This window comes from Lethenteron reissneri, chromosome 69, assembly GCF_015708825.2.
Source record: "Lethenteron reissneri isolate LAM-NWPU_2019-01 chromosome 69, ASM1570882v1, whole genome shotgun sequence".
Classification (NCBI taxonomy): Eukaryota; Metazoa; Chordata; class Hyperoartia; order Petromyzontiformes; family Petromyzontidae; genus Lethenteron; species Lethenteron reissneri.
Window position 1 is genome coordinate 3,833,214 of NC_083847.1, and position 70,000 is coordinate 3,903,213.

General features: G+C 50.6%; 2 protein-coding genes across 2 annotated transcripts in view; one reads left to right on the forward strand and one right to left on the reverse strand.

The window, feature by feature from the left end:
* Positions 1-4,674: 4,674 nt before the first annotated feature.
* On the forward strand, positions 4,675-42,697 carry LOC133360772 (uncharacterized). The gene is made up of 7 exons (XM_061579636.1): positions 4,675-4,789; positions 28,321-28,428; positions 33,930-34,030; positions 36,494-36,548; positions 37,864-38,006; positions 41,355-41,529; positions 42,178-42,697. Exons 1-7 carry the CDS (start codon positions 4,756-4,758, stop codon positions 42,561-42,563), a joined length of 1,002 nt encoding a protein of 333 aa, XP_061435620.1. The 5' UTR covers positions 4,675-4,755; the 3' UTR covers positions 42,564-42,697.
* A 26,273-nt stretch (positions 42,698-68,970) lies between these two features.
* The window catches only part of LOC133360633 (tigger transposable element-derived protein 1-like), a 7,632-nt gene continuing 6,602 nt past the window's right edge, over positions 68,971-70,000 (reverse strand). The window contains exon 3 of the mRNA XM_061579430.1: positions 68,971-70,000. This exon is cut by the window's right edge and continues 893 nt beyond it. The gene's annotated coding sequence lies outside the window, so the exon portion shown is untranslated.

Here is a 70,000-nt window from a genome sequence, read left to right on the forward strand (position 1 = left end):
CCCTACCCGAAATGAGTGACAAACGGTGACTCACCGAATGACTCACGGCCTACCCGTACCCGGCCGCACCAGGGTCGCAAACGGCTACCCGTACCCGTACCCGGCCGGGTACGGGTAGCCGTTCCCTACCCGCACCCTACCCGAAATGAGTGACAAACGGTTACTCACCGGTGACTCACGGCCTACCCGTACCCATACCCGGCCGTACCAGGGTCGCAAACGGCTACCCGTACCCGGCTGGGTACGAGTAGCCGGGTATCGGGTACGGTACGAGTATCGGGTACCCGGTTGCGGCCTCTGGTCGCTGCACAAGCCTCTGATCGGCCACGTGGCGGAACCCGGCGAGGCTTTCCTCCCGGCACGCCGCTAGTCAGCGGTGGGATCGGGGAGTGGGTGAGAGAGGTGAACAGAGAGAACGGCTCGTCCCCGGACGTAGAGAGAGAAGGGGAGTCACACGGGGAGAGCGGCGGAGTGAGCTGTGCAAGAATTCACTCAATAAAAGACGCCAGTCAAGATCGTCGTTGGAAAGTCGTTTATTGCACTATTATACTACACTATACACTACACTATACACTACACTATATACTACACTATACACTACACTATACACTACACTATATACTACACTATACACTACACTCTACACTACACTATACACTATACTATACACTATACACTACACTATACAATACACTACACTATACACTACACTATACACTACACTATACACTACACTACTATACACTACACTATACACTATATACTACACTATATACTACACTATACACTACACTATACACTATACACTACACTATACACTACACTATACACTACACTATACACTACATTATATACTACACTATACACTACACTATACACTACACTATACACTACACTATACACTACACTATTATACTACACTATACACTACACTATTATACTACACTATACACTACACTATATACTACACTATACACTACACTATATACTACACTATACACCACACTATACACTATACTATACACTACACACTACACTATACTATACACTACACACTACACTACACTAAATACTACACTATACACTACACTATATACTACACTATACACTACACTATACACTACACGATACACTACACACTACACTACACTATACACTACACTATACACTACACTATATACTACACTATACACTACACTATATACTACACTATACACTACACTATATACTACACTATACACTACACTATACACTACACTATACACTACACTATACACTATACTATACACTACACACTACACTACACTATATACTACACTATACACTACACTATATACTACACTATACACTACACTATATACTACACTATACACTATACTATACACTACACTATACACTATACTACACACTACACTACACACTACACTATACACTACACTACACACTACACTATACACTACACTATACACTACTACACTATACACTACTACACTACACTTAACACTACACACTACACTATACACTACACTATACACTACACTATACACTACACTATACACTATACTACACACTATACACTACACTATACACTACACTATACACTACACTACACACTACACTACACACTACACTACACTATACACTACACACTACACTACACTATACACTACACTATACACTAAACTACACTATACACTACACTACACACTACACTACACACTACACTACACTATACACTACACTATATACTACACTATACACTATACACTACACACTACACTATACACTACACTATACACTACACTATACACTACGCTATACACTACACTACACACTACACTACACACTACACTATACACTACACTACTACACTATACACTACACTATACACTACACACTACACTATACACTACACTATACACTACACTATACACTATACACTACACTATACACTACACTATACACTACACTACACACTACACTACACACTACACTACACACTACACTATACACTACACTACACACTACACTATACACTACACTACACTATACACTACATACACTACACACTACACTACACACTACACTATACACTACACTACACACTACACTATACACTACACTATACACTACACTATACACTACACTATACACTACACTACACACTACACTACACACTACACTATACACTACACTATACACTACACTATACACTACACTATACACTACACTATACACTACACTATACACTACACTATACACTACACTACACACTACACTATACACTACACTATACACTACACTATACACTACACTACACACTACACTATACACTACACTATACACTACACTATACACTACACTATACACTACACACTACACTACACACTATACTATACACTACACTACACACTACACTATACACTACACTACACACTACACTATACACTACACTACACACTACACTATACACTACACTATACACTACACTATACACTACACTACACACTACACTATACACTACACTATACACTACACTATACACTACACTATACACTACACTACACACTACACTATACACTACACTACACACTACACTATACACTACACTATACACTACACTATACACTACACTATACACTACACTATACACTACACTATACACTACACTACACACTACACTATACACTACACTACACACTAGACACTATACACTACACTATACACTACACTATACACTACACACTACACTATACACTATACACTACTACACTATACACTACACACTACACTATACACTACACTATACACTACACTATACACTACACTATACACTACACTATACACTACACTATACACTACACTACACACTACACTATACACTACACTACACACTACACTATACACTACACTACACACTACACTATACACTACACTATACACTACACTATACACTACACTATACACTACACTATACACTACACTACACTACACACTACACTATACACTACACTACACACTACACTATACACTACACTATACACTACACTATACACTACACTATACACTACACTATACACTACACTACACACTACACTATACACTACACTACACACTAGACACTATACACTACACTATACACTACACTATACACTACACTACACACTACACTATACACTACACTACACACTACACTATACACTACACTATACACTACACTACACACTACACTATACACTACACTACACACTACACTATACACTACACTATACGCTACACTACACACTACACTACACACTACACTATACACTACACTATACACTACACACTACACTATACACTACACTATACACTACACACTACACTACACACTACACTATACACTACACTATACACTACACTATACACTACACACTACACTACACACTACACTATACACTACACTATACACTACACACTACACTACACACTACACTATACACTACACTATACACTACACACTACACTACACACTACACTACACACTACACTATACACTACACTATACACTACACACTACACTACACACTACACTACACACTACACTACACACTACACTATACACTACACTATACACTAATGCTGTATTCGTGACGAATTGGCACGTTCTGTTTACGTGACAACCCTTACGAGTTGGCTGTGTCGGGTGGTGGCGGGTTTAACAACACATTTATATATTTACGCGATCTACCCCCAACCCCCCCAACACCCCCCCCAACCCCCCAGACCCCCCCCAACCCCCCTTACTGTGACGTAGCGAGAGAGGGTGGAGCCTTGAACCTGCCCACGTGACCACCGCGTCAGGAAGTTGATCCTCCGCTTTCGTTTTAACTCAGTCGACTTTCGTTCGTCGCGCAGTCGATGACAAAATAAAGTAAATAAAAAGCGCCGCGGGCGGTGGAGTTGTGAGAGATAAAAAGTCAATAATAATAAGTAAATATTAACAATAATAAGTAAATATTAACAATAATAAGTAAATATTGACAATAATAATAAGTAAATATTGACAATAATAAGTAAATATTAACAATAATAATAAGTAAATATTGACAATGATAAGTAAATATTGACAATAATAATAAGTAAATATTGACAATAATAAGTAAATATTAACAATAATAAGTAAATATTGACAATGATAAGTAAATATTGACAATAATAATAAGTAAATATTGACAATAATAAGTAAATATTGACAATAATAATAAGTAAATATTGACAATAATAAGTAAATATTGACAATGATAAGTAAATATTGACAATAATAATAAGTAAATATTGACAATAATAAGTAAATATTAACAATAATAAGTAAATATTGACAATGATAAGTAAATATTGACAATAATAATAAGTAAATATTGATAATAATAAGTAAATATTGACAATAATAATAAGTAAATATTGACAATAATAAGTAAATATTAACAATAATAAGTAAATATTGACAATGATAAGTAAATATTGACAATAATAATAAGTAAATATTAACAATGATAAGTAAATATTGACAATGATAAGTAAATATTGACAATAATAATAAGTAAATATTGACAATAATAAGTAAATATTAACAATAATAAGTAAATATTGACAATGATAAGTAAATATTGACAATAATAATAAGTAAATATTGATAATAATAAGTAAATATACATCCGCATCGATCGAGGCGCCATTTTGCATTGGCGTCAGAGCGGAGGTGCCGGGTCCAAAATGGCGAAGAAGGAGTTCTGCAGCCGTCTGGAGGGTGAACCCCCTGTCTGAGTCTGTGGGTCTGTCTGTGTGAGTCTATGGGTCTCTGTGTGAGTCTGTGGGTCTGTCTGTGTGAGTCTATGGGTCTCTGTGTGAGTCTATGGGTCTCTCTGTGAGTCTGTGGGTCTCTGTGTGAGTGAGTCTATGGGTACTCTCTGTCTGAGTCTGTGGGTCTGTCTGTGTGAGTCTATGGGTCTCTGTGTGAGTCTGTGGGTCTCTGTGTGAGTCTATGGGTCTCTGTGTGAGTCTATGGGTCTCTCTGTGAGTCTGTGGGTCTCTGTGTGAGTGAGTCTATGGGTACTCTCTGTGTGAGTCTGTGGGTCTCTGTGTGAGACTATGGGTCTCGGTGTGAGTCTGTGGGTCTCTGTGTGAGTCTGTGGGTCTCTGTGTGAGTCTATGGGTCTCTGTGTGAGTCTGTGGGTCTCTGTGTGAGTGAGTCTATGGGTACTCTCTGTGTGAGTCTGTGGGTCTCTGTGTGAGACTATGGGTCTCTGTCTGAGTCTGTGGGTCTGTCTGTGTGAGTCTATGGGTCTCTGTGTGAGTCTGTGGGTCTCTGTGTGAGTCTATGGGTCTCTGTGTGAGTCTATGGGTCTCTCTGTGAGTCTGTGGGTCTCTGTGTGAGTGAGTCTATGGGTACTCTCTGTGTGAGTCTGTGGGTCTCTGTGTGAGACTATGGGTCTCGGTGTGAGTCTGTGGGTCTCTGTGTGAGTCTGTGGGTCTCTGTGTGAGTCTATGGGTCTCTGTGTGAGTCTGTGGGTCTCTGTGTGAGTGAGTCTATGGGTACTCTCTGTGTGAGTCTGTGGGTCTCTGTGTGAGACTATGGGTCTCTGTCTGAGTCTGTGGGTCTGTCTGTGTGAGTCTATGGGTCTCTGTGTGAGTCTGTGGGTCTCTGTGTGAGTCTATGGGTCTCTGTGTGAGTCTGTGGGTCTCTGTGTGAGTCTGTGGGTCTCTGTGTGAGGCTATGGGTCTCTGTGTGAGTCTGTGGGTCTCTGTGTGAGTCTATGGGTCTCTGTGTGAGTCTGTGGGTCTCTGTGTGAGTCTGTGGGTCTCTGTGTGAGTCTATGGGTCTCTGTGTGAGTCTGTGGGTCTCTGTGTGAGTGAGTCTATGGGTACTCTCTGTGTGAGTCTGTGGGTCTCTGTGTGAGACTATGGGTCTCTGTGTGAGTCTGTGGGTCTCTGTGTGAGTCTGTGGGTCTCTGTGTGAGTCTATGGGTCTCTGTGTGAGTCTGTGGGTCTGTCTGTGTGAGTCTGTGGATCTTTCTGTGAGTTTGTGGGTCTGTTTGTGTGAGTCTGTGGGTCTGTCTGTGTGAGTCTGTGGGTCTGTCTGTGTGAGTCTGTGGATCTTTCTGTGAGTTTGTGGGTCTGTTTGTGTGAGTCTGTGGGTCTGTCTGTGTGATTCTGTGGATCTTTCTGTGAGTTTTTGGGTCTGTTTGTGTGAGTCTGTGGGTCTCTGTCTGAGTCTGTGGGTCTGTCTGTGTGAGTCTGTGGGTCTGTCTGTGAGTTTGTGGGTCTGTCTGTGTGAGTCTGTGGGTCTGTCTGTGTGAGTCTGTGGGTCTGTCTGTGTGAGTCTGTGGGTCTGTCTGTGTGAGTCTGTGGATCTTTCTGTGAGTTTGTGGGTCTGTTTGTGTGAGTCTGTGGGTCTGTCTGTGTGAGTCTGCGGGTCTGTCTGTGTGAGTCTGTGGATCTTTCTGTGAGTTTGTGGGTCTGTTTGTGTGAGTCTGTGGGTCTCTGTCTGAGTCTGTGGGTCTGTCTGTGTGAGTCTGTGGATCTTTCTGTGAGTTTGTGGGTCTGTTTGTGTAAGTCTGTGGGTCTCTGTGTGAGTCTGTGGGGCTCTGTGTGAGTCTATGGGTCTCTGTGTGAGTCTGTGGATCTCTGTCTGTGTCTATGGGTCTCTGTGTGAGTCTATGGGTCTCTGTGTGTGTCTATGGGTCTCTGTGTGAGTCTATGGGGCTCTGTGTGAGTCTGTGGGTCTCTGTGTGAGTCTGTGGGTCTCTGTGTGAGGCTATGGGTCTCTGTGTGAGTCTGTGGGTCTCTGTGCGAGTGAGTCTATGGGTACTCTCTGTGTGAGTCTGTGGGTCTCTGTGTGAGACTATGGGTCTCTGTGTGAGTCTGTGGGTCTCTGTGTGAGTCTGTGGGTCTCTGTGTGAGTCTATGGGTCTCTGTGTGAGTCTGTGGGTCTGTCTGTGTGAGTCTGTGGATCTTTCTGTGAGTTTGTGGGTCTGTTTGTGTGAGTCTGTGGGTCTGTCTGTGTGAGTCTGTGGGTCTGTCTGTGTGAGTCTGTGGATCTTTCTGTGAGTTTGTGGGTCTGTTTGTGTGAGTCTGTGGGTCTGTCTGTGTGAGTCTGTGGATCTTTCTGTGAGTTTTTGGGTCTGTTTGTGTGAGTCTGTGGGTCTCTGTCTGAGTCTGTGGGTCTGTCTGTGTGAGTCTGTGGATCTTTCTGTGAGTTTGTGGGTCTGTTTGTGTGAGTCTGTGGGTCTGTCTGTGTGAGTCTGTGGGTCTGTCTGTGTGAGTCTGTGGATCTTTCTGTGAGTTTGTGGGTCTGTTTGTGTGAGTCTGTGGGTCTCTGTCTGAGTCTGTGGGTCTGTCTGTGTGAGTCTGTGGATCTTTCTGTGAGTTTGTGGGTCTGTTTGTGTAAGTCTGTGGGTCTCTGTGTGAGTCTGTGGGGCTCTGTGTGAGTCTATGGGTCTCTGTGTGAGTCTGTGGATCTCTGTCTGTGTCTATGGGTCTCTGTGTGAGTCTATGGGTCTCTGTGTGTGTCTATGGGTCTCTGTGTGAGTCTATGGGGCTCTGTGTGAGTCTGTGGGTCTCTGTGTGAGTCTGTGGGTCTCTGTGTGAGGCTATGGGTCTCTGTGTGAGTCTGTGGGTCTCTGTGTGAGTGAGTCTATGGGTACTCTCTGTGTGAGTCTGTGGGTCTCTGTGTGAGACTATGGGTCTCTGTGTGAGTCTGTGGGTCTCTGTGTGAGTCTGTGGGTCTCTGTGTGAGTCTATGGGTCTCTGTGTGAGTCTGTGGGTCTGTCTGTGTGAGTCTGTGGATCTTTCTGTGAGTTTGTGGGTCTGTTTGTGTGAGTCTGTGGGTCTGTCTGTGTGAGTCTGTGGGTCTGTCTGTGTGAGTCTGTGGATCTTTCTGTGAGTTTGTGGGTCTGTTTGTGTGAGTCTGTGGGTCTGTCTGTGTGAGTCTGTGGATCTTTCTGTGAGTTTTTGGGTCTGTTTGTGTGAGTCTGTGGGTCTCTGTCTGAGTCTGTGGGTCTGTCTGTGTGAGTCTGTGGGTCTGTCTGTGAGTTTGTGGGTCTGTCTGTGTGAGTCTGTGGGTCTGTCTGTGTGAGTCTGTGGGTCTGTCTGTGTGAGTCTGTGGGTCTGTCTGTGTGAGTCTGTGGATCTTTCTGTGAGTTTGTGGGTCTGTTTGTGTGAGTCTGTGGGTCTGTCTGTGTGAGTCTGCGGGTCTGTCTGTGTGAGTCTGTGGATCTTTCTGTGAGTTTGTGGGTCTGTTTGTGTGAGTCTGTGGGTCTCTGTCTGAGTCTGTGGGTCTGTATGTGTGAGTCTGTGGATCTTTCTGTGAGTTTGTGGGTCTGTTTGTGTGAGTCTGTGGGTCTCTGTGTGAGTCTGTGGGGCTCTGTGTGAGTCTATGGGTCTCTGTGTGAGTCTGTGGATCTCTGTCTGTGTCTATGGGTCTCTGTGTGAGTCTATGGGTCTCTGTGTGTGTCTATGGGTCTCTGTGTGAGTCTATGGGGCTCTGTGTGAGTCTGTGGGTCTCTGTGTGAGTCTATGGGTCTATGTGAGTCTATGGGTCTCTGTGTGTGTCTATGGGTCTCTGTGTGAGTCTATGGGGCTCTGTGTGAGTCTATGGGTCTCTGTGTGAGTCTGTGGATCTCTGTCTGTGTCTATGGGTCTCTGTGTGAGTCTGTGGATCTGTGTGAGTCTATGGGTCTCTGTGTGAGTCTGTGGGTCTCTGTGTGAGTCTGTGGATCTCTGTGTGAGTCTATGGGTCTCTGTGTGAGTCTGTGGGTCTGTCTGTGTGAGTCTGTGGATCTTTCTGTGAGTTTGTGGGTCTGTTTGTGTGAGTCTGTGGGTCTGTCTGTGTGAGTCTGTGGATCTTTCTGTGAGTTTCTGGGTCTGTTTGTGTGAGTCTGTGGGTCTCTGTCTGAGTCTCTGGGTCTGTCTGTGTGAGTCTGTGGATCTGTGTGAGTCTATGGGTCTCTGTGTGAGTCTGTGGGTCTCTGTGTGAGTCTGTGGATCTCTGTGTGAGTCTATGGGTCTCTGTGTGAGTCTGTGGGTCTGTCTGTGTGAGTCTGTGGATCTTTCTGTGAGTTTGTGGGTCTGTTTGTGTAAGTCTGTGGGTCTCTGTGTGAGTCTATGGGTCTCTGTGTGAGTCTATGGGTCTCTATGTGAGTCTATGGGTCTCTGTGTGAGTCTATGGGTCTCTGTGTGAGGCTATGGGTCTCTGTGTGTGTCTATGGGTCTCTGTGTGAGTCTATGGGGCTCTGTGTGAGTCTGTGGGTCTCTGTGTGAGTCTATGGGTCTATGTGAGTCTATGGGTCTCTGTGTGTGTCTATGGGTTTCTGTGTGAGTCTATGGAGCTCTGTGTGAGTCTATGGGTCTCTGTGTGAGTCTGTGGATCTCTGTCTGTGTCTATGGGTCTCTGTGTGAGTCTGTGGATCTGTGTGAGTCTATGGGTCTCTGTGTGAGTCTGTGGGTCTCTGTGTGAGTCTGTGGATCTCTGTGTGAGTCTATGGGTCTCTGTGTGAGTCTGTGGGTCTCTGTGTGAGTCTATGGGTCTCTGTGTGAGGCTATGGGTCTCTGTGTGTGTCTATGGGTCTCTGTGTGAGTCTATGGGGCTCTGTGTGAGTCTATGGGTCTCTGTGTTAGTCTGTGGATCTCTGTCTGTGTCTATGGGTCTCTGTGTGAGTCTGTGGATCTGTGTGAGTCTATGGGTCTCTGTGTGAGTCTGTGGATCTCTGTCTGTGTCTATGGGTCTCTGTGTGAGTCTGTGGATCTGTGTGAGTCTATGGGTCTCTGTGTGAGTCTGTGGGTCTCTGTGTGAGTCTGTGGATCTCTGTGTGAGTCTATGGGTCTCTGTGTGAGTCTGTGGGTCTCTGTGTGAGTCTATGGGTCTCTGTGTGAGGCTAAGGGTCTCTGTGTGTGTCTATGGGTCTCTGTGTGAGTCTATGGGGCTCTGTGTGAGTCTATGGGTCTCTGTGTGAGTCTGTGGATCTCTGTCTGTGTCTATGGGTCTCTGTGTGAGTCTGTGGATCTGTGTGAGTCTATGGGTCTCTGTGTGAGTCTGTGGATCTCTGTCTGTGTCTATGGGTCTCTGTGTGAGTCTGTGGATCTGTGTGAGTCTATGGGTCTCTCTGTGAGTCTGTGGGTCTCTGTGTGAGTCTGTGGATCTCTGTGTGAGTCTATGGGTCTCTGTGTGAGTCTGTGGGTCTCTGTGTGAGTCTATGGGTCTCTGTGTGAGGCTATGGGTCTCTGTGTGTGTCTATGGGTCTCTGTGTGAGTCTATGGGGCTCTGTGTGAGGCTATGGGTCTCTGTGTGAGTCTGTTGATCTCTGTCTGTGTCTATGGGTCTCTGTGTGAGTCTGTGGATCTGTGTGAGTCTATGGGTCTCTGTGTGAGTCTGTGGGTCTCTGTGTGAGTCTGTGGATCTCTGTGTGAGTCTATGGGTCTCTGTGTGAGTCTGTGGGTCTGTCTGTGTGAGTCTGTGGATCTTTCTGTGAGTTTGTGGGTCTGTTTGTGTAAGTCTGTGGGTCTCTGTGTGAGTCTATGGGTCTCTGTGTGAGTCTATGGGTCTCTGTGTGAGTCTGTGGATCTTTCTGTGAGTTTGTGGGTCTGTTTGTGTGAGTCTGTGGGTCTCTGTGTTAGTCTGTGGGTCTGTCTGTGTGAGTCTGTGGATCTTTCTGTGAGTTTGTGGGTCTGTTTGTGTGAGTCTGTGGGTCTGTCTGTGTGAGTCTGTGGGTCTGTCTGTGTGAGTCTGTGGATCTTTTTGTGAGTTTGTGGGTCTGTTTGTGTGAGTCTGTGGGTCTGTCTGTGTGAGTCTGTGGGTCTGTCTGTGTGAGTCTGTGGGTCTGTCTGTGAGTTTGTGGGTCTGTCTGTGTGAGTCTGTGGGTCTGCCTGTGTGAGTCTGTGGGTCTGTCTGTGTGAGTCTGTGGGTCTGTCTGTGTGAGTCTGTGGATCTTTCTGTGAGTTTGTGGGTCTGTTTGTGTGAGTCTGTGGGTCTGTCTGTGTGAGTCTGCGGGTCTGTCTGTGTGAGTCTGTGGATCTTTCTGTGAGTTTGTGGGTCTGTTTGTGTGAGTCTGTGGGTCTCTGTCTGAGTCTGTGGGTCTGTCTGTGTGAGTCTGTGGATCTTTCTGTGAGTTTGTGGGTCTGTTTGTGTAAGTCTGTGGGTCTCTGTGTGAGTCTGTGGGGCTCTGTGTGAGTCTATGGGTCTCTGTGTGAGTCTGTGGATCTGTCTGTGTGAGTCTATGGGTCTCTGTGTGAGTCTGTGGGTCTCTGTGTGAGTCTATGGGTCTCTGTGTGAGTCTATGGGTCTCTCTGTGAGTCTGTGGGTCTCTGTGTGAGTGAGTCTATGGGTACTCTCTGTCTGAGTCTGTGGGTCTGTCTGTGTGAGTCTATGGGTCTCTGTGTGAGTCTGTGGGTCTCTGTGTGAGTCTATGGGTCTCTGTGTGAGTCTATGGGTCTCTCTGTGAGTCTGTGGGTCTCTGTGTGAGTGAGTCTATGGGTACTCTCTGTGTGAGTCTGTGGGTCTCTGTGTGAGACTATGGGTCTCGGTGTGAGTCTGTGGGTCTCTGTGTGAGTCTGTGGGTCTCTGTGTGAGTCTATGGGTCTCTGTGTGAGTCTGTGGGTCTCTGTGTGAGTGAGTCTATGGGTACTCTCTGTGTGAGTCTGTGGGTCTCTGTGTGAGACTATGGGTCTCTGTCTGAGTCTGTGGGTCTGTCTGTGTGAGTCTATGGGTCTCTGTGTGAGTCTGTGGGTCTCTGTGTGAGTCTATGGGTCTCTGTGTGAGTCTATGGGTCTCTCTGTGAGTCTGTGGGTCTCTGTGTGAGTGAGTCTATGGGTACTCTCTGTGTGAGTCTGTGGGTCTCTGTGTGAGACTATGGGTCTCGGTGTGAGTCTGTGGGTCTCTGTGTGAGTCTGTGGGTCTCTGTGTGAGTCTATGGGTCTCTGTGTGAGTCTGTGGGTCTCTGTGTGAGTGAGTCTATGGGTACTCTCTGTGTGAGTCTGTGGGTCTCTGTGTGAGACTATGGGTCTCTGTCTGAGTCTGTGGGTCTGTCTGTGTGAGTCTATGGGTCTCTGTGTGAGTCTGTGGGTCTCTGTGTGAGTCTATGGGTCTCTGTGTGAGTCTGTGGGTCTCTGTGTGAGTCTGTGGGTCTCTGTGTGAGGCTATGGGTCTCTGTGTGAGTCTGTGGGTCTCTGTGTGAGTCTATGGGTCTCTGTGTGAGTCTGTGGGTCTCTGTGTGAGTCTGTGGGTCTCTGTGTGAGTCTATGGGTCTCTGTGTGAGTCTGTGGGTCTCTGTGTGAGTGAGTCTATGGGTACTCTCTGTGTGAGTCTGTGGGTCTCTGTGTGAGACTATGGGTCTCTGTGTGAGTCTGTGGGTCTCTGTGTGAGTCTGTGGGTCTCTGTGTGAGTCTATGGGTCTCTGTGTGAGTCTGTGGGTCTGTCTGTGTGAGTCTGTGGATCTTTCTGTGAGTTTGTGGGTCTGTTTGTGTGAGTCTGTGGGTCTGTCTGTGTGAGTCTGTGGGTCTGTCTGTGTGAGTCTGTGGATCTTTCTGTGAGTTTGTGGGTCTGTTTGTGTGAGTCTGTGGGTCTGTCTGTGTGAGTCTGTGGATCTTTCTGTGAGTTTTTGGGTCTGTTTGTGTGAGTCTGTGGGTCTCTGTCTGAGTCTGTGGGTCTGTCTGTGTGAGTCTGTGGGTCTGTCTGTGAGTTTGTGGGTCTGTCTGTGTGAGTCTGTGGGTCTGTCTGTGTGAGTCTGTGGGTCTGTCTGTGTGAGTCTGTGGGTCTGTCTGTGTGAGTCTGTGGATCTTTCTGTGAGTTTGTGGGTCTGTTTGTGTGAGTCTGTGGGTCTGTCTGTGTGAGTCTGCGGGTCTGTCTGTGTGAGTCTGTGGATCTTTCTGTGAGTTTGTGGGTCTGTTTGTGTGAGTCTGTGGGTCTCTGTCTGAGTCTGTGGGTCTGTCTGTGTGAGTCTGTGGATCTTTCTGTGAGTTTGTGGGTCTGTTTGTGTAAGTCTGTGGGTCTCTGTGTGAGTCTGTGGGGCTCTGTGTGAGTCTATGGGTCTCTGTGTGAGTCTGTGGATCTCTGTCTGTGTCTATGGGTCTCTGTGTGAGTCTATGGGTCTCTGTGTGTGTCTATGGGTCTCTGTGTGAGTCTATGGGGCTCTGTGTGAGTCTGTGGGTCTCTGTGTGAGTCTGTGGGTCTCTGTGTGAGGCTATGGGTCTCTGTGTGAGTCTGTGGGTCTCTGTGTGAGTGAGTCTATGGGTACTCTCTGTGTGAGTCTGTGGGTCTCTGTGTGAGACTATGGGTCTCTGTGTGAGTCTGTGGGTCTCTGTGTGAGTCTGTGGGTCTCTGTGTGAGTCTATGGGTCTCTGTGTGAGTCTGTGGGTCTGTCTGTGTGAGTCTGTGGATCTTTCTGTGAGTTTGTGGGTCTGTTTGTGTGAGTCTGTGGGTCTGTCTGTGTGAGTCTGTGGGTCTGTCTGTGTGAGTCTGTGGATCTTTCTGTGAGTTTGTGGGTCTGTTTGTGTGAGTCTGTGGGTCTGTCTGTGTGAGTCTGTGGATCTTTCTGTGAGTTTTTGGGTCTGTTTGTGTGAGTCTGTGGGTCTCTGTCTGAGTCTGTGGGTCTGTCTGTGTGAGTCTGTGGATCTTTCTGTGAGTTTGTGGGTCTGTTTGTGTGAGTCTGTGGGTCTGTCTGTGTGAGTCTGTGGGTCTGTCTGTGTGAGTCTGTGGATCTTTCTGTGAGTTTGTGGGTCTGTTTGTGTGAGTCTGTGGGTCTCTGTCTGAGTCTGTGGGTCTGTCTGTGTGAGTCTGTGGATCTTTCTGTGAGTTTGTGGGTCTGTTTGTGTAAGTCTGTGGGTCTCTGTGTGAGTCTGTGGGGCTCTGTGTGAGTCTATGGGTCTCTGTGTGAGTCTGTGGATCTCTGTCTGTGTATGGGTCTCTGTGTGAGTCTATGGGTCTCTGTGTGTGTCTATGGGTCTCTGTGTGAGTCTATGGGGCTCTGTGTGAGTCTGTGGGTCTCTGTGTGAGTCTGTGGGTCTCTGTGTGAGGCTATGGGTCTCTGTGTGAGTCTGTGGGTCTCTGTGTGAGTGAGTCTATGGGTACTCTCTGTGTGAGTCTGTGGGTCTCTGTGTGAGACTATGGGTCTCTGTGTGAGTCTGTGGGTCTCTGTGTGAGTCTGTGGGTCTCTGTGTGAGTCTATGGGTCTCTGTGTGAGTCTGTGGGTCTGTCTGTGTGAGTCTGTGGATCTTTCTGTGAGTTTGTGGGTCTGTTTGTGTGAGTCTGTGGGTCTGTCTGTGTGAGTCTGTGGGTCTGTCTGTGTGAGTCTGTGGATCTTTCTGTGAGTTTGTGGGTCTGTTTGTGTGAGTCTGTGGGTCTGTCTGTGTGAGTCTGTGGATCTTTCTGTGAGTTTTTGGGTCTGTTTGTGTGAGTCTGTGGGTCTCTGTCTGAGTCTGTGGGTCTGTCTGTGTGAGTCTGTGGGTCTGTCTGTGAGTTTGTGGGTCTGTCTGTGTGAGTCTGTGGGTCTGTCTGTGTGAGTCTGTGGGTCTGTCTGTGTGAGTCTGTGGGTCTGTCTGTGTGAGTCTGTGGATCTTTCTGTGAGTTTGTGGGTCTGTTTGTGTGAGTCTGTGGGTCTGTCTGTGTGAGTCTGCGGGTCTGTCTGTGTGAGTCTGTGGATCTTTCTGTGAGTTTGTGGGTCTGTTTGTGTGAGTCTGTGGGTCTCTGTCTGAGTCTGTGGGTCTGTATGTGTGAGTCTGTGGATCTTTCTGTGAGTTTGTGGGTCTGTTTGTGTGAGTCTGTGGGTCTCTGTGTGAGTCTGTGGGGCTCTGTGTGAGTATATGGGTCTCTGTGTGAGTCTGTGGATCTCTGTCTGTGTCTATGGGTCTCTGTGTGAGTCTATGGGTCTCTGTGTGTGTCTATGGGTCTCTGTGTGAGTCTATGGGGCTCTGTGTGAGTCTGTGGGTCTCTGTGTGAGTCTATGGGTCTATGTGAGTCTATGGGTCTCTGTGTGTGTCTATGGGTCTCTGTGTGAGTCTATGGGGCTCTGTGTGAGTCTATGGGTCTCTGTGTGAGTCTGTTGATCTCTGTCTGTGTCTATGGGTCTCTGTGTGAGTCTGTGGATCTGTGTGAGTCTATGGGTCTCTGTGTGAGTCTGTGGGTCTCTGTGTGAGTCTGTGGATCTCTGTGTGAGTCTATGGGTCTCTGTGTGAGTCTGTGGGTCTGTCTGTGTGAGTCTGTGGATCTTTCTGTGAGTTTGTGGGTCTGTTTGTGTGAGTCTGTGGGTCTGTCTGTGTGAGTCTGTGGATCTTTCTGTGAGTTTCTGGGTCTGTTTGTGTGAGTCTGTGGGTCTCTGTCTGAGTCTCTGGGTCTGTCTGTGTGAGTCTGTGGATCTGTGTGAGTCTATGGGTCTCTGTGTGAGTCTGTGGGTCTCTGTGTGAGTCTGTGGATCTCTGTGTGAGTCTATGGGTCTCTGTGTGAGTCTGTGGGTCTGTCTGTGTGAGTCTGTGGATCTTTCTGTGAGTTTGTGGGTCTGTTTGTGTAAGTCTGTGGGTCTCTGTGTGAGTCTATGGGTCTCTGTGTGAGTCTATGGGTCTCTATGTGAGTCTATGGGTCTCTGTGTGAGTCTATGGGTCTCTGTGTGAGGCTATGGGTCTCTGTGTGTGTCTATGGGTCTCTGTGTGAGTCTATGGGGCTCTGTGTGAGTCTGTGGGTCTCTGTGTGAGTCTATGGGTCTATGTGAGTCTATGGGTCTCTGTGTGTGTCTATGGGTTTCTGTGTGAGTCTATGGAGCTCTGTGTGAGTCTATGGGTCTCTGTGTGAGTCTGTGGATCTCTGTCTGTGTCTATGGGTCTCTGTGTGAGTCTGTGGATCTGTGTGAGTCTATGGGTCTCTGTGTGAGTCTGTGGGTCTCTGTGTGAGTCTGTGGATCTCTGTGTGAGTCTATGGGTCTCTGTGTGAGTCTGTGGGTCTCTGTGTGAGTCTATGGGTCTCTGTGTGAGGCTATGGGTCTCTGTGTGTGTCTATGGGTCTCTGTGTGAGTCTATGGGGCTCTGTGTGAGTCTATGGGTCTCTGTGTTAGTCTGTGGATCTCTGTCTGTGTCTATGGGTCTCTGTGTGAGTCTGTGGATCTGTGTGAGTCTATGGGTCTCTGTGTGAGTCTGTGGATCTCTGTCTGTGTCTATGGGTCTCTGTGTGAGTCTGTGGATCTGTGTGAGTCTATGGGTCTCTGTGTGAGTCTGTGGGTCTCTGTGTGAGTCTGTGGATCTCTGTGTGAGTCTATGGGTCTCTGTGTGAGTCTGTGGGGCTCTGTGTGAGTCTATGGGTCTCTGTGTGAGTCTGTGGATCTCTGTCTGTGTCTATGGGTCTCTGTGTGAGTCTATGGGTCTCTGTGTGTGTCTATGGGTCTCTGTGTGAGTCTATGGGGCTCTGTGTGAGTCTGTGGGTCTCTGTGTGAGTCTGTGGGTCTCTGTGTGAGGCTATGGGTCTCTGTGTGAGTCTGTGGGTCTCTGTGTGAGTGAGTCTATGGGTACTCTCTGTGTGAGTCTGTGGGTCTCTGTGTGAGACTATGGGTCTCTGTGTGAGTCTGTGGGTCTCTGTGTGAGTCTGTGGGTCTCTGTGTGAGTCTATGGGTCTCTGTGTGAGTCTGTGGGTCTGTCTGTGTGAGTCTGTGGATCTTTCTGTGAGTTTGTGGGTCTGTTTGTGTGAGTCTGTGGGTCTGTCTGTGTGAGTCTGTGGGTCTGTCTGTGTGAGTCTGTGGATCTTTCTGTGAGTTTGTGGGTCTGTTTGTGTGAGTCTGTGGGTCTGTCTGTGTGAGTCTGTGGATCTTTCTGTGAGTTTTTGGGTCTGTTTGTGTGAGTCTGTGGGTCTCTGTCTGAGTCTGTGGGTCTGTCTGTGTGAGTCTGTGGGTCTGTCTGTGAGTTTGTGGGTCTGTCTGTGTGAGTCTGTGGGTCTGTCTGTGTGAGTCTGTGGGTCTGTCTGTGTGAGTCTGTGGGTCTGTCTGTGTGAGTCTGTGGATCTTTCTGTGAGTTTGTGGGTCTGTTTGTGTGAGTCTGTGGGTCTGTCTGTGTGAGTCTGCGGGTCTGTCTGTGTGAGTCTGTGGATCTTTCTGTGAGTTTGTGGGTCTGTTTGTGTGAGTCTGTGGGTCTCTGTCTGAGTCTGTGGGTCTGTATGTGTGAGTCTGTGGATCTTTCTGTGAGTTTGTGGGTCTGTTTGTGTGAGTCTGTGGGTCTCTGTGTGAGTCTGTGGGGCTCTGTGTGAGTCTATGGGTCTCTGTGTGAGTCTGTGGATCTCTGTCTGTGTCTATGGGTCTCTGTGTGAGTCTATGGGTCTCTGTGTGTGTCTATGGGTCTCTGTGTGAGTCTATGGGGCTCTGTGTGAGTCTGTGGGTCTCTGTGTGAGTCTATGGGTCTATGTGAGTCTATGGGTCTCTGTGTGTGTCTATGGGTCTCTGTGTGAGTCTATGGGGCTCTGTGTGAGTCTATGGGTCTCTGTGTGAGTCTGTGGATCTCTGTCTGTGTCTATGGGTCTCTGTGTGAGTCTGTGGATCTGTGTGAGTCTATGGGTCTCTGTGTGAGTCTGTGGGTCTCTGTGTGAGTCTGTGGATCTCTGTGTGAGTCTATGGGTCTCTGTGTGAGTCTGTGGGTCTGTCTGTGTGAGTCTGTGGATCTTTCTGTGAGTTTGTGGGTCTGTTTGTGTGAGTCTGTGGGTCTGTCTGTGTGAGTCTGTGGATCTTTCTGTGAGTTTCTGGGTCTGTTTGTGTGAGTCTGTGGGTCTCTGTCTGAGTCTCTGGGTCTGTCTGTGTGAGTCTGTGGATCTGTGTGAGTCTATGGGTCTCTGTGTGAGTCTGTGGGTCTCTGTGTGAGTCTGTGGATCTCTGTGTGAGTCTATGGGTCTCTGTGTGAGTCTGTGGGTCTGTCTGTGTGAGTCTGTGGATCTTTCTGTGAGTTTGTGGGTCTGTTTGTGTAAGTCTGTGGGTCTCTGTGTGAGTCTATGGGTCTCTGTGTGAGTCTATGGGTCTCTATGTGAGTCTATGGGTCTCTGTGTGAGTCTATGGGTCTCTGTGTGAGGCTATGGGTCTCTGTGTGTGTCTATGGGTCTCTGTGTGAGTCTATGGGGCTCTGTGTGAGTCTGTGGGTCTCTGTGTGAGTCTATGGGTCTATGTGAGTCTATGGGTCTCTGTGTGTGTCTATGGGTTTCTGTGTGAGTCTATGGAGCTCTGTGTGAGTCTATGGGTCTCTGTGTGAGTCTGTGGATCTCTGTCTGTGTCTATGGGTCTCTGTGTGAGTCTGTGGATCTGTGTGAGTCTATGGGTCTCTGTGTGAGTCTGTGGGTCTCTGTGTGAGTCTGTGGATCTCTGTGTGAGTCTATGGGTCTCTGTGTGAGTCTGTGGGTCTCTGTGTGAGTCTATGGGTCTCTGTGTGAGGCTATGGGTCTCTGTGTGTGTCTATGGGTCTCTGTGTGAGTCTATGGGGCTCTGTGTGAGTCTATGGGTCTCTGTGTTAGTCTGTGGATCTCTGTCTGTGTCTATGGGTCTCTGTGTGAGTCTGTGGATCTGTGTGAGTCTATGGGTCTCTGTGTGAGTCTGTGGATCTCTGTCTGTGTCTATGGGTCTCTGTGTGAGTCTGTGGATCTGTGTGAGTCTATGGGTCTCTGTGTGAGTCTGTGGGTCTCTGTGTGAGTCTGTGGATCTCTGTGTGAGTCTATGGGTCTCTGTGTGAGTCTGTGGGTCTCTGTGTGAGTCTATGGGTCTCTGTGTGAGGCTAAGGGTCTCTGTGTGTGTCTATGGGTCTCTGTGTGAGTCTATGGGGCTCTGTGTGAGTCTATGGGTCTCTGTGTGAGTCTGTGGATCTCTGTCTGTGTCTATGGGTCTCTGTGTGAGTCTGTGGATCTGTGTGAGTCTATGGGTCTCTGTGTGAGTCTGTGGATCTCTGTCTGTGTCTATGGGTCTCTGTGTGAGTCTGTGGATCTGTGTGAGTCTATGGGTCTCTCTGTGAGTCTGTGGGTCTCTGTGTGAGTCTGTGGATCTCTGTGTGAGTCTATGGGTCTCTGTGTGAGTCTGTGGGTCTCTGTGTGAGTCTATGGGTCTCTGTGTGAGGCTATGGGTCTCTGTGTGTGTCTATGGGTCTCTGTGTGAGTCTATGGGGCTCTGTGTGAGGCTATGGGTCTCTGTGTGAGTCTGTTGATCTCTGTCTGTGTCTATGGGTCTCTGTGTGAGTCTGTGGATCTGTGTGAGTCTATGGGTCTCTGTGTGAGTCTGTGGGTCTCTGTGTGAGTCTGTGGATCTCTGTGTGAGTCTATGGGTCTCTGTGTGAGTCTGTGGGTCTGTCTGTGTGAGTCTGTGGATCTTTCTGTGAGTTTGTGGGTCTGTTTGTGTAAGTCTGTGGGTCTCTGTGTGAGTCTATGGGTCTCTGTGTGAGTCTATGGGTCTCTGTGTGAGTCTGTGGATCTTTCTGTGAGTTTGTGGGTTTGTTTGTGTGAGTCTGTGGGTCTCTGTGTGAGTCTGTGGGTCTGTCTGTGTGAGTCTGTGGATCTTTCTGTGAGTTTGTGGGTCTGTTTGTGTGAGTCTGTGGGTCTGTCTGTGTGAGTCTGTGGGTCTGTCTGTGTGAGTCTGTGGATCTTTCTGTGAGTTTGTGGGTCTGTTTGTGTGAGTCTGTGGGTCTGTCTGTGTGAGTCTGTGGGTCTGTCTGTGTGAGTCTGTGGGTCTGTCTGTGAGTTTGTGGGTCTGTCTGTGTGAGTCTGTGGGTCTGTCTGTGTGAGTCTGTGGGTCTGTCTGTGTGAGTCTGTGGGTCTGTCTGTGTGAGTCTGTGGATCTTTCTGTGAGTTTGTGGGTCTGTTTGTGTGAGTCTGTGGGTCTGTCTGTGTGAGTCTGCGGGTCTGTCTGTGTGAGTCTGTGGATCTTTCTGTGAGTTTGTGGGTCTGTTTGTGTGAGTCTGTGGGTCTCTGTCTGAGTCTGTGGGTCTGTCTGTGTGAGTCTGTGGATCTTTCTGTGAGTTTGTGGGTCTGTTTGTGTAAGTCTGTGGGTCTCTGTGTGAGTCTGTGGGGCTCTGTGTGAGTCTATGGGTCTCTGTGTGAGTCTGTGGATCTCTGTCTGTGTCTATGGGTCTCTGTGTGAGTCTATGGGTCTCTGTGTGTGTCTATGGGTCTCTGTGTGAGTCTATGGGGCTCTGTGTGAGTCTGTGGGTCTCTGTGTGAGTCTATGGGTCTATGTGAGTCTATGGGTCTCTGTGTGTGTCTATGGGTCTCTGTGTGAGTCTATGGGGCTCTGTGTGAGTCTGTGGATCTCTGTCTGTGTCTATGGGTCTCTGTGTGAGTCTGTGGATCTGTGTGAGTCTATGGGTCTCTGTGTGAGTCTGTGGATCTCTGTCTGTGTCTATGGGTCTCTGTATGAGTCTGTGGATCTGTGTGAGTCTATGGGTCTCTGTGTGAGTCTGTGGGTCTCTGTGTGAGTCTGTGGATCTCTGTGTGAGTCTATGGGTCTCTGTGTGAGTCTGTGGGTCTCTGTGTGAGTCTATGGGTCTCTGTGTGAGGCTATGGGTCTCTGTGTGTGTCTATGGGTCTCTGTGTGAGTCTATGGGGCTCTGTGTGAGTCTATGGGTCTCTGTGTGAGTCTGTGGATCTCTGTCTGTGTCTATGGGTCTCTGTGTGAGTCTGTGGATCTGTGTGAGTCTATGAGTCTCTGTGTGAGTCTGTGGGTCTCTGTGTGAGTCTGTGGATCTCTGTGTGAGTCTATGGGTCTCTGTGTGAGTCTGTGGGTCTGTCTGTGTGAGTCTGTGGATTTTTCTGTGAGTTTGTGGGTCTGTTTGTGTAAGTCTGTGGGTCTCTGTGTGAGTCTATGGGTCTCTGTGTGAGTCTATGGGTCTCTGTGTGAGTCTGTGGATCTTTCTGTGAGTTTGTGGGTCTGTTTGTGTGAGTCTGTGGGTCTCTGTGTGAGTCTGTGGGTCTGTCTGTGTGAGTCTGTGGATCTTTCTGTGAGTTTGTGGGTCTGTTTGTGTGAGTCTGTGGGTCTGTCTGTGTGAGTCTATGGGTCTGTCTGTGTGAGTCTGTGGATCTTTCTGTGAGTTTGTGGGTCTGTTTGTGTGAGTCTGTGGGTCTGTCTGTGTGAGTCTGTGGGTCTGTCTGTGTGAGTCTGTGGGTCTGTCTGTGAGTTTGTGGGTCTGTCTGTGTGAGTCTGTGGGTCTATCTATGTGAGTCTGTGGGTCTGTCTGTGTGAGTCTGTGGGTCTGTCTGTGTGAGTCTGTGGATCTTTCTGTGAGTTTGTGGGTCTGTTTGTGTGAGTCTGTGGGTCTGTCTGTGTGAGTCTGCGGGTCTGTCTGTATGAGTCTGTGGATCTTTCTGTGAGTTTGTGGGTCTGTTTGTGTGAGTCTGTGGGTCTCTGTCTGAGTCTCTGGGTCTGTCTGTGTGAGTCTGTGGATCTTTCTGTGAGTTTGTGGGTCTGTTTGTGTAAGTCTGTGGGTCTCTGTGTGAGTCTGTGGGGCTCTGTGTGAGTCTATGGGTCTCTGTGTGAGTCTGTGGATCTCTGTCTGTGTCTATGGGTCTCTGTGTGAGTCTATGGGTCTCTGTGTGTGTCTATGGGTCTCTGTGTGAGTCTATGGGGCTCTGTGTGAGTCTGTGGGTCTCTGTGTGAGTCTATGGGTCTATGTGAGTCTATGGGTCTCTGTGTGTGTCTATGGGTCTCTGTGTGAGTCTATGGGGCTCTGTGTGAGTCTGTGGATCTCTGTCTGTGTCTATGGGTCTCTGTGTGAGTCTGTGGATCTGTGTGAGTCTATGGGTCTCTGTGTGAGTCTGTGGGTCTCTGTGTGAGTCTGTGGATCTCTGTGTGAGTCTATGGGTCTCTGTGTGAGTCTGTGGGTCTGTCTGTGTGAGTCTGTGGATCTTTCTGTGAGTTTGTGGGTCTGTTTGTGTCAGTCTGTGGGTCTCTGTGTGAGTCTATGGGTCTCTGTGTGAGTCTATGGGTCTCTATGTGAGTCTATGGGTCTCTGTGTGAGTCTGTGGGTCTCTGTGTGAGGCTATGGGTCTCTGTGTGTGTCTATGGGTCTCTGTGTGAGTCTATGGGGCTCTGTGTGAGTCTGTGGGTCTCTGTGTGAGTCTATGGGTCTATGTGAGTCTATGGGTCTCTGTGTGTGTCTATGGGTCTCTGTGTGAGTCTATGGGGCTCTGTGTGAGTCTATGGGTCTCTGTGTGAGTCTGTGGATCTCTGTCTGTGTCTATGGGTCTCTGTGTGAGTCTGTGGATCTGTGTGAGTCTATGGGTCTGTCTGTGTGAGTCTGTGGATCTTTCTGTGAGTTTGTGGGTCTGTTTGTGTAAGTCTGTGGGTCTCTGTGTGAGTCTATGGGTCTTTGTGTGAGTCTATGGGTCTCTATGTGAGTCAATGGGTCTCTGTGTGAGTCTATGGGTCTCTGTGTGAGTCTGTGGGTCTCTGTGTGAGTCTATGGGTCTCTGTGTGAGTCTGTGGGTCTCTGTGTGAGTCTGTGTGTCTCTGTGTGAGTCTATGGGTCTCTGTGTGAGTCTATGGGTCTCTGTGTGAGTCTATGGGTCTCTGTGTGAGTCTATGGGTCTCTGTGTGAGTCTATGGGTCTCTGTGTGTATCTATGGGTCTCTGTGTGAGTCTACGGGTCTCTGTGTGAGTAGTCTGTGGGTCTCTGTGTGAGTCTGTGGGTCTCTGTGTGAGTTTAGGGGTCTCTGTGTGAGTCTGTGGATCTCTGTGTGAGTCTGTGGGTCTCTGTGTGAGTCTATGGGTCTCTGTGTGAGTCTATGGGTCTCTGTGTGAGTCTGTGGGTCTCTGTGTGAGTCTATGGGTCTCTGTGTGAGTCTATGGGTCTCTGTGAGTCTATGGGTCTCTGTGTGAGTCTATGGGTCTGTGTGTGTGTCTATGGGTCTCTGTGTGAGTCTTTGGGGCTCTGTGTGAGTCTATGGGTCTCTGTGTGAGTCTATGGGTCTCTGTGTGAGTCTATGGGTCTCTGAGTGAGTCTATGGGTCTCTGTGAGTCTATGGGTCTCTGTGTGAGTATATGGGTCTCTGTGTGTGTCTATAGGTCTCTGTGTGTGTCTATGGGTCTCTGTGTGAGTCTGTGGGTCTGTCTGTGTGAGTCTGTGGATCTTTCTGTGAGTTTGTGGGTCTGTTTGTGTAAGTCTGTGGGTCTCTGTGTGAGTCTATGGGTCTCTGTGTGAGTCTATGGGTCTCTGTGTGAGTCTGTGGATCTTTCTGTGAGTTTGTGGGTCTGTTTGTGTGAGTCTGTGGGTCTCTGTGTGAGTCTGTGGGTCTGTCTGTGTGAGTCTGTGGATCTTTCTGTGAGTTTGTGGGTCTGTTTGTGTGAGTCTGTGGGTCTGTCTGTGTGAGTCTGTGGGTCTGTCTGTGTGAGTCTGTGGATCTTTCTGTGAGTTTGTGGGTCTGTTTGTGTGAGTCTGTGGGTCTGTCTGTGTGAGTCTGTGGGTCTGTCTGTGTGAGTCTGTGGGTCTGTCTGTGAGTTTGTGGGTCTGTCTGTGTGAGTCTGTGGGTCTGTCTGTGTGAGTCTGTGGGTCTGTCTGTGTGAGTCTGTGGGTCTGTCTGTGTGAGTCTGTGGATCTTTCTGTGAGTTTGTGGGTCTGTTTGTGTGAGTCTGTGGGTCTGTCTGTGTGAGTCTGCGGGTCTGTCTGTGTGAGTCTGTGGATCTTTCTGTGAGTTTGTGGGTCTGTTTGTGTGAGTCTGTGGGTCTCTGTCTGAGTCTGTGGGTCTGTCTGTGTGAGTCTGTGGATCTTTCTGTGAGTTTGTGGGTCTGTTTGTGTAAGTCTGTGGGTCTCTGTGTGAGTCTGTGGGGCTCTGTGTGAGTCTATGGGTCTCTGTGTGAGTCTGTGGATCTCTGTCTGTGTCTATGGGTCTCTGTGTGAGTCTATGGGTCTCTGTGTGTGTCTATGGGTCTCTGTGTGAGTCTATGGGGCTCTGTGTGAGTCTGTGGGTCTCTGTGTGAGTCTATGGGTCTATGTGAGTCTATGGGTCTCTGTGTGTGTCTATGGGTCTCTGTGTGAGTCTATGGTGCTCTGTGTGAGTCTGTGGATCTCTGTCTGTGTCTATGGGTCTCTGTGTGAGTCTGTGGATCTGTGTGAGTCTATGGGTCTCTGTGTGAGTCTGTGGGTCTCTGTGTGAGTCTGTGGATCTCTGTGTGAGTCTATGGGTCTCTGTGTGAGTCTGTGGGTCTGTCTGTGTGAGTCTGTGGATCTTTCTGTGAGTTTGTGGGTCTGTTTGTGTAAGTCTGTGGGTCTCTGTGTGAGTCTATGGGTCTCTGTGTGAGTCTATGGGTCTCTATGTGAGTCTATGGGTCTCTGTGTGAGTCTGTGGGTCTCTGTGTGAGGCTATGGGTCTCTGTGTGTGTCTATGGGTCTCTGTGTGAGTCTATGGGGCTCTGTGTGAGTCTGTGGGTCTCTGTGTGAGTCTATGGGTCTATGTGAGTCTATGGGTCTCTGTGTGTGTCTATGGGTCTCTGTGTGAGTCTATGGGGCTCTGTGTGAGTCTATGGGTCTCTGTGTGAGTCTGTGGATCTCTGTCTGTGTCTATGGGTCTCTGTGTGAGTCTGTGGATCTGTGTGAGTCTATGGGTCTCTGTGTGAGTCTGTGGGTCTCTGTGTGAGTCTGTGGATCTCTGTGTGAGTCAATGGGTCTCTGTGTGAGTCTGTGGGTCTGTCTGTGTGAGTCTGTGGATCTTTCTGTGAGTTTGTGGGTCTGTTTGTGTAAGTCTGTGGGTCTCTGTGTTAGTCTATGGGTCTCTGTGTGAGTCTATGGGTCTCTATGTGAGTCAATGGGTCTCTGTGTGAGTCTCTGGGTCTCTGTGTGAGTCTGTGGGTCTCTGTGTGAGTCTATGGGTCTCTGTGTGAGTCTGTGGGTCTCTGTGTGAGTCTGTGTGTCTCTGTGTGAGTCTATGGGTCTCTGTGTGAGTCTATGGGTCTCTGTGTGAGTCTATGGGTCTCTGTGTGAGTCTATGGGTCTCTGTGTGTGTCTATGGGTCTCTGTGTGAGTCTACGGGTCTCTGTGTGAGTAGTCTGTGGGTCTCTGTGTGAGTTTAGGGGTCTCTGTGTGAGTCTGTGGATCTCTGTGTGAGTCTGTGGGTCTCTGTGTGAGTCTATGGGTCTCTGTGTGAGTCTATGGGTCTCTGTGTGAGTCTGTGGGTCTCTGTGTGAGTCTATGGGTCTCTGTGTGAGTCTATGGGTCTCTGTGAGTCTATGGGTCTCTGTGTGAGTCTATGGGTCTGTGTGTGTGTCTATGGGTCTCTGTGTGAGTCTATGGGGCTCTGTGTGAGTCTATGGGTCTCTGTGTGAGTCTATGGGTCTCTGTGTGAGTCTATGGGTCTCTGAGTGAGTCTATGGGTCTCTGTGAGTCTATGGGTCTCTGTATGAGTCTATGGGTCTCTGTGTGTGTCTATAGGTCTCTGTGTGTGTCTATGGGTCTCTGTGTGAGTCTACGGGGCTCTGTGTTAGTCTGTGGATCTGTGTGAGTCTGTGGGTCTCTGTGTGAGTTTAGGGGTCTCTGTGTGAGTCTGTGGATCTCTGTCTGTGTCTATGGGTCTTTGTGTGAGTCTATGGGTCTCTGTGTGAGTCTGTGGGTCTCTGTGTGAGTCTGTGGATCTCTGTCTGTGTCTATGGGTCTCTGTGTGAGTCTGTGGATCTGTGTGAGTCTATGGGTCTCTGTGTGAGTCTATGGGTCTCTGTGTGTGTCTATAGGTCTCTGTGTGTGTCTATGGGTCTCTGTGTGAGTCTGTGGATCTGTGTGAGTCTGTGGGTCTCTGTGTGAGTTTAGGGGTCTCTGTGTGAGTCTGTGGATCTCTGTCTGTGTCTATGGGTCTCTGTGTGAGTCTGTGGGTCTCTGTGTGAGTCTGTGGATCTCTGTCTGTGTCTATGGGTCTCTGTGTGAGTCTGTGGATCTGTGTGAGTCTATGGGTCTCTGTGTGAGTCTGTGGATCTGTGTGAGTCTATGGGTCTCTGTTTGAGTCTGTGGGTCTCTGTGTGAGTCTGTGGATCTCTGTGTGAGTCTATGGGTCTCTGTGTGAGTCTGTGGGTCTCTGTGTGAGTCTATGGGTCTCTGTGTGAGGCTATGGGTCTCTGTGTGTGTCTATGGGTCTCTGTGTGAGTCTATGGGGCTCTGTGTGAGTCTATGGGTCTCTGTGTGAGTCTGTGGATCTCTGTCTGTGTCTATGGGTCTCTGTGTGAGTCTGTGGATCTGTGTGAGTCTATGGGTCTATGTGTGAGTCTGTGGGTCTCTGTGTGAGTCTGTGGATCTCTGTGTGAGTCTATGGGTCTCTGTGTGAGTCTGTGGGTCTGTCTGTGTGAGTCTGTGGATCTTTCTGTGAGTTTGTGGGTCTCTGTGTGAGTCTGTGGGTCTCTGTGTTAGTCTATGGGTCTCTGTGTGTGTCTATGGGTCTCTGTGTGAGTCTATGGGTCTCTGTGTGAGTCTATGGGTCTCTGTGTGAGTCTATGGGTCTCTGTGTGAGTTTATGGGTCTCTGTGTGAGTCTATGGGTCTCTGTGTGTGTCTATGGGTCTCTGTGTGAGTCTATGGGTCTGTTTGTGAGTCTATGGGTCTCTGTCTATGGGTCTCTGTGTATCTCTATGGGTCTCTGTGTGAGTCTATGGGTCTCTGTGTGAGTCTATGAGTCTCTGTGCGTGTCTATGGGTCTCTGTGTGAGTCTATGGGTCTCTGTGTAGTCTATGGGTCTCTGTGTGAGTCTATGGGTCTCTGTGTGAGTACATGGGTCTCTGTGTGAGTCTGTGGGTCTCTGTGTGAGTCTATGGGTGTCTGTGTGAGTCTATGGGTCTCTGTGTAGTCTATGGGTCTCTGTGTGAGTCAATGAGTCTGTGTGTCTCTGTGTGAGTCTGTGGGTCTCTGTGTGAGTCTATGGGTCTCTGTGTGAGTCTATGAGTCTATGGGTCTCTGTGTGAGTCTATGGGTCTCTGTGTGAGTCTATGTGTCTCTGTGTGTGTCTATGGGTCTCTGTGTGAGTCTATGGGTCTCTGTGTGAGTCTGTGGGTCTCTGTGTGAGTCTATGAGTCTCTGTGTGTGTCTATGGGTCTCTGTGTGAGTCTATGGGTCTCTGTGTGAGTCTATGGGTCTCTGTGTGAGTCTATGGGTCTCTGTGTGAGTCTATGGGTCTCTGTGTGAGTCTATGGGTCTCTGTGTGAGTCTATGGGTCACTGTGTGTGTCTGTGGATCTCTGTGTGAGTCTATGGGTCTCTGTGTGAGTCTGTGGGTCTCTGTGTGAGTCTATGGGTCTCTGTGTGAGTCTGTGGGTCTCTGTGTGAGTCTATGAGTCTCTGTGTGAGTCTATGGGTCTCTGTGTGAGTCTGTGGGTCTCTGTGTGAGTCTATGGGTCTCTCTGTGAGTCAATGAGTCTGTGTGTCTCTGTGTGAGTCTATGGGTCTCTGTGTGGGTCTATGGGTCTCTGTGTGAGTCTATGGGTCTCTGTGTGAGTCTGTGTGTCTCTGTGTGAGTCTATGGGTCTCTGTGTGAGTCTATGGGTCTCTGTGTGAGTCTATGGGTCTCTACCAAACAAAGCGACTCTAACCCAGCGGCACGCTCTGTCTGATTCCTTTCCAAGCTGCCAGTGAGGCGTGGAGACTCGCAGTGTCGGTGAGACTCCCTCGTTCACGTGCATCGGTGTCATGGATTGATCCCTTGGAACTTGCGTTTCATCAGTTCAAGTGTCGTGCGTTGTGTGTGTGTTGTGTGTGCTGTGTGTTCAGTGTTGTGTTCTTTGTGTGTGCTTGTGTGTGGTTTGTTGTGTTATTTGTGTGTGCTTGTGTGTGGTGTGTGTTGTGTGTGTTGTTTTGGTGATTGTGTTGTGTGTGGTGCGCTTGTGTGTGTGCTTGTGTGTGTGTTGTGTGTGCTTGTGTGTGTGTTGTGTGTGCTTGTGTGTGTGTTGTGTGTGCTTGTGTGTGGTCTGTTTTGTGTTGTGTTGGTGTGTGTTGTGTTGGTGTGTGTGTTGTGTTGTGTGTGGTGTGTTTTGTGTGTGGGGTGTGTGTGTGTGCTTATGTCTGTGTGTGTGTGTGTCTGTGTGTGTGTGTCTGTGTGTGTGTGTGTCTGTGTGTGTGTCTGTGTCTGTGTGTGTGTGTGTCTGTGTGTGTGTGTGTCTGTGTGTGTGTCTGTGTGTGTCTGTGTGTGTCTGTGTGTGTCTTGTGAACCCCCCTCCGTGTTGTTAGCGGACGGTCCCTGAGCAAGCGGATCTCACAGAACAACCTCTGAGATCCACTTCTTCTTGAACTGACTCTGTGGTCCACTCAGAGCGGTCCACAGAAGTGGATGTCGTAGAGCCACGTTTTAAAGGTTTGACGGTGCTGGACCTTTATCCCCGTGCGTGTCGGGGTCGCAGAACCGGCGAGGAATTCGAAGAACGATGCTGGAGCCGCGGTCCAGGATTCAGCGCGGCAATGGCCACGTCTGATTCACGTGGTCTCTGGAGAGGACTCCTGCGATTTTGGTACGAACCCCAGCCACTTGGCTGCCTGCAGATTCAGTCTGCGCACGCGCTAACACACACACGCATGCTAACACACACACACACACGCGCATGCTAACACACACACGCTAACACACACACACACGCTAACACACACACACATGCGCTAACACACACACACACACACGCTAACACACACACACACACGCTAACACACACACACGTGCTAACACACACGCATGCTAACACACACACACTCGCTAACACACACACACACGCGCTAACACACACGCGCTAACACACACGCGCTAACACACACAGGCTAACACACACACGCATGCTAACACACACACACACTCGCTAACACACACGCGCTAACACACACAGGCTAACACACACGCATGCTAACACACACACACACTCGCTAACACACACACACACACGCGCTAACACACACACACGCGCTAACACACACACACACACACGCGCTAACACACACACTTGCATGCTCACGCACACACGCACACATGCACACACACATGCACTCGCTAACACACACACACGCGCTAACACACACACACACGCGCTAACACACACACACACGCTAACACACACACTCTCGCTAACACACACACACTCGCTAACACACATTCGCTAAGACACACACATACACGCGCTAACACACACACTCGCTCACACACACACGCGAACACACAAACACGCACACACACAAACACGTGTAGTGGGTCGTATGGAGACGGAGTCTTCTTAGGAGGCAACGCGTATTTATTAAACGATCAACACAGAAGGTCCCTAACTCGAAGGGGTAATGGGCCCCTTCTACCCAACAACCTCAGGAGGTACCACAGCCTCGGGGCTCACGTGCCCTAGCCACTGGGACCAACCACTCTTCAGCCCTCCGGCTAAAGGCACCTCGGGGTGGCTGACCCGACCCAGCCAAGGTCCTCGCGTCCCGACCGTTGGCCCACTCAGGGTCCGGGGTTCCCTCAGGGTCCTAGCTGACTGACCGCTAGCCCACTGAACTCCAGCCCTCAGAAGGACGTGGGGTCGGGGACACTCAGGGTCCTAGCTGACTGACCGTTGCCCTCAGTGAACTCCGGCCCTCAGAAGGACGTGGGGTTGGGGTTTCTCAGGGTCCTAGCCGACTGACCGTTGCCCTCAGTGAACTCCGGCCCTCAGAAGGACGTGGGGTCGGGGTATCCTCAGGGTCCTCGCTGACTGACCGCTAGCCCACTGAACTCCGGCCCTCAGAAGGACGTGGGGTCGGTGACACTCAGGGTCCTAGCTGACTGACCGTTGCCCTCAGTGAACTCCGGCCCTCAGAAGGACGTGGGGTCGGGGTTTCTCAGGGTCCTAGCCGACTGACCGTTGCCCTCACTCCGCTCCGGCCCTCAGAAGGATGTGGGGTCGGGGACACTCAGGGTCCTAGCTGACTGACCGCTGGCCCACTTAGACCCGGCCCTCAGAAGGACGTGGGGTCGGGGACCCTCAGGGTCCTAGTCCACTGACCTTTGCCCTCACTCAGACCCGGCCCTGAGAAGGACGTGGGGTCCGGGAATCTTCAGGGTCTTGGTCCACTGACCGTTGGCCTCAGTGACCTCCGGCCTTTAAAAGGACGTCGGGTCAAGGACACTCAGGGTCCTAGCCAACTGACCGTTGCCCTCAGTGAACTCCGGCCCTCAGAAGGACGTGGGGTCGGGGGACACTCAGGGTCCTAGCCGACTGACCGTTGCCCTCAGTGAACTCCGGCCCTGAGAACGATGTGGGGTCGCGGGTTTCCTGAGGGTCCTAGCTGACTGACCGCTAGGCCACTCAGACCCGGCCCTCAGAAGGACGTGGGGTCGGGGACCCTCAGGGTCCTAGTTCTCTGACCGTTGCCCTTACTGAGCTCCGGCCCTCAGAAAGACGTGGGGTCGGGGACACTCAGGGTCCTAGTCCACTCACCGCTAGCCCACTCAGACCCGGCCCTCAGAAGGACGTGGGGTCGGGGACACTCAGGGTCCTAGCTGACTGACCGCTGGCCCACTCAGCTCTGGCCCTCAGAAGGACGTGGGGTCGGGACACTCAGGGTCCTCGCTGACTGACCGTTGCCCTCAGTGACCTCCGGCCCTCGAAGGACGTGGAGTCGGGGGTCATCAGGGTCCTAGCCGACTGACCGCTGGCCTACTTAGACCCGGCCCTCAGAAGGACGTGGGGTCGGGGGACACTCAGGGTCCTCGCTGACTGACCGTTGCCCTCAGTGACCTCCGGCCCTCAGAAGGACGTGGGGTCGGGGACACTCAGGGTCCTAGTTCTCTGACCGTTGCCCTCACTGAGCTCCGGCCCTTAGAAGGACGTGGGGTCGGGGGTATCCTCAGGGTCCTAGCTGACTGACCGCTGGCCCACTCAGCTCCGGCCCTCAGAAGGACGTGGGGTCGGGGACACTCAGGGTCCTCGCTGACTGACCGTTGCCCTCAGTGACCTCTGGCCCTCGAAGGACGTGGAGTCGGGGGTCATCAGGGTCCTAGCCGACTGACCGCTGGCCTACTTAGACCCGGCCCTCAGAAGGACGTGGGGTCGGGGGACACTCAGGGTCCTCGCTGACTGACCGTTGCCCTCAGTGACCTCCGGCCCTCAGAAGGACGTGGGGTCGGGGACACTCAGGGTCCTAGTTCTCTGACCGTTGCCCTCACTGAGCTCCGGCCCTTAGAAGGACGTGGGGTCGGGGGTATCCTCAGGGTCCTAGCTGACTGACCGCTGGCCCACTCAGCTCCGGCCCTCAGAAGGACGTGGGGTCGGGGACACTCAGGGTCCTCGCTGACTGACCGTTGCCCTCAGTGACCTCCGGCCCTCGAAGGACGTGGGGTCGGGGGTCATCAGGGTCCTAGCCTACTGACCGCTGGCCCACTTAGACCCGGCCCTTAGAAGGACGTGGGGTAGGGGTTTCCTCAGGGTCCTAGTTCTCTGACCGTTGCCCTCACTGAGCTCCGGCCCTCAGAAGAATGTGGGGTCGGGGTATCCTCAGGGTCCTAGTCCACTGACCACTGGCCCACTCAGATCCGGCCTTTAGAAGGACGTGGGGTCGGGGGTATCCTCAGGGTCCTAGCCGACTGACCGCTGGCCCACTGAGCTCCGGCCCTCAGAAGGACGTGGGGTCGGGGACCCTCAGGGTCCTAGTCCACTGACCTTTGCCCTCACTCAGACCCGGCCCTGAGAAGGACGTGGGGTCCGGGAATCTTCAGGGTCCTGGTCCACTGACCGTTGGCCTCAGTGACCTCCGGCCTTTAAAAGGACGTGGGGTCGGGCGACACTCAGGGTCCTAGCTGACTGACCGCTGGCCCACTCAGACCCGGCCTTTAGAAGGACGTCGGGTCGAGGACACTCAGGGTCCTAGCCGACTGACCGTTGCCCTCAGTGAACTCCAGCCCTCAGAAGGACGTGGGGTCGGGGGACACTCAGGGTCCTAGCCGAATGACCTTTGCCCTCATTCAGCTCCGGCCCTGAGAACGACGTGGGTTCGGAGTTTCTCAGGGTCCTGGTCCACTGACCGTTGCCCTCAGTGAACTCCAGCCCTCAGAAGGACGTGGGGTTGAGGGACACTCAGGGTCCTAGCTGACTGACCGCTGGCCCACTGAACTCCGGCCCTCAGAAGGACGTGGGGTCGGGGAATCCTCAGGGTCCTAGTCCACTGACCACTGGCCCACTCAGACCCGGCCCTCAGAAGGACGTGGGGTCGGGCGACACTCAGGGTCCTAGCTGACTGACCGCTGGCCCACTCAGCTCCGGCCCTCAGAAGGACGTGGGGTCGGGGAATCTTCAGGGTCCTAGCCTACTGACCGTTGCCCTCAGTGAACTCCGGCCCTCAGAAGAATGTGGGGTCGGGGTATCCTCAGGGTCCTAGTCCACTGACCGTTGCCCTCAGTGACCTCCGGCCCTCAGAAGGACGTGGGGTCGGAGTTTCCTCAGGGTTCTAGTTGACTGACCGCTAGCCCACTCAGACCCGGCTTTTAGAAGGACGTCGGGTCGGGGACACTCAGGGTCCTAGCTGACTGACCGCTAGCCCACTGAGCTCCGGCCCTCAGAAGGACGTGGAGCTTGGGGGTCCAGGGTCCTACCTTGAAGCGAGGTCTTGGGTCTTGGGCTTGACGCTGACTGCCGGAGCCGCTCCGGGGTCCGCCTTTCACGGGGCTCCCAGGATCACCCCGCCCCTGGCCACGCCCACTCTCTGGAACATTCCGGATGGACCGAGATTGTTGCGCAATCCCTCAGCCCCCCCCCCCCCCCACTGGGGGCCTGGTGTGTCCACCGCATTTACCCACCACACACTTCACACTTCACACACACGCACGCGCACACACGTACACGCGCACACACTCGCACACTTCACACACGCACACACACTCACACATGCACACACTTCACACGCGCGCACACTTCACACGCGCACACTTCACACGCGCACACGCACACACACTCGCACACTTCACACACGCACACACACTCACACATGCACACACTTCACACGCGCACACTTCACACGCGCACACGCACACACACTCGCACACACGTGCACACACTTCACACTCGCACACACGCGCACACACTTCACACACGCACACACACACGCACACACGCGCACACACTTCACACACGCACACACACACGCACACACGCGCACACTTCACACGCGCACACGCACACACACTCGCACACACGCGCACACACTTCACACACGCACACACACACGCACACGCGCGCACACTTCACACGCGCACACACGCACACACACTCACACTTCACGCACGCGCACACACACACGCACACACACGCACACTTCACACACACGCGCACACACACACTTCACACACACACGCACACACACTTCACACGCGCACACACACGCACGCGCTAGAACAATACAGAGATATTACCGTACATCCTTAATGGGGGGACGTGTTGGGGTAAGTTGCGCTGGCGAACGCACGGCAAACTCGCTCCATCGTATCTTGTCACGTCTCTCCATCATCTCCTCACCCACCCACCCACTCACCCACTCACCCACCCATACACTCACCCACCCACCTACCCACTCACCCATCCACCCACCCACCCACCCACTCACTCTCTCACTCACTCACTCACCCACCCACCCACCTAACCACCCACTCACTCACCCACCTACTCACTCACCCACTCACCCACCCACTCACCCACTCACCCACCCACTCACCCACCCACTCACCCACCCACTCACCCACCCACCCACCCACTCACCCACCCACCCACTCACCCACCCACCCACTCACCCACTCACCCACTCACTCACCCACCCACTCACGCACCCACCCACCCACTCACCCACCCACCCACCCACTCACTCACTCACTCACCCACCCACCCACTCACCCACCCACTCATCCACTCACCCACCCACCCACTCACTCACCCACCCACTCACCCACCCACCCACTCACCCACCCACCCACTCACCCACCCACCCCCGCCCCCACGTCACCCGCAAGCTCCCAAGCCGTTCAACGCCGTCGCCGCGCACTGCGACTGGCACCTTGCGAAGGAGCTCTCCAAGCCGTGCACCACATCCGCCGTCCGACGTCGGCAGAAGGTGACTGTGGTGGTGTTTTTTTTAAGCAATCGCTCAGCCGCTCCGTAAAGGAGTGAGATGGAACAGATGGAGATTAGTCCACACACTGGTGTAGAAGGGAGTGAGATGGAACAGATGGAGATTAGTCCACACACGGGTGGAAGGGAGTGAGATGGAACAGATGGAGATTAGTCCACCCACGGGTGTAGAAGGGAGTGAGATGGAACAGATGGAGATTAGTCCACACACGGGTGGAAGGGAGTGAGATGGAACAGATGGAGATTAGTCCACACACGGGTGGAAGGGAGTGAGATGGAACAGATGGAGATTAGTCCACCCACGGGTGTAGAAGGGAGTGAGATGGAACAGATGGAGATTAGTCCACACACGGGTGGAAGGGAGTGAGATGGAACAGATGGAGATTAGTCCACCCACGGGTGTAGAAGGGAGTGAGATGGAACAGATGGAGATTAGTCCACCCACGGGTGTAGAAGGGAGTGAGATGGAACAGATGGAAATTAGTCCACACACGGGTATAGAAGGGAGTGAGATGGAACAGATGGAGATTAGTCCACACATGGGTGTAGAAGGGAGTGAGATGGAACAGATGGAGATTAGTCCACACATGGGTGTAGAAGGGAGTGAGATGGAACAGATGGAGATTAGTCCACCCACGGGTGTAGAAGGGAGTGAGATGGAACAGATGGAAATTAGTCCACACACGGGTATAGAAGGGAGTGAGATGGAACAGATGGAGATTAGTCCACACACGGGTGTAGAAGGGAGTGAGATGGAACAGATGGAGATTAGTCCACACATGGGTGTAGAAGGGAGTGAGATGGAACAGATGGAGATTAGTCCACACACGGGTATAGAAGGGAGTGAGATGGAACAGATGGAGATTAGTCCACACATGGGTGTAGAAGGGAGTGAGATGGAACAGATGGAGATTAGTCCACACATGGGTGTAGAAGGGAGTGAGATGGAACAGATGGAGATTAGTCCACCCACGGGTGTAGAAGGGAGTGAGATGGAACAGATGGAAATTAGTCCACACACGGGTATAGAAGGGAGTGAGATGGAACAGATGGAGATTAGTCCACACACGGGTGTAGAAGGGAGTGAGATGGAACAGATGGAGATTAGTCCACACACGGGTGTAGAAGGGAGTGAGATGGAACAGATGGAAATTAGTCCACCCACGGGGTAGAAGGGAGTGAGATGGAACAGATGGAAATTAGTCCACACACGGGTATAGAAGGGAGTGAGATGGAACAGATGGAGATTAGTCCACCCATGGGTGTAGAAGGGAGTGAGATGGAACAGATGGAGATTAGTCCACACACGGGTGTAGAATGGAGTGAGATGGAACAGATGGAGATTAGTCCACACACGGGTGGAAGGGAGTGAGATGGAACAGATGGAGATTAGTCCACCCACGGGTATAGAAGGGAGTGAGATGGAACAGATGGAGATTAGTCCACACACGGGGTAGAAGGGAGTGAGATGGAACAGATGGAGATTAGTCCACCCATGGGTGTAGAAGGGAGTGAGATGGAACAGATGGAGATTAGTCCACACACTGTGTAGAAGGGAGCGAGATGGAACAGATGGAGATTAGTCCACACACGGGGTAGAAGGGAGCGAGATGGAACAGATGGAGATTAGTCCACCCACGGGTGTAGAAGGGAGCGAGATGGAACAGATGGAGATTAGTCCACACACGGGTATAGAAGGGAGTGAGATGGAACAGATGGAGATTAGTCCACACACGGGGTAGAAGGGAGTGAGATGGAACAGATGGAAATTAGTCCACACACGGGGTAGAAGGGAGTGAGATGGAACAGATGGAGATTAGTCCACACACGGGTGTAGAAGGGAGTGAGATGGAACAGATGGAGATTAGTCCACCCATGGGTGTAGAAGGGAGTGAGATGGAACAGATGGAGATTAGTCCACACACGGGTGTAGAAGGGAGTGAGATGGAACAGATGGAGATTAGTCCACCCATGGGTGTAGAAGGGAGTGAGATGGAACAGATGGAGATTAGTCCACACACGGGTGTAGAAGGGAGTGAGATGGAACAGATGGAGATTAGTCCACACACGGGTGTAGAAGGGAGTGAGATGGAACAGATGGAAATTAGTCCACACACGGGTAGAAGGGAGTGAGATGGAACAGATGGAGATTAGTCCACACACGGGTGGAAGGGAGTGAGATGGAACAGATGGAGATTAGTCCACACACGGTGTAGAAGGGAGTGAGATGGAACAGATGGAGATTAGTCCACACACGGGTCTAGAAGGGAGTGAGATGGAACAGATGGAGATTAGTCCACCCACGGGTATAGAAGGGAGCGAGATGGAACAGATGGAGATTAGTCCACCCACGGGTGTAGAAGGGAGTGAGATGGAACAGATGGAGATTAGTCCACACACGGGTGACGGTGGATACTTTTCATGATTCGCGATCTTCGCGTTTCAGATCTCCAACACGAGAGCAGCGGTCTGCGTCGTGACGGCCGCCGCCTTATTCATGAGTAGGTCAAGCGCACGCACAGAGACACACAGAGACACACACAGAGACACACACAGACACACAGACATACAGAGACACACACTCAGAGACACACACAGAGACACAGAGACACACACACAGAGACACAGAGACACACAGAGACACAGAGACACACACACAGAGACACAGAGACACACACACAGACACAGAGACACACAGAGACACACAGAGACACACAGAGAGACACACACAGAGACACACACACAGAGACACACACAGAGACACACACAGAGACACACACACAGAGACACAGAGACACACACAGACATACAGAGACACACACAGACACACACAGAGACACAGAGACACAGAGACACACACACAGAGACACACAGACACACACACAGAGACACAGAGACACACACACAGAGACACAGAGACACACACACAGAGACACAGAGACACACACACAGAGACACAGAGACACACACACAGAGACACACACAGAGACACACAGAGACACACACACAGAGACACAGAGACACACACAGAGACACACAGAGACACACACAGACACACACAGAGACACACACACACACAGAGACACACACACACAGACACACACACTCAGAGACACACACTCAGAGACACACAGAGACACAGAGACACACACAGAGACACACGCAGAGACACACGCAGAGACACACACAGAGACTCACAGAGAGACTCACAGGGAGACTCACACAGAGACACACACAGAAACACACACAGAGACACACAAAGACTCACACAGACACTCACACAGAGACTCACACAGAGACACACACAGAAACACACACACAGAAACACACAGACACACACACAGAGACACACACAGAAGCTCACACAGACACTCACACAGAGACTCACACAGAGACACACACAGAAACACACACACAGAAACACACAGACACACACACAGAGACACACACAGAAGCTCACACAGACACTCACACAGAGACTCACACAGAGACTCACACAGAGACACACACAGAAGCTCACACAGACACTCACACAGAGACTCACACAGAGACACACACAGAGACTCACACAGAAACTCACACAGACTCACACAGACTCACAGAGACTCACACAGAGACACACACAGAGACACACACAGAGACTCACACAGAGACACACAGAGACACAGAGACACACACAGACACACACAGACACACAGAGACTCACACAGACACTCACACAGAAACTCACACAGACTTACATATAGGTAAGAATCCTACTGATGATGATAACGCTGCTACTGCTGCTACTGCTGAAACACTCTCGTGATTTCCCAGCCGTGGCTCCGACATCTGCCGCTGCTACTCCCGACGACGACGCCAGGACGTTCGTGGCAGGTCCCAACGTCACGGTGTCGTTCCTGTTCGACCACGTCAACAACGCCATCGAAGTCCGCCTGCTCAGGAACGGCTCTCTTCTGGCAAGTAGCAAGGGGCAGAGGTCGCAAACGGGTTTTGATTCCTTACCCGTACCCGGCCGCACCAGGGTCGCAAACGGGTACCCGTACCCGTACCCGGCCGTACCCGTACCCGGCCGTACCCTACCCGTACCCGGTACGGGTATCGGGTACCCGATTGCGACCTCTGGGATGAAGCCATGTTGCAGGCGCGGGTGGGTTGATTCTAGGAACTTGAATTGTGAGAAGAGACAAGACGTTGGGAAATGAGTGACAAACGGTGACTCACCAGTGACTCACGGCCTACCCGTACCCGGCCGCACCAGGGTCGCAAACTCTCTCACTCACTCACCCACCCACTAATTCACCCACTCACTCACCCACTCACTCACCCACTCACTCACCCACTCACTCACCCACTCACGAACTCACTCACCCACTCACCCACCCACGCACTCACCCACCAACCAGAGGTCGCAAACGGGTTTTGATTCCCTACCCGTACCCGTACCCGGCCGCACCAGGGTCGCAAACGGCTACCCGTACCCGGCCGTACCCGTACCCTACCCGTACCCGTACCCGGACGGGTACAGGTGTACGGGTATCTGGTAGGGTACGGGTATCGGGTACCCGGTTGCGACCTCTGGCAAGGGGCCGGCCATAAATGACGTCACGCACCTAGGGGGGGCGGGGGTGCGGGGGGGCGGGGTCAGACATTTGTGACGATGTGTGACGAGGGGTTTGAGAAATGTGACGTCACGTCGAAATGCTGCAACTTTAAATGAATATAGACAACACGTTCTACTTGATTAAATAGGCTTTTTAATAAATGTTTTCTGCTACAACATCGGAGTGGTGCAGCGCCGCATTAAATACGCACTACAATTACAATAAATTTTATTTGTTTACGTGGTGGTTTAGTTACTGCAGCTCCATACTATTAAAATTCCTTCCCTTTGTTAATGCTACTCCTACTCCCTCCCTTTGATGCTGCTAATCCTGCATAATGCACGGGCATAATATGACTTTGAGACCCCCCGCCCACCTCCTATGCATTCCACAAGTAGTGACTAATCCCATATCTGCATTTCCCATAAATATGCTAAATTCCTCTTGATATGCAAATTATTTTGTCAAGGCGCTCTTCCCCCTCCAACCCAGCAGCTTAAATATACGCTCCAAGCCTGGTGGTGTTTCATTCAGACGCTGTCTTTCCGACAGACCTGTTCTTCACCTGAGGACGGCTGCTTGCGTTGTGGCCGAAACGTCGTGAGAATTATTTTATTATGTTTTATTTGTATTATTTTATTCCCTTCTACGTGACTTTTTCGAAAGAACCAAGAAGGTACAATAACAATAGTTTAAAACGATTTGAAGCATTTTTTATTTTTTGTTGGGGAGGGGGGGGGGGGTCTGACTTTTTGTGACGCCGTGTGACGAAGGGGGGGAGGGGAGGGGAGGTCGAAAATCGTCCAAAATTGCGTGACGTCATTTATGGACGGCCCCTTATTAAAACCGTTGTTTTATTACTTGTCCAGGTAAGGCCTGCAGCAGAGGTCGCAAACGAGTTTTGATTCCTTACCCGTACCCGTACCCGGCTGCACCAGGGTCGCAAACGGGTACCCGTACCCAGCCGTACCCGTAACCTACCCGTACCTGCAGTCGTGATGCAAACAAAAAACACAACTCTGATAATGTATGTGCACTGTCCTTGAAGTTGATTGGTCCACACCCGAGACAGCTTTCCTTAGAGCCTAGTCTCACATGGTGTTGGACCAGATGACGCCAAAAGGAGTTGTTCAAAGTGCTGCCGCTGCCGTTGTTGTTGTATTCGCCGTTGCTATCTCTCTTCTCGCTTTGCCGGGTATTCATCCAGTCGTCGTTGTTTAGTTGTTAAGTCATCATTTAGTCGCCGTTTAGTCGCCGTTTAGTCGTCGTTGGGGCCCGACGCGTCGTTTAGTCACCGTGTGCTCTGCCCCACCACAGACGAACTGACTCACGACGGGCCAGACGCGTCGTGTAGTCACCGTGTGCTCTGCCCCACCGCAGACGAACTGACTCACGACGGGACAGACGCGTCGTGTAGTCACCGTGTGCTCTGCCCCACCGCAGGCGAACAGCCTCACGACGGGACAGACGCGCCGTGTAGTCACCGTCTGCTCTGCCCCACCGCAGACGAACTGACTCACGACGGGACAGACGCGTCGTGTAGTCACCGTGTGCTCTGCGCCACCGCAGACGAACTGACTCACGACGGGACAGACGCGTCGTGTAGTCACCGTGTGCTCTGCCCCACCGCAGACGAACTGACTCACGACGGGACAGATGCCTCGTGTAGTCACCGTGTGCTCTGCCCCACCGCAGACGAACTGACTCACGACAGGCCAGACGCCTCGTGTAGTCACCGTGTGCTCTGCGCCACCGCAGACGAACTGACTCATGACGGGACAGACGCGTCGTGTAGTCACCGTGTGCTCTGCCCCACCGCAGGCGAACAGCCTCACAACGGGACAGACGCGTCGTGTAGTCACCGTCTGCTCTGCCCCACCGCAGACGAACTGACTCACGACGGGACAGACGCGTCGTGTAGTCACCGTGTGCTCTGCGCCACCGCAGACGAACTGACTCACGACGGGACAGACGCGTCGTGTAGTCACCGTGTGCTCTGCCCCACCGCAGACGAACTGACTCACGACGGGACAGATGCCTCGTGTAGTCACCGTGTGCTCTGCCCCACCGCAGACGAACTGACTCACGACGGGCCAGACGCGTCGTGTAGTCACCGTGTGCTCTGCCCCACCGCAGACGAACAGCCTCACGACGGGCCAGACGCCTCGTGTAGTCACCGTGTGCTCTGCCCCACCGCAGACGAACTGACTCACGACGGGACAGACGCCTCGTCTAGTCATCGTGTGCTCTGCCCCACCGCAGACGAACTGATTCACGACGGGCCAGACGCCTCGTGTAGTCACCGTGTGCTCTGCCCCACCGCAGACGAACTGACTCACGACGGGACAGACGCCTCGTGTAGTCACCGTGTGCTCTGCCCCACCGCAGACGAACTGACTCACGACGGGACAGACGCGTCGTGTAGTCACCGTGTGCTCTGCCCCACCGCAGGCGAAGTGACTCACGACGGGGCAGACGCCTCGTGTAGTCACCATGTGCTCTGCGCCACCGCAGACGAACTGACTCACGACGGGGCAGACGCGTCGTGTAGTCACCGTGTGCTCTGCCCCACCGCAGACGAACTGACTCACGACGGGACAGACGCCTCGTCTAGTCACCGTGTGCTCTGCCCCACCGCAGGCGAAGTGACTCACGACGGGGCAGACGCCTCGTGTAGTCACCGTGTGCTCTGCCCCACCGCAGGCGATCTGCGAGACGACGGGCCAATTGGATTGTGGCAAGTCACGTGACCCCGACCTGCGCGTCGATCACTGGTCCCCGACCCACGGAACGGTGTTCTTCCCCGAGGCGGTCGTCGGGACGTACGTCCTGCGGTGCTGCGACGCCAACGGAGACTGCAGCGAGTTCAACTTCAGCGGTGCGTGTTTGTGTGTGATGTGGTGTGTGGTGTAGTGGTGTAGTGTAGTGTGTGGTGTAGTGTGTGGTGTGTAGTGTGGTGTGTGGTGTGGTGTTGTGTGTGGTGTAGTGTATAGTGTAGTGTGTGGTGTAGTGTATAGTGCAGTGTAGTGTGTATAGTGTAGTGTGTAGTGTAGTGTGTAGTGTAATGTGTGGTGTAGTGTAGTGTGTAGTGTAGTGTAGCGTGTAGTGTGTGGTATAGTGTGTAGTGTAGCGTGTAGTGTAGTGTGTGGTGTGTAGTGTAGTGTAGCGTGTAGTGTATAGTGTAGTGTGTGGTGTAGTGTGTGGTGTAGTGTAGTTTGTAGTGTATAGTGTGGTGTAGTGTAGTGTAGTGTGTAGTGTAGTGTGTAGTGTAGCGTGTAGTGTAGCGTGTAGTGTAGCGGGCGTTCGACACCTCACGTGGCCTTAACGTGCACCAAACCTGGCACAATTGCCGTGGTAAGACATCACCACAAATCCTTGAAATATTTGAACAAAGTCCCATCGTTGAGCTCCTCCTTGTGGCTGTACGGGGCGTGAGGAGGGGGTTCTTTGTTTTTGAGTGCTCGTAAATCTCCGTCTTCTCATTGTTGACGGGGCTCCGTCCGCTGTCCGATTCCTGCGTTCACAGTGGAGGCCATTCCTGCGACGACTCCCGCCACGTCTCGCCCTCCTGCCACTCGCCCATCGGACCGGCTGCCCGCGACCTCTACACCCCCGTGGTTGATTGCCGTTGCCGTTGCCGTGGTCGGAATCGTGTTTGTCGCCGGATTGGTTTGTGCCGTGTACCGCTTCAAATTCAGCGGTCACAGAGCACTGCCTGTTAAGGAACCGGCAGATGAGATATCTCTTAGCACACGACCCCATTTGACCTCCCCACCCCCAAGCCCCTCCCCTCTCGACCCCCTCTCCATAGAGAGCCATACGGGCAAAGACGAAGAAATGGAACACTCCCTAGCCACCACATTGCTCCAATCGACCTCCTGCGTACCGGGCGAGGTAGTTAACACTCCTTAGCCACCACATTGCCCCAATCGACCTCCTGCGTACCGGGCGAGGAAGTTAACACTCCCTAGCCACCACATTGCCCCAATCGACCTCCTGCGTACCAGGCGAGGTAGTTAACACTCCCCAGCCACCACATTGCCCCAATCGACCTCCTGCGTACCGGGCGAGGTAGTTAACACTCCCCAGCCACCACATTGCTCCAATCAACCTGCGTACCGGGCGAGGTAGTTAACACTCCCTCGCCACCACATTGCTCCAATCGACCTCCTGCGTACCGGGCGAGGTAGTTAACACTCCCTAGCCACCACATTGCCCCAATCGACCTCCTGCGTACCAGGCGAGGTAGTTAACACTCCCCAGCCACCACATTGCCCCAATCGACCTCCTGCGTACCGGGCGAGGTAGTTAACACTCCCCAGCCACCACATTGCTCCAATCAACCTGCGTACCGGGCGAGGTAGTTAACACTCCCTCGCCACCACATTGCTCCAATCGACCTCCTGCGTACCAGGCGAGGTAGTTAACACTCCTTAGCCACCACATTGCTCCAATCGACCTCCTGCGTACCAGGCGAGGTAGTTAACACTCCCTAGCCACCACATTGCTCCAATCGACCTCCTGCGTACCAGGCGAGGTAGTTAACACTCCTTAGCCACCACATTGCTCCAATCGACCTCCTGCGTACCAGGCGAGGTAGTTAACACTCCCCAGCCACCACATTGCTCCAATCGACCTCCTGCGTACCAGGCGAGGTAGTTAACACTCCCCAGCCACCACATTGCTCCAATCGACCTCCTGCGTACCAGGCGAGGTAGTTAACACTCCTTAGCCACCACATTGCTCCAATCGACCTCCTGCGTACCGGGCGAGGTAGTTAACACTCCTTAGCCACCACATTGCTCCAATCGACCTCCTGCGTACCGGGCGAGGTAGTTAACACTCCCAAGCCACCACATTGCTTGTATCGTGGATCATCTTAGGGGCCATCTATAAATGACATCAAGCACCTGGGGGAGGGGAGGGGGGGGGTCAGACATTTGTGACGATGTGTGACGGGGGGGGGGTTTGAGAAATGTGACGTCACATCAAAATGCGCAACTTTAAATAAATGTAGACAACACGTTCTACTTAATTAAATAGACTTTTTTATAAATGTTTGCTACTACAACATCAGAGTGCAGCGCCACATTAAATACACACTACAATGACAATAGTTTAAAGCGATTTGAAGCATGTTTTATTTTGGGGGGGGCAGAGCTTTGTGACGTCATATTTGAGGGGGGGGGGGTAAGAAAATCGTTCAAAATCGCGTGACGTCATTTATGGTCGGCCCCTTTCCATGATCGGGGGGCTTTTTGTTGTTTTATTTGTAGGGGTTGGATCGCGTGAGGGCGTCAATCAATCCCACCACCGCACGACGCTATACACTACACTACACACTACACTATACACTACACTATACACTACACTACACACTACACTATACACTACACTATACACTACACTACACACTACACTATACACTACACTACACACTACACTATACACTACACTACACACTATACACTACACTACACTATACACTACACTACACACTATACACTACACTACACTATACACTACACTACACACTACACTATACACTACACTACACACTATACACTACACTACACTATACACTACACACTACACTACTATACACTACACTATACACTACACACTACACTATATACTAGACTATACACTACACTATACACTACACTATACACTACACTACACACTACACTACACTACACACTACACTATACACTACACTATACACTACACTATACACTACACAGTAGACACTATACACTACTACACTATACACTACACTAAACACTACACACTACACTACACTATACACTACACTAGACACTACACTATACACCACACTACACACTACACTACACTATACACTACACTATACACCACACTACACACTACACTATACACTACACTATACACTACACACTATACTACACTATACACTACACTATACACTACACTATACACTATACACCACACTACACACTACACTACACTATACACTACACTATACACCACACTACACTATACACTACACTATACACTACACTACACACTACACTATACACCACACTACACACTACACTATACACTACACTATATACTACACTATACAATACACTATACACTACACGATACACTACACTATACACTATACACTACACTATACACTACACTATACACTACACTACACACTACACTACACTATACACTACACTATACACTATACTATACACTACACTACACTATACACTACACTATACACTACACTACACACTACACTATACACTAGACTATACACTACACTACACTATACACTACACTATACACTACACTACACACTACACTACACACTACACTATACACTAGACTATACACTACACTACACTATACACTACACTATACACTGCACTACACTATACACTATACACTACACTATACACTACACTATACTATACACTACACTACACTATACACTACACTATACACTACACTACACACTACACTATACACTACACTACACACTACACTACACACTACACTATACACTAGACTATACACTACACTACACTATACACTACACTATACACTGCACTACACTATACACTATACACTACACTATACACTACACTATACACTATACACTACACTATACACTACACACTACACTATACACTACACTATACACTGCACTACACTATACACTACACTATACACTACACACTACACTATACACTACACTATACACTACACTACACACTACACTATACACTACACTATTAACTACACTACACACTATACACTACACACTACACTATACACTACACTACACACTACACTACACTATACACTACACTATTAACTACACTACACACTATACACTACACACTACACTACACACTACACTACACACTACACTACACTATACACTACTACACTACACACTACACTATACACTACACTATACACTACACTATACACTACACTATATACTACACTATACACTACACTATACACTACACTACAAACGGTTCGTTCGTTTCTCGATCCGCGTGTCCTGGCGAGGCTCACGGCAGCGGTGCGTTGAGCAGTGAGCTCCAGCTCGCGACTTGATTTCGCACGCGGTGATCACACGACGCATTCTAGTGGAGCTTGCCTACCCGAGGCTCTGCAGACGAGTCGAAAACCCGCCTGATCCTCCCACGGTGTAATAAAGGACTTCGCCGACACACTGCTCGGTCTCCGTCTCTCTCTCTCTTCATTCTCGTTGACGTTCGCACTCCGCTGGTCCCGACAGCGGAACCGGCTGCTGGTCGCTGCGCGCTCCCTCCGTCAGTCGTACCATCGCTCCCCCGCTCCCGCACACCCGCTGGCCGACGGTGTGCTCGAAGCGTATATCCTTCGGCCACCCAACGTGGTCCAGCTTCATGACTCTACCAACTGACCCGGAGCCCTTCCGGGATCCCACCTATATTCCCTTCACCACGTGACCCTGTCTCCTCACTCTCACCACGTGACCCTGTCTCCACCCTCTCACCACGTGACCCTGTCTCCTCCCCCTCACCACGTGACCCTGTCTCCACCCTCTCACCACGTGACCCTGTCTCCACCCTCTCACCACGTGACCCTGTCTCCACCCTCTCACCACGTGACCCTGTCTCCTCCCCCTCACCACGTGACCCTGTCTCCTCCCCCTCACCACGTGACCCTGTCTCCACCCTCTCACCACGTGACCCTGTCTCCTCCCCCTCACCACGTGACCCTGTCTCCACCCTCTCACCACGTGACCCTGTCTCCACCCTCTCACCACGTGACCCTGTCTCCTCCCCCTCACCACGTGACCCTGTCTCCTCCCCCTCACCACGTGACCCTGTCTCCACCCTCTCACCACGTGACCCTGTCTCCTCCCCCTCACCACGTGACCCTGTCTCCACCCTCTCACCACGTGACCCTGTCTCCTCCCCCTCACCACGTGACCCTGTCTCCACCCCCTCACCACGTGACCCTGTCTCCACCCTCTCACCACGTGACCCTGTCTCCACCCTCTCACCACGTGACCCTGTCTCCACCCTCTCACCACGTGACCCTGTCTCCACCCTCTCACCACGTGACCCTGTCTCCACCCTCTCACCACGTGACCCTGTCTCCACCCTCTCACCACGTGACCCTGTCTCCACCCTCTCACCACGTGACCCTGTCTCCACCCTCTCACCACGTGACCCTGTCTCCACCCTCTCACCACGTGATCCTGTCTCCACCCTCTCACCACGTGACCCTGTCTCCACCCTCTCACCACGTGACCCTGTCTCCACCCTCTCACCACGTGACCCTGTCTCCTCCCCCTCACCACGTGACCCTGTCTCCACCCTCTCACCACGTGACCCTGTCTCCTCCCCCTCACCACGTGACCCTGTCTCCACCCTCTCACCACGTGATCCTGTCTCCACCCTCTCACCACGTGATCCTGTCTCCACCCTCTCACCACGTGACCCTGTCTCCACCCTCTCACCACGTGATCCTGTCTCCACCCTCTCACCACGTGATCCTGTCTCCACCCTCTCACCACGTGATCCTGTCTCCACCCTCTCACCACGTGATCCTGTCTCCACCCTCTCACCACGCCCTTCACCGAACCTTCCAGATCCCGACTTCCGCATAGCGCCCCGCTGGCTCCGCCCGTAGGTTCCGCCCCCGCTCTCCTCGCTTCCGATTGGACCGGAGGTGAGCGGCGGACCTTCACATACGACCCCATACTGGGCCCCGCTCCCGATACCCCGGGCCGTGTGATTGGCCCAGAGCCGAGCTGCGAAACCCCGATTACGCTCGCATTACACACGGATGCTTTCGTGCGGTCTTCCGAGGTTTACCGAGGCCCTCCGTACCCAACTCGGACTTTCGCCGCGGCGGACAGCTGGAACTTGATGCCACGACACGGGATGACGATGTCGGGCATGTTCAACAAATAGGAAGAGGCCCCCGGACGGACCCCTGTGTGATGTACGCGGCGATGGCGATGACCGTTCGTCACCGAGCTTGACGAACCGCGATCGACCGTGGAGGTACGGCTCCGATCCACCCCCAGTGCCGCACACGACAAAGCCGGAATTATAATACAGGGAGGAACAATGTTCCACACTGCCCACCAGGGATTATTTAGCTGTCTGTCTGTCTGACTGTCTGTCTGTCTGTCGTGCATAAATAAATATATAATACACACAGCTCTTTGATTGGTGGAGACCTTACAAACAGCTCTTTGATTGGTGGAGACCTACTGCCGGGTACGGAGAGGGGAGGTGCCTAAGGGAGGAGGGTCAGGGGAGGGGCCTAAGGAAGGGGGGAGTCAGGAGAGGGGCCTGAGGGGGGGGTTCAGGGGAGGGGCCTGAGGGAGGGGGGGTCAGGGGAGGGGCCTAAGGATATGGGGGGGGGTGCTCAGGGGAGGGGCCTAACAGAAGGGGGGTCAGGGGAGGGGCCTAAGGGGGGAGGGGCCTAAGGGGGGAGGGGCCTAAGGGAGGGGGGGCGATAGTTAAGGGGGCTGTCTGCCTGGCTACCTAAAGTCAAGTTTTATTTTATACATACAGGTACGAACAACAGGTTCCACACTGTCCACCAGGGATTATTTGTCTGTCGTGCACGAATGCGCTGTCCAACCAAGTTCCTACCTGCCCACTCCGAAGGTACGTGTTAAATATTGGAGACATATCACCCCCCCCCCTCCCCAATATTCAAATAAGCTCAAAAATGTCCCCCCCCCCAATTTTTTGCTATAACATAGATTTCTGTTTCTTTGAATGTGGTTATGTCTTCTTGGTTCTTTCGGTAAAGTCACGTAGAAGGGAAATAATAAAATAATAAAAATAAAACATAATAAAATACAATTCTCACGACGTTTCGGTCACAACGCAAGCAGCCGTCCTCAGGTGAAGAACAGGTCTGTCGGAAAGACAGCGTCTGAATGAGCACCACCAAGCTTGGCAGCGTATATTTAAGCTGGGTTAGAGGGGGAAGAGCGCCTTGACAAATGAATTTGCATATCAAGAGGAATTTAGCATATTTATGAAAAATGCAGATATGGGATTAGTCACTACTTGTGGAATGCATAGGAGGTGGGGGGGGGGTCTCAAAGTCATATTATGCCCGTGCATTATGTAGGATTAGCAGCATCAAAGGCAGGGAGTAGGGTTAGCAGTAATAAAGGGAAGGAATTTTAATAGTAAGGAGCTGCAGCAGCTAAACCCTCCCAATATTTAAGTTCGGTTAAAAAAAATTAACCCGTAAAAACAAAGTTTTTCACTATAAATCCTTTATATGCGTGTTCAATGGGCCACAACCCAGCCCACATTGGTCTTTGAAACGGGCGGCTAGAGTCCTCTCGTCCTCTGGCTTGAGATGGCTGCCACCTATGGGTCAGATGATTGCCTGCCACCATTAAGCAATTGGTAATTAAATATAAAAAAATGTTTACCTAAAAAGTGTAACATTTTCACGAAAAGAAATTGTCACGCACAACGAGTCTGTGTGCAAAATGTCAGCTCGATTGGATCACGGGAAGTGGGTTTTAAAACGACCGGTCGTAAGCGCGCAAGCAAGCAAGCAAGTGAACTTAATATAAAGGATTTAAAAAGAGAAACAACCCCCGTTTTGGTTACTAAAGCCCATAATCCACTCGACCTTGGTATGCGTGTGTAATGTCAGGATATATCCGGCTCAATGACGTATCACAACTAGTCATGATGATTGGCTCTGCCGGTCCTGGTCTACAGCCAATGGGGAGACGAGTCAGGGGCGTGGCCCTGACGTCACGGGAAGGTGACAGCTGCAAGTAGATGATTGGTTCTGCTGGCTTTGGCCACAGCCAATGGGGAGACGAGTCAGGGGCGTGGTCCCGGGAGCCTACGAGGGAGCCTGGAATATTCCATGGAGGCTAACCAGGATTGGTGGAAACGTACCACGTGACCCGGGTATTAAATAGGGGTGGAGACGGACGACACGTGGGTCAGAACGGGAACGAACGGAAGAAGGGGGCCAAGCGGGAGCGGGGCTCCGAGTTGCCACGTGGTGGTGTGTCTCTTTCTATCTGTTCCTCTCATGCTGCCTGTTAGCAGCGTAAAGGAAAAGCTGTAGCAGCATCACGTTGCCATCCACTCATTGACATGGTAATTTTCTCTGCCCCCTCCCTCTCTCCGTCCCCGCCCCCCCTCTCTATATTTAAGGGACCGTCACATAAACGACCCCCTCTCTTTGTGCCGATATGTGTCCTCTCTCTGTGTCCTTGTGATGTCTGTCTGCTTGTATGTCTGTCTGTAGTTTTCTAGTTAGATTTTTGTTGCTATTTCTTTTATGCCTGATGATGATGATTGCATGTGTTGCAATCGAAACGTCGTAATATGCTATTATTTTAATTTATTATTTTATCTTTAGACGTCACTTAACCGAAAGAACCAAAGAAAAGCTGTATACAAGTTGAACAAAAGACGGATTCTAGAAGCCGCCTCAACGAGCTTTATTACGCGTGCGCTAAGCGATTGATTGCGAGGGACAAGTTTTCTCTCGTTTATTTTTTATTTCTGTCTTGTGCAGCGTTGGGAGATTTGCATGATTGACGCTCTATTAAAAAAGTCATTATTAGAAACTCCACTCACTCTAGAACAGGGAGAGATCATACAAACTCCACTCACTCACTGTGTAGAAAAGGGGGAGATCACACAAACTCCACTCACTCTGTAGAACAGGGGGAGATCATACAAACTCCACTCACTCTGTAGAACAGGGGGAGATCACACAAACTCCACTCACTCTGTAGAACAGGGGGAGATCAAACAAACTCCACTCACTCTAGAACAGGGAGAGATCATACAAACTCCACTCACTCACTCTGTAGAACAGGGGGAGATCACACAAACTCCACTCACTCTGTAGAACAGGGGGAGATCATACAAACTCCACTCACTCTGTAGAACAGGGGGAGATCACACAAACTCCACTCACTCTGTAGAACAGGGGGAGATCAAACAAACTCCACTCACTCTGTAGAACAGGGGGAGATCATACAAACTCCACTCACTCACTCTGTAGAACAGGGGGAGATCACACAAACTCCACTCACTCTGTAGAACAGGGGGAGATCATACAAACTCCACTCACTCTGTAGAACAGGGGGAGATCACACAAACTCCACTCACTCTGTAGAAAAGGGGGAGATCACACAAACTCCACTCACTCTGTAGAACAGGGGGAGATCATACAAACTCCACTCACTCTGTAGAACAGGGGGAGATCACACAAACTCCACTCACTCTGTAGAACAGGGGGAGATCACACAAACTCCACTCACTCTGTAGAACAGGGGGAGATCACACAAACTCCACTCACTCACTGTGTAGAACAGGGGGAGATCATACAAACTCCACTCACTCACTCTGTAGAACAGGGAGAGATCACACAAACTCCACTCACTCACTCTGTAGAACAGGGGGAGATCACACAAACTCCACTCACTCACACTGTAGAACAGGGGGAGATCACACAAACTCCACTCACTCACTCTGTAGAACAGGGGGAGATCACACAAACTCCACTCACTCACACTGTAGAACAGGGAGAGATCACACAAACTCCACTCACTCACACTGTAGAACAGGGGGAGATCACACAAACTCCACTCACTCTGTAGAACAGGGAGAGATCACACAAACTCCACCCACTCACTCACCCACTCACTCACCCACTCACTCACCCACTCACTCACCCACTCACGAACTCACTCACCCACTCACCCACCCACGCACTCACCCACCAACCAGAGGTCGCAAACGGGTTTTGATTCCCTACCCGTACCCGTACCCGGCCGCACCAGGGTCGCAAACGGCTACCCGTACCCGGCCGTACCCGTACCCTACCCGTACCCGTACCCGGACGGGTACAGGTGTACGGGTATCTGGTAGGGTACGGGTATCGGGTACCCGGTTGCGACCTCTGGCAAGGGGCCGGCCATAAATGACGTCACGCACCTAGGGGGGGCGGGGGTGCGGGGGGGCGGGGTCAGACATTTGTGACGATGTGTGACGAGGGGTTTGAGAAATGTGACGTCACGTCGAAATGCTGCAACTTTAAATGAATATAGACAACACGTTCTACTTGATTAAATAGGCTTTTTAATAAATGTTTTCTGCTACAACATCGGAGTGGTGCAGCGCCGCATTAAATACACACTACAATTACAATAAATTTTATTTGTTTACGTGGTGGTTTAGTTACTGCAGCTCCATACTATTAAAATTCCTTCCCTTTGTTAATGCTACTCCTACTCCCTCCCTTTGATGCTGCTAATCCTGCATAATGCACGGGCATAATATGACTTTGAGACCCCCCGCCCACCTCCTATGCATTCCACAAGTAGTGACTAATCCCATATCTGCATTTCCCATAAATATGCTAAATTCCTCTTGATATGCAAATTATTTTGTCAAGGCGCTCTTCCCCCTCCAACCCAGCAGCTTAAATATACGCTCCAAGCCTGGTGGTGTTTCATTCAGACGCTGTCTTTCCGACAGACCTGTTCTTCACCTGAGGACGGCTGCTTGCGTTGTGGCCGAAACGTCGTGAGAATTATTTTATTATGTTTTATTTGTATTATTTTATTCCCTTCTACGTGACTTTTTCGAAAGAACCAAGAAGGTACAATAACAATAGTTTAAAACGATTTGAAGCATTTTTTATTTTTTGTTGGGGAGGGGGGGGGGGGTCTGACTTTTTGTGACGCCGTGTGACGAAGGGGGGGAGGGGAGGGGAGGTCGAAAATCGTCCAAAATTGCGTGACGTCATTTATGGACGGCCCCTTATTAAAACCGTTGTTTTATTACTTGTCCAGGTAAGGCCTGCAGCAGAGGTCGCAAACGAGTTTTGATTCCTTACCCGTACCCGTACCCGGCTGCACCAGGGTCGCAAACGGGTACCCGTACCCAGCCGTACCCGTAACCTACCCGTACCTGCAGTCGTGATGCAAACAAAAAACACAACTCTGATAATGTATGTGCACTGTCCTTGAAGTTGATTGGTCCACACCCGAGACAGCTTTCCTTAGAGCCTAGTCTCACATGGTCCTTGAAGTTGATTGGTCCACACCCGAGACAGCTTTCCTTAGAGCCTAGTCTCATATGGGTTGGACCAGATGACGCCAAAAGGCGTACAACTCAAAGACAACGCACCATCAGAGTATGAGAGCTCGGGGTGAAGCATTTACACCATTGGAACCTCATGTGCCAGTAGCAAAATATGATAATTGGTTTTTACCCTTTTATCTGCCAACAAAACTGACACCTTTTTTACGAGGAGTCATGTTTGCATAGACCACAATACCTGCAGCCATAATGCAAACAAAAAACATAACTCTGATAATGTATGGGCACTGTCCTTGAAGTTGATTGGTCCACACCCGAGACAGCTTTCCTTAGAGCCTAGTCTCACATGGTGTTGGACCAGATGACGCCAAAAGGAGTTGTTCAAAGTGCTGCCGCTGCCGTTGTTGTTGTATTCGCCGTTGCTATCTCTCTTCTCGCTTTGCCGGGTATTCATCCAGTCGTCGTTGTTTAGTTGTTAAGTCATCATTTAGTCGCCGTTTAGTCGCCGTTTAGTCGTCGTTGGGGCCCGACGCGTCGTTTAGTCACCGTGTGCTCTGCCCCACCACAGACGAACTGACTCACGACGGGCCAGACGCGTCGTGTAGTCACCGTGTGCTCTGCCCCACCGCAGACGAACTGACTCACGACGGGACAGACGCGTCGTGTAGTCACCGTGTGCTCTGCCCCACCGCAGGCGAACAGCCTCACGACGGGACAGACGCGCCGTGTAGTCACCGTCTGCTCTGCCCCACCGCAGACGAACTGACTCACGACGGGACAGACGCGTCGTGTAGTCACCGTGTGCTCTGCGCCACCGCAGACGAACTGACTCACGACGGGACAGACGCGTCGTGTAGTCACCGTGTGCTCTGCCCCACCGCAGACGAACTGACTCACGACGGGACAGATGCCTCGTGTAGTCACCGTGTGCTCTGCCCCACCGCAGACGAACTGACTCACGACAGGCCAGACGCCTCGTGTAGTCACCGTGTGCTCTGCGCCACCGCAGACGAACTGACTCATGACGGGACAGACGCGTCGTGTAGTCACCGTGTGCTCTGCCCCACCGCAGGCGAACAGCCTCACAACGGGACAGACGCGTCGTGTAGTCACCGTCTGCTCTGCCCCACCGCAGACGAACTGACTCACGACGGGACAGACGCGTCGTGTAGTCACCGTGTGCTCTGCGCCACCGCAGACGAACTGACTCACGACGGGACAGACGCGTCGTGTAGTCACCGTGTGCTCTGCCCCACCGCAGACGAACTGACTCACGACGGGACAGATGCCTCGTGTAGTCACCGTGTGCTCTGCCCCACCGCAGACGAACTGACTCACGACGGGCCAGACGCGTCGTGTAGTCACCGTGTGCTCTGCCCCACCGCAGACGAACTGACTCACGACGGGCCAGACGCCTCGTGTAGTCACCGTGTGCTCTGCCCCACCGCAGACGAACTGACTCACGACGGGACAGACGCCTCGTCTAGTCATCGTGTGCTCTGCCCCACCGCAGACGAACTGATTCACGACGGGCCAGACGCCTCGTGTAGTCACCGTGTGCTCTGCCCCACCGCAGACGAACTGACTCACGACGGGACAGACGCCTCGTGTAGTCACCGTGTGCTCTGCCCCACCGCAGACGAACTGACTCACGACGGGACAGACGCCTCGTCTAGTCATCGTGTGCTCTGCCCCACCGCAGACGAACTGATTCACGACGGGCCAGACGCCTCGTGTAGTCACCGTGTGCTCTGCCCCACCGCAGACGAACTGACTCACGACGGGACAGACGCCTCGTGTAGTCACCGTGTGCTCTGCCCCACCGCAGACGAACTGACTCACGACGGGACAGACGCGTCGTGTAGTCACCGTGTGCTCTGCCCCACCGCAGGCGAAGTGACTCACGACGGGGCAGACGCCTCGTGTAGTCACCGTGTGCTCTGCGCCACCGCAGACGAACTGACTCACGACGGGGCAGACGCGTCGTGTAGTCACCGTGTGCTCTGCCCCACCGCAGACGAACTGACTCACGACGGGACAGACGCCTCGTCTAGTCACCGTGTGCTCTGCCCCACCGCAGGCGAAGTGACTCACGACGGGGCAGACGCCTCGTGTAGTCACCGTGTGCTCTGCCCCACCGCAGGCGAAGTGACTCACGACGGGACAGACACCTCGTCTAGTCACCGTGTGCTCTGCCCCACCGCAGGCGATCTGCGAGACGACGGGCCAATTGGATTGTGGCAAGTCACGTGACCCCGACCTGCGCGTCGATCACTGGTCCCCGACCCACGGAACGGTGTTCTTCCCCGAGGCGGTCGTCGGGACGTACGTCCTGCGGTGCTGCGACGCCAACGGAGACTGCAGCGAGTTCAACTTCAGCGGTGCGTGTTTGTGTGTGATGTGGTGTGTGGTGTAGTGGTGTAGTGTAGTGTGTGGTGTAGTGTGTGGTGTGTAGTGTGGTGTGTGGTGTGGTGTTGTGTGTGGTGTAGTGTATAGTGTAGTGTGTGGTGTAGTGTATAGTGCAGTGTAGTGTGTATAGTGTAGTGTGTAGTGTAGTGTGTAGTGTAATGTGTGGTGTAGTGTAGTGTGTAGTGTAGTGTAGCGTGTAGTGTGTGGTATAGTGTGTAGTGTAGCGTGTAGTGTAGTGTGTGGTGTGTAGTGTAGTGTAGCGTGTAGTGTATAGTGTAGTGTGTGGTGTAGTGTGTGGTGTAGTGTAGTTTGTAGTGTATAGTGTGGTGTAGTGTAGTGTAGTGTGTAGTGTAGTGTGTAGTGTAGCGTGTAGTGTAGCGTGTAGTGTAGCGGGCGTTCGACACCTCACGTGGCCTTAACGTGCACCAAACCTGGCACAATTGCCGTGGTAAGACATCACCACAAATCCTTGAAATATTTGAACAAAGTCCCATCGTTGAGCTCCTCCTTGTGGCTGTACGGGGCGTGAGGAGGGGGTTCTTTGTTTTTGAGTGCTCGTAAATCTCCGTCTTCTCATTGTTGACGGGGCTCCGTCCGCTGTCCGATTCCTGCGTTCACAGTGGAGGCCATTCCTGCGACGACTCCCGCCACGTCTCGCCCTCCTGCCACTCGCCCATCGGACCGGCTGCCCGCGACCTCTACACCCCCGTGGTTGATTGCCGTTGCCGTTGCCGTGGTCGGAATCGTGTTTGTCGCCGGATTGGTTTGTGCCGTGTACCGCTTCAAATTCAGCGGTCACAGAGCACTGCCTGTTAAGGAACCGGCAGATGAGATATCTCTTAGCACACGACCCCATTTGACCTCCCCACCCCCAAGCCCCTCCCCTCTCGACCCCCTCTCCATAGAGAGCCATACGGGCAAAGACGAAGAAATGGAACACTCCCTAGCCACCACATTGCTCCAATCGACCTCCTGCGTACCGGGCGAGGTAGTTAACACTCCTTAGCCACCACATTGCCCCAATCGACCTCCTGCGTACCGGGCGAGGAAGTTAACACTCCCTAGCCACCACATTGCCCCAATCGACCTCCTGCGTACCAGGCGAGGTAGTTAACACTCCCCAGCCACCACATTGCCCCAATCGACCTCCTGCGTACCGGGCGAGGTAGTTAACACTCCCTCGCCACCACATTGCTCCAATCGACCTCCTGCGTACCAGGCGAGGTAGTTAACACTCCTTAGCCACCACATTGCTCCAATCGACCTCCTGCGTACCAGGCGAGGTAGTTAACACTCCCTAGCCACCACATTGCTCCAATCGACCTCCTGCGTACCAGGCGAGGTAGTTAACACTCCTTAGCCACCACATTGCTCCAATCGACCTCCTGCGTACCAGGCGAGGTAGTTAACACTCCCCAGCCACCACATTGCTCCAATCGACCTCCTGCGTACCAGGCGAGGTAGTTAACACTCCTTAGCCACCACATTGCTCCAATCGACCTCCTGCGTACCAGGCGAGGTAGTTAACACTCCTTAGCCACCACATTGCTCCAATCGACCTCCTGCGTACCGGGCGAGGTAGTTAACACTCCTTAGCCACCACATTGCTCCAATCGACCTCCTGCGTACCGGGCGAGGTAGTTAACACTCCCAAGCCACCACATTGCTTGTATCGTGGATCATCTTAGGGGCCATCTATAAATGACATCAAGCACCTGGGGGAGGGGAGGGGGGGGGGTCAGACATTTGTGACGATGTGTGACGGGGGGGGGGTTTGAGAAATGTGACGTCACATCAAAATGCGCAACTTTAAATAAATGTAGACAACACGTTCTACTTAATTAAATAGACTTTTTTATAAATGTTTGCTACTACAACATCAGAGTGCAGCGCCACATTAAATACACACTACAATGACAATAGTTTAAAGCGATTTGAAGCATGTTTTATTTTGGGGGGGGCAGAGCTTTGTGACGTCATATTTGAGGGGGGGGGGGTAAGAAAATCGTTCAAAATCGCGTGACGTCATTTATGGTCGGCCCCTTTCCATGATCGGGGGGCTTTTTGTTGTTTTATTTGTAGGGGTTGGATCGCGTGAGGGCGTCAATCAATCCCACCACCACACGACGCTATACACTACACTATACACTACACTATACACTACACTTTACACTACACTATACACTACACTACACTATACACTACACTACACTATACACTACACTTTACACTACACTATACACTACACTACACTATACACTACACTACACTATACACTACACTTTACACTACACTATACACTACACTATACACTACACTACACTATACACTACACTACACTATACACTACACTATACACTACACTATACACTACACTATACACTACACTATACACTACACTATACACTACACTACACTATACACTACACTATACACTACACTATACACTACACACTACACTACACTACACACTACACTACTACACTATACAACACTACACTATACACTACACTACTATACACTACACACTACACTATACACTACACACTACACTATACACTACACTAGTATACTACTATACTACACTATACACTACACAATACACTACTACACTACACTATACACTACACACTACACTATACACTACACACTACACTATACACTACACTATACACCACACTATACACTATACACTACACTTTACACTACACTATACACTGTACACTACACTACACACTACACTATACTATACACTACACACTACACTACACTACACACTACACTACTACACTATACAACACTACACTATACACTACACTACACACTATACACTACACTATACACTACACACTACACTATACACCACACTATACACTACACTATACACTACACTATACACTACACTATACACTACACTATACACTACACTATACACTACACTAGCGTAGAGGTGCTTCTCTCTCCGCTCGGTGGAGTCGGCAGAGTTCACGATCCGACACGAGAGAGAGAGAGACCAGAGCGAGCCGGCAAGGACCCGGACTCAGAGTAGGACCTCTGGGAGTTGTGTACCCTGCTGTGTGTTATTGTTAAGCTTTAATAAACCCTGGGAGTTATGCACCCTGCTGTGTATTATTGCAACAGCTTTAATAAACCCTGGGAGTTATGCACCCTGCTGTGTATTATTGCAACAGCTTTAATAAACCCTGGGAGTTATGCACCCTGCTGTGTATTATTGCAACAGCTTTAATAAACCCTGGGAGTTATGCACCCTGCTGTGTATTATTGCAACAGCTTTAATAAACCCTGGGAGTTATGCACCCTGCTGTGTATTATTGCAACAGCTTTAATAAACCCTGGGAGTTATGCACCCTGCTGTGTATTATTGCAACAGCTTTAATAAACCCTGGGAGTTATGCACCCTGCTGTGTATTATTGCAACAGCTTTAATAAACCCTGGGAGTTGTGCACCCTGCTGTGTATTATTGCAACAGCTTTAATAAACCCTGGGAGTTGTGCACCCTGCTGTGTATTATTGCAACAGCTTTAATAAACCCTGGGAGTTATGCACCCTGCTGTGTAATATTGTAACAGCTTTAATAAACCCTGGGAGTGGTGTACCCTGCTGTGTGTTATTGTTAAGCTTTAATAAACCCTGGGAGTTGTGCACCCTGCTGTGTGTTATTGTTAAGCTTTAATAAACCCTGGGAGTGGTGTACCCTGCTGTGTGTTATTGTTAAGCTTTAATAAACCCTAGGAGTTATGCACCCTGCTGTGTAATATTGTTAAGCTTTAATAAACCCTGGGAGTTGTGCACCCTGCTGTGTGTTATTGTTAAGCTTTAATAAACCCTGGGAGTTGTGCACCCTGCTGTGTAATATTGTTAAGCTTTAATAAACCCTAGGAGTTGTGTACCCTGCTGTGTATTATTGTTACGCTTTAATAAACCCTGGGAGTTGTGTACCCTGCTGTGTGTTATTGTTAAGCTTTAATAAACCCTGGGAGTGGTGTACCCTGCTGTGTATTATTGTTACGCTTTAATAAACCCTGGGAGTGGTGTACCCTGCTGTGTATTATTGTTAAGCTTTAATAAACCCTAGGAGTTGTGTACCCTGCTGTGTATTATTGTTAAGCTTTAATAAACCCTAGGAGTTGTGTACCCTGCTGTGTATTATTGTTACGCTTTAATAAACCCTGGGAGTGGTGTACCCTGCTGTGTATTATTGTTAAGCTTTAATAAACCCTAGGAGTTGTGTACCCTGCTGTGTATTATTGTTACGCTTTAATAAACCCTGGGAGTGGTGTACCCTGCTGTGTATTATTGTTAAGCTTTAATAAACCCTAGGAGTTGTGTACCCTGCTGTGTATTATTGTTACGCTTTAATAAACCCTGGGAGTGGTGTACCCTGCTGTGTATTATTGTTAAGCTTTAATAAACCCTAGGAGTTGTGTACCCTGCTGTGTATTATTGTTACGCTTTAATAAACCCTGGGAGTGGTGTACCCTGCTGTGTAATATTGTTACGCTTTAATAAACCCTGGGAGTGGTGTACCCTGCTGTGTATTATTGTTAAGCTTTAATAAACCCTGGGAGTGGTGTACCCTGCTGTGTAATATTGTTAAGCTTTAATAAACCCTGGGAGTGGTGTACCCTGCTGTGTGTTATTGTTAAGCTTTAATAAACCCTGGGAGTTGTGCACCCTGCTGTGTGTTATTGTTAAGCTTTAATAAACCCTGGGAGTGGTGTACCCTGCTGTGTGTTATTGTTAAGCTTTAATAAACCCTGGGAGTGGTGTACCCTGCTGTGTATTATTGTTAAGCTTTAATAAACCCTAGGAGTTGTGTACCCTGCTGTGTGTTATTGTTAAGCTTTAATAAAGCCTGGGAGTGGTGTACCCTGCTGTGTATTATTGTAACAGCTTTAATAAACCCTGGGAGTGGTGCACCCTGCTGTGTGTTATTGTTAAGCTTTAATAAACCCTGGGAGTGGTGCACCCTGCTGTGTGTTATTGTTAAGCTTTAATAAACCCTGGGAGTTGTGCACCCTGCTGTGTGTTATTGTTAAGCTTTAATAAACCCTAGGAGTTGTGCACCCTGCTGTGTAATATTGTTAAGCTTTAATAAACCCTAGGAGTTGTGTACCCTGCTGTGTATTATTGTTAAGCTTTAATAAACCCTAGGAGTTGTGTACCCTGCTGTGTATTATTGTTAAGCTTTAATAAACCCTGGGAGTGGTGTACTCTGCTGTGTGTTATTGTTAAGCTTTAATAAACCCTGGGAGTTGTGTACCCTGCTGTGTATTATTGTTACGCTTTAATAAACCCTGGGAGTTGTGCACCCTGCTGTGTAATATTGTTAAGCTTTAATAAACCCTAGGAGTTGTGTACCCTGCTGTGTATTATTGTTAAGCTTTAATAAACCCTGGGAGTGGTGTACCCTGCTGTGTGTTATTGTTAAGCTTTAATAAACCCTGGGAGTGGTGTACCCTGCTGTGTGTTATTGTTAAGCTTTAATAAACCCTGGGAGTGGTGTACCCTGCTGTGTATTATTGTTACGCTTTAATAAACCCTGGGAGTTGTGTACCCTGCTGTGTGTTATTGTTAAGCTTTAATAAACCCTGGGAGTGGTGTACCCTGCTGTGTATTATTGTTACGCTTTAATAAACCCTGGGAGTGGTGTACCCTGCTGTGTATTATTGTTAAGCTTTAATAAACCCTAGGAGTTGTGTACCCTGCTGTGTATTATTGTTAAGCTTTAATAAACCCTAGGAGTTGTGTACCCTGCTGTGTATTATTGTTACGCTTTAATAAACCCTGGGAGTGGTGTACCCTGCTGTGTATTATTGTTAAGCTTTAATAAACCCTAGGAGTTGTGTACCCTGCTGTGTATTATTGTTACGCTTTAATAAACCCTGGGAGTGGTGTACCCTGCTGTGTATTATTGTTAAGCTTTAATAAACCCTAGGAGTTGTGTACCCTGCTGTGTATTATTGTTACGCTTTAATAAACCCTGGGAGTGGTGTACCCTGCTGTGTAATATTGTTACGCTTTAATAAACCCTGGGAGTGGTGTACCCTGCTGTGTATTATTGTTAAGCTTTAATAAACCCTGGGAGTGGTGTACCCTGCTGTGTAATATTGTTACGCTTTAATAAACCCTGGGAGTGGTGTACCCTGCTGTGTGTTATTGTTAAGCTTTAATAAACCCTGGGAGTTGTGCACCCTGCTGTGTGTTATTGTTAAGCTTTAATAAACCCTGGGAGTGGTGTACCCTGCTGTGTGTTATTGTTAAGCTTTAATAAACCCTGGGAGTGGTGTACCCTGCTGTGTATTATTGTTAAGCTTTAATAAACCCTAGGAGTTGTGTACCCTGCTGTGTGTTATTGTTAAGCTTTAATAAAGCCTGGGAGTGGTGTACCCTGCTGTGTATTATTGTAACAGCTTTAATAAACCCTGGGAGTGGTGCACCCTGCTGTGTGTTATTGTTAAGCTTTAATAAACCCTGGGAGTGGTGCACCCTGCTGTGTGTTATTGTTAAGCTTTAATAAACCCTGGGAGTTGTGCACCCTGCTGTGTGTTATTGTTAAGCTTTAATAAACCCTAGGAGTTGTGCACCCTGCTGTGTAATATTGTTAAGCTTTAATAAACCCTAGGAGTTGTGTACCCTGCTGTGTATTATTGTTAAGCTTTAATAAACCCTAGGAGTTGTGTACCCTGCTGTGTATTATTGTTAAGCTTTAATAAACCCTGGGAGTGGTGTACTCTGCTGTGTGTTATTGTTAAGCTTTAATAAACCCTGGGAGTTGTGTACCCTGCTGTGTATTATTGTTACGCTTTAATAAACCCTGGGAGTTGTGCACCCTGCTGTGTAATATTGTTAAGCTTTAATAAACCCTAGGAGTTGTGTACCCTGCTGTGTATTATTGTTAAGCTTTAATAAACCCTGGGAGTGGTGTACCCTGCTGTGTGTTATTGTTAAGCTTTAATAAACCCTGGGAGTGGTGTACCCTGCTGTGTGTTATTGTTAAGCTTTAATAAACCCTGGGAGTGGTGTACCCTGCTGTGTGTTATTGTTAAGCTTTAATAAACCCTGGCGCAAGCCCTTAACTTACCTCCGTCTCCGAGTACGTCCGTGGGAACTGCTATACTACACTATACACTACACTATATACTACACTACACTATACACTACACTACACACTACACTACTATACACTACACTATACACTACACTACTATACACTACACTATACACTACACTATATACTACACTACACTATACACTACACTACACACTACACTACACTATACACTACACTACACACTACACTACTATACACTACACTATACACTACACTACACACTACACTACTATACACTACACTATACACTACACACTACACTATACACTACACTATATACTACACTACTATACACTACACTACACACTACACTACTATACACTACACTATATACTACACTACACACTACACTACTATACACTACACTATATACTACACTATACACTACACTACTATACACTACACTATACACTACACTACACACTACACTATACACTGCACTAGTGCTGTACTAGTATACTACACTACACACTACACTATACACTACACTATACACTACTTTACACTACACTACACACTACACTATACACTACACTAGTGCTGTACTAGTATACTACACTATACACTACACACTACACTATATACTACACTAGTGCTGTACTAGTATACTACACCACACACTACACTACACTATACACTACACTACACACTAGTGCTGTACTAGTATATTACACTATACACTACACAACATACTACACTATAAACTACACTACACTATACACTACACTATATACTACACTACACTATACACTACACTCTACACTACACTACACACTACACACTACATTATATACTACACACTACACTATACACTACACTACACACTACACTATACACTACAAGACTACACTACACACTACACTATACACTACACTACACACTACACTACACACTACACTACAGACTACACTACACTATACACTACACTATACACTACACACTATACACTACACTATTCACTATACACTACACTACACACTACACTATACACTACACTATACACTACACTACACACTACACTACACACTACACTACACACTACACTACAGACTACACTACACTATACACTACACTATACACTACACACTATACACTACACTATTCACTATACACTACACTACACACTACACTATACACTACACTATACACTACACTACACTACACACTACACTATACACTACACTATACACTACACACTACACTACAAACGGTTCGTTCGTTTCTCGATCCGCGTGTCCTGGCGAGGCTCACGGCAGCGGTGCGTTGAGCAGTGAGCTCCAGCTCGCGACTTGATTTCGCACGCGGTGATCACACGACGCATTCTAGTGGAGCTTGCCTACCCGAGGCTCTGCAGACGAGTCGAAAAACCGCCTGATCCTCCCACGGTGTAATAAAGGACTTCGCCGACACACTGCTCGGTCTCCGTCTCTCTCTCTCTTAATTCTCGTTGACGTTCGCACTCCGCTGGTCCCGACAGCGGAACCGGCTGCTGGTCGCTGCGCGCTCCCTCCGTCAGTCGCACCACCGCTCCCCCGCTCCCGCACACCCGCTGGCCGACGGTGGGCTCGAAGCGTATCCTTCGGCCACCCAACGTGGTCCAGCATCGTGACTCTACCAACTGACCCGGAGCCCTTCCGGGATCCTACCTATATTCCCTTCACCACGTGACCCTGTCTCCACCCTCCCACCACGTGACCCTGTCTCCACCCTCCCACCACGTGATCCTGTCTCCACCCTCCCACCACGTGACCCTGTCTCCACCCTCTCACCACGTGACCCTGTCTCCACTCTCTCACCACGTGACCCTGTCTCCACCCTCTCACCACGTGACCCTGTCTCCACCCTCTCACCACGTGACCCTGTCTCCACCCTCCCACCACGTGACCCTGTCTCCACCCTCTCACCACGTGACCCTGTCTCCACCCTCTCACCACGTGACCCTGTCTCCACCCTCCCACCACGTGACCCTGTCTCCACCCTCCCACCACGTGACCCTGTCTCCACCCTCTCACCACGTGACCCTGTCTCCACCTTCTCACCACGTGACCCTGTCTCCACCCTCCCACCACGTGACCCTGTCTCCACCCTCTCACCACGTGACCCTGTCTCCACCCTCCCACCACGTGACCCTGTCTCCACCCTCTCACCACGTGACCCTGTCTCCACCCTCTCACCACGTGACCCTGTCTCCACCCTCCCACCACGTGACCCTGTCTCCTCCCTCCCACCACGTGACCCTGTCTCCACCCTCTCACCACGTGACCCTGTCTCCACCCCCTCACCACGTGACCCTGTCTCTTCCCTCCCACCACGTGACCCTGTCTCCACCCTCTCACCACGTGACCCTGTCTCCACCCTCTCACCACGTGACCCTGTCTCCACCCTCTCACCACGTGACCCTGTCTCCTCCCTCTCACCACGTGACCCTGTCTCCACCCTCTCACCACGTGACCCTGTCTCCACCCTCTCACCACGTGACCCTGTCTCCACCCTCCCACCACGTGACCCTGTCTCCACCCTCTCACCACGTGACCCTGTCTCCACCCTCTCACCACGTGACCCTGTCTCCACCCCCTCACCACGTGACCCTGTCTCCACCCTCTCACCACGTGACCCTGTCTCCACCCGCCCACCACGTGACCCTGTCTCCACCCTCTCACCACGTGACCCTGTCTCCACCCTCCCACCACGTGACCCTGTCTCCACCCTCCCACCACGTGACCCTGTCTCCACCCTCCCACCACGTGACCCTGTCTCCACCCTCTCACCACGTGACCCTGTCTCCACCCTCTCACCACGTGACCCTGTCTCCACCCTCCCACCACGTGACCCTGTCGCCACCCTCTCACCACGTGATCCTGTCTCCACCCTCTCACCACGTGACCCTGTCTCCACCCTCTCACCACGTGATCCTGTCTCCACCCTCTCACCACGTGACCCTGTCTCCACCCTCTCACCACGTGACCCTGTCTCCACCCTCTCACCACGTGATCCTGTCTCCACCCTCTCACCACGTGACCCTGTCTCCACCCTCTCACCACGTGACCCTGTCTCCACCCTCTCACCACGTGACCCTGTCTCCACCCTCTCACCACGTGATCCTGTCTCCACCCTCTCACCACGTGACCCTGTCTCCTCCCTCCCACCACGTGATCCTGTCTCCACCCTCTCACCACGTGACCCTGTCTCCACCCTCTCACCACGTGACCCTGTCTCCACCCTCTCACCACGTGACCCTGTCTCCACCCTCTCACCACGTGACCCTGTCTCCTCCCTCCCACCACGTGACCCTGTCTCCACCCTCTCACCACGTGACCCTGTCTCCACCCTCTCACCACGTGATCCTGTCTCCACCCTCTCACCACGTGACCCTGTCTCCACCCTCTCACCACGTGACCCTGTCTCCACCCTCTCACCACGTGACCCTGTCTCCTCCCTCCCACCACGTGATCCTGTCTCCACCCTCTCACCACGTGATCCTGTCTCCACCCCGATTACGCTCGCATTACACACGGATGCTTTCGTGCGGTCTTCCGAGGTTTACCGAGGCCCTCCGTACCCAACTCGGACTTTCGCTGCGGCGGACAGCTGGAACTCGATGCTACGCCACGGGATGACGAAGTCGGGCACGTTCAACAAATAGGAAGAGGCCCCCGGACGGACCCCTGTGTGATGTACGCGGCGATGGCGATGACCGTTCGTCACCGAGCTTGACGAACCGCGATCGACCGTGGAGGTACGGCTCGATCCACCCCCAGTGCCGCACACGACAAGGCCGGAATTATAATACAGGGAGGAACAATGTTCCACACTGCCCACCAGCTGTCTATCTGACTGTCTGTCTGTCGTGCATAAATAAATATATAATACACACAGATTGGTGGAGACCTTACAAACAGCTCTTTGATTGGTGGAGACCTACTGCCGGGTACGGAGAGGGGAGGTGCCTAAGGGAGGAGGGTCAGGGGAGGGTCCTAGGGAATGGGGGAGTCAGGAGAGGGGCCTGAGGGGGTGGGGGGGGTCAGCGGAGGGGCCTGAGGGAGGGGGGGTCAGGGGAGGGGCCTAAGGATATGGGGGGGGGTGCTCAGGGGAAGGGCCTAACAGAAGGGGGGTCAGGGGAAGGGCCTAAGGGAAGGGGGGTCAGGGGAGGGGCCTAAGGGAAGCGGGGTCAGGGGAGGGGCCTAACAGAAGGGGGGTCAGGGGAAGGGCCTAAGGGAAGGGGGGGTCAGGGGAGGGGCCTAAGGGAAGGGGGGTCAGGGGAGGGGCCTAAGGGGGCGATAGTTCAGGGGGCTGTCTGCCTGGCTACCTAAAGTCAAGTTATCTTGTATACATACAGGTAGGAACAACAGGTTCCACACTGCCCACCAGGGATTATTTGTCTGTCTGTCGTGCACGAATGCGCTGTCCAACCAAGTTCCTACCTGCCCACTCCGAAGGTACGTGTTAAATATTGGAGACATATCACCACCCCCCCCCTGCCCAATATTCAAATAAGCTCAAAAATGCCCCCCCCCCCCAATTTTTTGCTATAACATAGATTTCTGTTTCTTTGATTGTGGTTATGTCTTCTTGGTTCTTTCGGTAAAGTCACGTAGAAGGGAAATAATAAAATAATAAAAATAAAACATAATAAAATACAATTCTCACGACGTTTCGGTCACAACGCAAGCAGCCGTCCTCAGGTGAAGAACAGGTCTGTCTGAAAGACAGCGTCTGAATGAGCACCACCAAGCTTGGCAGCGTATATTTAAGCTGGGTTAGAGGGGGAAGAGCGCCTTGACAAAGGAGTTTGCATATCAAGAGGAATTTAGCATATTTATAGAAAATGCAGATATGGGATTAGTCACTACTTGTGGAATGCATAGGAGGTGGGGGGGGTCTCAAAGTCATATTATGCCCGTGCATTATGTAGGATTAGCAGCATCAAAGGCAGGGAGTAGGGTTAGCAGTAATAAAGGGAAGGAATTTTAATAGTAAGGAGCTGCAGCAGCCAAACCCTCCCAATATTTAAGTTCGGTTAAAAAAAATTAACCCGTAAAAACAAAGTTTTTCACTATAAATCCTTTATATGCGTGTTCAATGGGCCGCAACACCAGCCCACATTGGTCTTTGAAACGGGCGGCTAGAGTCCTCTCGTCCTCTGGCTTGAGATGGCTGCCACCTATGGGTCAGATGATTGCCTGCCACCATTAAGCAATTGGTAATTAAATATAAAAAATGTTTACCTAAAAAGTGTAACATTTTCACGAAAATAAATTGTCACACACAACGAGTCTGTGTGCAAAATGTCAGCTCGATTGGATCACGGGAAGTGGGTTAAAAACGACCGGTCGTAAGCGCGCAAGCAAGCAAGCAAGTGAACTTAATATAAAGGATTTAAAAAGAGAAACAACCCCCGTTTTGGTTACTAAAGCCCATAATCCACTCGACCTTGGTATGCGTGTGTAATGTCAGGTTATATCCGGCTCAATGACGTATCACAACTAGTCATGATGATTGGCTCTGCCGGTCCTGGTCTACAGCCAATGGGGAGACGAGTCAGGGGCGTGGTCCTGACGTCATGGAAAGGTGACAGCTGTAAGTAGATGATTGGTTCTGCTGGCTTTGGCCACAGCCAATGGGGAGATGAGTCAGGGGCGTGGTCCTGACGTCACAGGAAGGTGACAGCTGCAAGTAGATGATTGGTTCTGCTGGCTTTGGCCACAGCCAATGGGGAGACGAGTCAGGGGCGTGGTCCTGACGTCATGGAAAGGTGACAGCTGCAAGTAGATGATTGGTTCTGCTGGCTTTGGCCACAGCCAATGGGGAGACGAGTCAGGGGCGTGGTCCTGACGTCACGGGAAGGTGACAGCTGCAAGTAGATGATTGGTTCTGCTGGCTTTGGCCACAGCCAATGGGGAGACGAGTCAGGGGCGTGGCTCTGACGTCACGGGAAGGTGACAGCTGCAAGTAGATGATTGGTTCTGCTGGCTTTGGCCACAGCCAATGGGGAGACGAGTCAGGGGCGTGGTCCCGGGAGCCTACGAGGGAGCCTGGAATATTCCATGGAGGCTAACCAGGATTGGTGGAAACGTACCACGTGACCCGGGTATTAAATAGGGGTGGAGACGAACGACACGTGGGTCAGAACGGGAACGAACAGAGGAAGGGGGCCAAGCGGGAGCGGGGCTCCGGGTTGCCACGTGGTGGTGTGTCTCTTTCTATCTGTTCCTCTCATGCTGCCTGTTAGCAGCGTAAAGGAAAAGCTGTAGCAGCATCACGTTGCCATCCACTCATTGACATGGTAATTTTCTCTGCCCCCTCCCTCTCTCCGTCCCCGCCCCCCTCTCTCTATATTTAAGGGACCGTCACAGAAACGACCCCCTCTCTTTGTGCCGATATGTGTCCTCTCTCTGTGTGTCCTTGTGATGTCTGTCTGCTTGTATGTCTGTCTGTAGTTTTCTAGTTAGATTTTTGTTGCTATTTCTTTTATGCCTGATGATGATTGCTTGTGTTGCAATCGAAACGTCGTAATATGCTATGATTTTAATTTATTATTTTATCTTTAGACGTGACTTAACCGAAAGAACCAAAGAATAGCTGTATACAAGTTGAACAAAAGACGGATTCTAGAAGCCGCCTCAACGAGCTTTATTACGCGTGCACTAAGCGATTGATTGCGAGGGACAAGTTTTCTCTCGTTTATTTTTTATTTCTGTCTTGTGCAGCGTTGGGAGATTTGCATGATTGACGCTCTATTAAAAAAGTCATTATTAGAAACTCCACTCACTCTAGAACAGGGAGAGATCATACAAACTCCACTCACTCACTCTGTAGAACAGGGGGAGATCACACAAACTCCACTCACTCTGTAGAACAGGGGGAGATCACACAAACTCCACTCACTCTGTAGAACAGGGGGAGATCACACAAACTCCACTCACTCACTCTGTAGGACAGGGGGAGATCACACAAACTACACTCACTCTGTAGAACAGAGGGAGATCACACAAACTCCACTCACTCACTCTGTAGAACAGGGGGAGATCACACAAACTCCACTCACTCTGTACAACAGGGGTAGATCACACAAACTCCACTCACTCACTCTGTATAACAGGGGGAGATCACACAAACTCCACTCACTCTGTACAACAGGGGTAGATCACACAAACTCCACTCACTCACTCTGTATAACAGGGGAGATCACACAAACTCCACTCACTCTGTAGAACAGGGAGAGATCATACAAACTCCACTCACTCACTCTGTAGATCATACAAACTCCACTCACTCACTCTGTAGAACAGGGGTAGATAACACAAACTCCACTCACTCACTTTGTAGAACAGGGGGAGATCACACAAACTCCACTCACTCTCACTCTGTACAACAGGAGGAGATCATACAAACTCCACTCACTCACTCTGTAGAACAGGGGGAGATCACACAAACTACACTCACTCACCCTGTAGAACAGGGGGAGATCACACAAACTCCACTCACTCACTCTGTAGAACAGGGGGAGATCACACAAACTCCACTCACTCACCCTGTAGAACAGGGGGAGATCACACAAACTCCACTCACTCACTCTGTAGAACAGGGGGAGATCACACAAACTCCACTCACTCACTCTGTAGGACAGGGGGAGATCACACAAACTACACTCACTCTGTAGAACAGGGGGAGATCACACAAACTCCACTCACTCACT

What these genes read in the sequence shown, in the direction of transcription:
- LOC133360772 (XM_061579636.1), top strand. Translation starts at nt 4,756, where the DNA reads ATGGCGAAGAAGGAGTTCTGCAGCCGTCTGGAGG. An exon ending in GTTCTGCAGCCGTCTGGAGG is followed by an intron (nt 4,790 to 28,320) that starts GTGAACCCCCTG and finishes TCGGGGTCGCAG; the next exon opens with AACCGGCGAGGAATTCGAAG. An exon ending in CCGTCCGACGTCGGCAGAAG is followed by an intron (nt 34,031 to 36,493) that starts GTGACTGTGGTG and finishes TTCGCGTTTCAG; the next exon opens with ATCTCCAACACGAGAGCAGC.